Source organism: Bufo bufo, chromosome 6, assembly GCF_905171765.1.
Source record: "Bufo bufo chromosome 6, aBufBuf1.1, whole genome shotgun sequence".
NCBI lineage: Eukaryota > Metazoa > Chordata > Amphibia > Anura > Bufonidae > Bufo > Bufo bufo.
Genome location: NC_053394.1, coordinates 12009556 through 12081644, shown reverse-complemented (window position 1 = coordinate 12081644; position 72089 = coordinate 12009556).

Below are 72089 nucleotides of genomic sequence, written 5' to 3'. Positions count from 1 at the left end.
ATAAGGCTCCACAGCCAGTGACCAGAAAGAAGGACCAGACCTCCAATCTCTTTCTGCCTCACCTAAAAGCCCTAATGTGTTCAGTCGGGTCTCCTGCAAGAAGATGACATCTGCAACCAGATACCTGAGATGGTCACAGACAGCGTGTCTCGTAATTCTTACTTTTATGCTGTTCACGTTACTTGAAGCTATTTTTAAAGAAAACCCAGCCATCAGAGCACAAAAAAATAAAAGCAGTGAAGTCCCTATCATCATAGGTCAGAGTCTGAGTTGTTCTGTCTGCCACATGTTTCCATGTCTGACTCTAAAGCATTTGACGCTGTACCACATAAAAGGTTAGTATATAAAATGAGAATGCTCGGACTGGGAGAAAATGTCTGTATGTGGGTAAGTAACTGGCTGAGTGATAGAAAACAGAGGGTGGGTATTAACGGTACACACTCAGATTGGGTCACTGTCACTAGTGGGGTACCTCAGGGGTCAGTATTATGGGGTCACTGTCACTAGTGGGGTACCTCAGGGATCAATATTATGGGGTCACTGTCACTAGTGGGGTACCTCAGGGGTCAGTATTATGGGGTCACTGTCACTAGTGGGGTACCTCAGGGGTCAGTATTGGGCCCTATTCTCTTCAATATATTTATTAATGATCTTGTAGAAGGCTTGCATAGTAAAGTATAAATTTTCGCAGATGACACTAAACTGTGTAAAGTAATTAACACTGAAGAGGACAGTATACTGTATATATATACTAGAGAGGGCAGTATACTGTTTATATTCTACAGAGGACAGTATACTGTATATATACTACAGAGGACAGTATACTGTATATATACTACAGAGGACAGTATACTATATATATATACTACAGAGGACAGTATACTGTATATATACTACAGAGGACAGTATACTGTATATACACTACAGAGGACAGTATACTGTATATATACTACAGAGGACAGTATACTGTATATACACTACAGAGGACAGTATACTATATATATACTACAGAGGACAGTATACTGTATATATACTACAGAGGACAGTATACTGTATATACACTACAGAGGACAGTATACTGTATATATACTACAGAGGACAGTATACTGTATATACACTACAGAGGACAGTATACTGTATATATACTACAGAGGACAGTATACTGTATATATACTACAGAGGACAGTATACTGTATATACACTACAGAGGACAGTATACTACTACAGAGGACAGTATACTGTATATATACTACAGAGGACAGTATACTACTACAGAGGGATCTGGATATATTAGAGGATTGGGCAGAGAAGTGGCAGATGAGGTTTAACACTGACAAATGTAAAGTTATGCACATGGGAAGGAATAATGCAAGTCACCCGTACATACTAAATGGTAAAACACTCGGTAACACTGACATGGAAAAGGATCTAGGAATTTTAATAAACAGCAAACTAAGCAGCAAAAACCAGTGTCAGGCAGCTGCTGCCAAGGCCAATAAGATAATGGGTTGCATCAGAAGGGGCATAGATGCCGGTGATGAGAACATGGTCCTACCACTTTACAAATCACTGGTCAGACCACACATGGAGTACTGTGTACAGTTCTGGGCTCCTGTAAACAAGGCAGACATAGCAGAGCTGGAGAGGGTCCAGAGGAGGGCAACTAAAGTAATAACTGGAATGGGGCAACTACAGTACCCTGAAAGATTATCAACATTAGGGTTATTCACTTTAGAAAAAAGACGACTGAGGGGAGATCTAATTACTATGTATAAATATATCAGGGGTCAGTACAGAGATCTCTCCCATCATCTATTTATCCCCAGGACTGTGACGAGGGGACATCCTCTGCGTCTGGAGGAAAGAAGGTTTGTACACAAACATAGAAGAGGATTCTTTACGGTAAGAGCAGTGAGACTATGGAGCTCTCTGCCTGAGGAGGTGGTGATGGTGAGTACAATACAGGAATTCAAGAGGGGCCTGGATGTATTTCTGGAGTGTAATAATGCAGCGTACTCAAGTTGTGTTTAGAAATGTTCCTGGGTGTTGTAGTGCAATAGACACTAACCTGAGACGGCTGACTCTCTGCAAGGGCAGGGGATGATAGGAAATGTTCGTGACGCCAGTGCCAATTAAACGGTGGCACGCCGTTTGCTGATAGCAGGAATAACTGAGGAACCACGTGATGTTAAAGCAGAACTCAAACTTTAGTAGTTATCAAACATGGCCATAGCTGGAAACGCAGTTCCTTTGCAGACAGTTTGTTGCAGTACATTTGATCAGGGCCGCTGATAGGCCAGTACAGCTGGCCCAGTTGTACCGGGCCCGGCTGGCAGGGGGGCCCGGGCTGCCGACTCCCGAGTAGGGTTGCCACCCGTCCAGGATTCACCCGGACAGTCCGGGTTTGTAATCCTGTGCCCGGGTACAAGCCTTTCTTAGACCCGGGCACAGGATTATTCATTCAAACTGCAGTGTGGTCCGACCGAGACTCCGATCGCATATTTAAGCTGTCACTCCGGGTGATCAGCTGAGCGCAGCGCTCCCGAGCCTCCCCTCCTCCCTCCTCCCTCCTCCAGTCTACACACTACAGTACAGTGATGCCAGGCAGCGCTGTGTTCACTCACTGTTCAGGCTCCTCCCCTCGCTCCTCCCCTGCCTCCCAGTCCCTCCCTCCCTCTCTCTGATAAGGAAGTGATGACATCAGAGAGAGAGGCAGAGGGAGCTCCGTGGGAGAAATCATTCTTCTTCTCCTCTCCAGTCCAGCTCCAGCAGCCTGCCCATGTAGTGCCCACTGTGCCCTGCCTGCAGACAACCTGACCAAGACAGTCCTGACTCTGAGTCCTGACACCTGTCCTAGTCTGTCACTCACTTCTAAAAAGGTAGAAATATAAAACATTTGAATTGTGTAATTGTATGTAACAGTGTGGGCTTCTGTCACCCCACTAAACTCTTTTTTTTTGCCTTCTTATAATCCCTATACTGCGATATATGAATACATAATGTTATTAGTCATTTTGGTTCAGTAGATAATGAATAAAACAGATTTTTATAATATGTAAATTACCTGTCTACCAGCAGGCAGGGCGGTTACTTGCTGGTAGCAGCCGCATCCTCCTATCCTAAAGACGCCCCCTCCGCATGTTGATTGACAGGGCCAGCGAACGCGATCGTCCTCTGGCTGGCCCTGTCTGCTATCAAGTTATTGCGCCTGCGCCGTAGCGGTCTTCAGTCGGCACAGGCGCACTGAGAGGAGGACGCTCGCTCGGCCGCTCCTTCCTCAGTGCGCCTGCGCCGGGTGTAGATGTGACGTCATTGGTGTAGGCGCACTGAGGAAGGAGCGGCCGAGCGAGCGTCCTCCTCTCAGTGCGCCTGTGCCGACTGAAGACCGCTACGGCGCAGGCGCAATAACTTGATAGCAGACAGGGCCAGCCAGAGGACGATCGCGTTCGCTGGCCCTGTCAATCAACATGTGGAGGGGGCGTCATTATGATAGGAGGATGCGGCTGCTACCAGCAAGTAACCGCCCTGCCTGCTGGTAGAGAGGTAATTTACATATTATAAAAATCTGTTTTATTCATTATCTACTGAACCAAAATGACTAATAACATTATGTATTCATATATCGCAGTATAGGGATTATAAGAAGCCAAAAAAAAAAAAAAAAAAGAGTTTAGTGGGGTGACAGAAGCCCTTTAAACAGGTTTCTGAATCTGTCAATCATCAGAAAAAACGTTATGTTATGTAGCTGACTGACATTAGCGATGTGCTGATGTCAGCAGTACATAACTCCCTGCCTGCCGCTGCCGCCGTTCTCTTAAAATAAAGACTTATCATATGCTAATGAGCCTCTAGGTGCTATGAGGGCGTTCCTGCAGCACCTAGAGGCTCCGTCTATTCACCCTTTGGCAGTGGCACGCCCATGTCCAGTTGATTGACGTCCGAGTTCTCCTCTTCGTCCCGTAAATCCCGCGCCTGCGCCGAATACTAAACGGGACGGCGCAGGCGTGGGATCAGGGGCGTAACGATCGCGGTGCGACAGCGACCAAGGGTGGAGACGGGACATGGTTGGAGGCGGGACATGGGCGTGGCTGGAGGCGGGGCCTGGAAGGGGGCCCTCCCTTCCTTCTGTTCGGGTTTGGCTTGAAGAAAAGGTGGCAACCCTACTCCCGAGCCATTTTAATTTTTTTGCTGTCAGTGGGCTGGCTCCAGTAACAGCAGGCAGTGTGGGGGCGGCGCTCACTCACTGACGTCACACGCCTGCTCCTCCCACTAGGCGGCGCAGGCGCGTGACGTCAGTGAGTGAGCGCTGCCGCCCGCACTTGTTACTGGAGGGTGGAGGGAGGAGGGAGGAGCTGAATGTAAGGTAGTATTTTAGTAAAGAGATGAGCGCTGTGCCTGTGCTAAAATTAAAGTTACTGTCTGCAGCCTGCACGGCTGCACCGATTTATTAATGTATACTACTGTGAGTGGCGGGGGGGGATCTATATGGATGACGTCATGACGGCACTGTTATAGGGAGGGCGGGGGATCCGTGGATGGCACTGTTATGGGGGGGGGGTCTGTCATGTGGATGACACTTATGGGGGGGGGGCCGGGGGGTCTGTGGATGACACTTATGGGGGGGATCTGTGGATGGCACCATTATGGAGGGGGATCTGTGGATGACACTGTTATGGGGGGGATCTGTGGATGACACTGTTATGGGGGGATCTGTGGATGACACTGTTATGGGGGGATCTGTGGATGACTGTTATGGGGGGGATCTGTGGATGGCACTGTTATGGAGGGTATCTGTGAATGGCACTGTTATGGAGGGGTATCTGTGGATGACACATAGCATAAGATGCTATATACGGTATGTGTCATCCACAGATCCCCCTCTATAACAGTGCCATCCACAGATCCCCCCATAACAGTGCCATCCACAGATCCCCTCCATAACAGTGCCATCCACAGATCCCCCCATAACAGTGCCATCCACAGATCCCCTCCATAACAGTGCCATCCACAGATCCCCTCCATAACAGTGCCATCCACAGATCCCCTCCATAACAGTGCCATCCACAGATCCCCTCCATAACAGTGCCATCCACAGATCCCCTCCATAACAGTGCCATCCACAGATCCCCTCCATAACAGTGCCATCCACAGATCCCCTCCATAAAAGTGCCATTCACAGATCCCCTCCATAACAGTGCCATTCACAGATCCCCTCCATAACAGCGCCATTCACAGACGACCCCCCAGCGCCATAAATATCACTTGTAGACAAATCTGCATGTTGTTTCAAGGCGGCGTCTGGGGAGGGGCCAAGGGCGGGGCCAGGGGTGTGGCTGAAGGAGGGATCAGGGGGTGGAGCTGAAGGGGGCCCCGTCATGTATGCTGTACGGGGCCCCATGATTTCTATCAGCGGCCCTGCATTTGATGCAGGCAATACAGATACAGCAAGGTGACTTCAGAGTGTTAAACACAGGACTTGCAGTACAGGCAGCTTGCACTCTATTCCTGACTGATCCTGGAACATAGAAACTCTTCTCCAAGGTCCAATGCCCTAGCTCTGGCGTATATCCTTGGTTTTATCTCTATCAAGTACCTCCTCTGTTGTCTTGAGTACCTCTTGCTTTTCTTTGCTTGCCTCTGTCTCTCTCAGCTTCCTCAGGCTCTAGAAACTTCTGAACTCCCAGGCTGTTTAACAGTGGTCTTCCTGCTTCTGCATATATAAATTCAGGAGGGGAACCTTCTCCTTGGATCTGGAACCCGGTTACAGGGACTGCAATACCCTCTCCTGGTCCGCAGGCTTCAGGCCTGGACTTGTCTCTGACATAGTCTAAGCTCCAACTTCAGACTACAGGCTGCAGCTTTAGACTCCCACTTAAGACTGACTTTCCCTTCCCTGACTGGGCCTTATATAAACTAGGGCTCTCTAGCTCCCTCTAGTGACTAAGAGCTGAAATGACACCCCTAGCAGGCCTGTACATGCAAGTTTCACAGCAACAGGGAAATACATAGCATTACATTACATGACATTTTATAAAGATGACATATACCAACTTCCCCATAAATAAGGGGGGACGACAGCACACCAAGTGACCCTTTTGTAGTGACGGGCATTACAGTCCCCGTACACTACATACCCCACTGCTTTAAGCTGAGTACGACCTCGTACTCCATCAGGGCTCGCCCAACTGGAATCTCTACCTGAAACAGAAAAGACACATGCAGGCATACATTTATGTAATTCATCTGCATTTACATTCATATCAGGTCCAATTGGCAAAAGTGAAGGGTGGTGACAAGGGGCGTCGTTCTCTTCTTCTCAGGATAGTGAATGGAACTGGGGCGCTGACCTGGCACAGCGTAACATTATAACCAGGATAGTCCATGACAATGAATAAGTCCATAATAGAACAGTAAAATAGATAAAACAGTATAAAAGTTCTTGGAGGCTCAAAGAACAAACATGAGTCTGTACCCAGGTTATTTTCCTATAAATCACAGAGGCTCTCGTACGGTGGAGTCCATCTCTGGGCACATTTCTTTTTTTTAAAAGAGCAAAAATCTCAGAGGCTCAGGTTCTTTTGAGTCTGTCTCCGGGCACGGTTCCTTAGTATCAAGTTGCACAATATAAAACAAGTGCTGTAATACCCCTGATCAACCTGAAAAGGGGGTAAAGGGTAAAAGGTGCAACAAAGGAACAGGCACAACTTGGCGTGGGATAGCAAAAGCAGGCAGGAGATCCTGGAAACAAACTTAGTTTTGTTGACTTTATTACTTCAGTGGTCAACACCTACCACTGAGCCGTGGATAAACTGGCAGCAGCAACAAACGACCAGGAAACATAGGACTCCTGTCCTGGAAGGGTTAATAACCTCATTCTTTGGTGAAATAAATCAAAGGCCTAGCAGGCTGATTCACAGGGGTATGTCATCATTACCCGGCTCTGCTGGCAAGTACGGCCTGTAGTAGTCCTCTACAGGAGGATGGGCCCACATAACGGTGTTAGGGGGCAGCTGCAAGGTAAAGGGGCCCCTAATAGGTATTGGCCCCATGGGCCTAGGGGTAAACCCTTGGGTGGACCGTACTGGTCCCGGCATGATAATTGTGGGATGTAAGACAGTTGGTACCGCCGCCGCAAGCGGTCCGGTGGGCTCGGTGCAGCAACTCACAGGAATAACAGGTCTTCTTTGGGGCACCGACGGAGCGGTGGCAGCAGAAGGTGGTCTACGGGTGGTGACAGGCACCCTTACCTCGTCCTTCTTCGGCGGCGTCTGGATCCTGGCGGTCGCGATCTTGCGCAGCTCCCGCAACTTCTCCTCCAGCCGGACAATCTGTTCACCAATGCTCTCCGTGTCAGAGTCGCTGTCATCTGCTGGCGCCGCCGGCGCAGGTACAGTCAACGATGGCGCGGACTCGGCCTCTGCAGGTTCTGGTGATGCATCGGGTCTCCGGCCCCTCCGGATGTTCTCCAAGGTATTGTGAAGTCCTTTTATGTTTTCCATATCTTGTATGGTCTTCTCCCGACGAGGCAGCTCGGGGGAAGGATAAGGGCTCACCCATTTTTCCAACACGGTTGGCTGCCAGAAGACGTTAGGCCCAATGAAGGAGCTCCGCTCCTGGAAGGCGTGATGGGCCGGCACTGGAGAGCGTTCCGGTTCCCGCTCGCAGCCAGAGTAGTCTTCTTCTTCTGCCTCCCAGTCCTCAGGTTCTCGCTTGGGACGGGTCACGGCAGTTGCATAAGGGCCTCTCAGGCTCTCGGCAGGGGTGAACTCCACTTCCTCTCCCTCGCGGAGGCTGTGCTGATAGGAAGGGAGGTAGTCTCTCTTGACAGACCTTCTGTTAACATATAGGTCTCTGCCAGTCAGGTAATCTTGTATGAACCCGTAGCCACGGGTTTTGTCAAAGGACACCACCACTCCCTTTCTCCTTTCCAGGCGGGGTTGGGTGTTGGTGTGTCGTTCATGGATAGTCTTGGTCAACTCTTCATAATAGATTTTAGTTTTTGTATTCCGCTTTATAGCGGCCTCCCGGATCTCTGCCATTAGTGAGGACCACTTAAAAGAGGGCTGAAAGAAGTCTCTCCACGAGCTGTAATGATGCTCTGGTTCTTTCACCCGTGGGCGGCAGGCGGGTTTCTCCGGTCCCGGAGAGTAGGCCGGTGGAGCCTCTTCTGGCTCTACACCAACATCATTCATTTTTGGGATCTCAGGCGCGGACGTTGCAGCAACGCTCTGTTCACTTTCCAACATGCTCGATCCTTCTCTGGAGAGCGATAGGGTGGCGCCAATAAGATCAGCCAGCACCTCCCATTGCACTGGGAGGCCGCCCCCCAGGTATTCCAGTATATGGAAGGCGGAGTCCATGCTGGCCGACATGCAAATGTCCAGATAAGCAGTGGCGCCTGACCTTGAACTCCTTCCCGCTATTTCCTCAGAAAGGCGCCAATTTTTCCCGCCTTTTCGGGATGAAGATGACGCAGCAGCTATTTCAGTAGCCTCAGCGGCCATCTTTGGGTAGAAACGCTGTCTATTCACTGACAGCAAGCAGGATGATGAAAAGTCCACAAAACCACACTCCAATGTGGCGATTTCCTTCCTCTTGATAGCGCAACACTGCACAGCGCTTTTTGGAGGTTTTAGGTACACTTTGGGTATGTTTTTCAGTCCACAAAGTCCACTTTAATAAAACAGGCAATTTGTCACTTTGGTCACAGGGCAACTGTATAAGGCACAAAGTTCACGCTTCTTGCACTAGAAAGCGTGCGTATCCTGTTCGTGACACCAAAAGAGAGGTGCAGCGTACTCAAGTTGTGTTTAGAAATGTTCCTGGGTGTTGTAGTGCAATGGACACTAACCTGAGACGGCTGACTCTCTGCAAGGGCAGGGGATGATAGGAAATGTTCGTGACGCCAGTGCCAATTAAACGGTGGCACGCCGTTTGCTGATAGCAGGAATAACTGAGGAACCACGTGATGTTAAAGCAGAACTCAAACTTTAGTAGTTATCAAACATGGCCATAGCTGGAAACGCAGTTCCTTTGCAGACAGTTTGTTGCAGTACATTTGATGCAGGCAATACAGATACAGCAAGGTGACTTCAGAGTGTTAAACACAGGACTTGCAGTACAGGCAGCTTGCACTCTATTCCTGACTGATCCTGGAACATAGAAACTCTTCTCCAAGGTCCAATGCCCTAGCTCTGGCGTATATCCTTGGTTTTATCTCTATCAAGTACCTCCTCTGTTGTCTTGAGTACCTCTTGCTTTTCTTTGCTTGCCTCTGTCTCTCTCAGCTTCCTCAGGCTCTAGAAACCTCTGAACTCCCAGGCTGTTTAACAGTGGTCTTCCTGCTTCTGCATATATAAATTCAGGAGGGGAACCTTCTCCTTGGATCTGGAACCCGGTTACAGGGACTGCAATACCCTCTCCTGGTCCGCAGGCTTCAGGCCTGGACTTGTCTCTGACATAGTCTAAGCTCCAACTTCAGACTACAGGCTGCAGCTTTAGACTCCCACTTAAGACTGACTTTCCCTTCCCTGACTGGGCCTTATATAAACTAGGGCTCTCTAGCTCCCTCTAGTGACTAAGAGCTGAAATGACACCCCTAGCAGGCCTGTACATGCAAGTTTCACAGCAACAGGGAAATACATAGCATTACATTACATGACATTTTATAAAGATGACATATACCAACTTCCCCATAAATAAGGGGGGACGACAGCACACCAAGTGACCCTTTTGTAGTGACGGGCATTACAGTCCCCGTACACTACATACCCCACTGCTTTAAGCTGAGTACGACCTCGTACTCCATCAGGGCTCGCCCAACTGGAATCTCTACCTGAAACAGAAAAGACACATGCAGGCATACATTTATGTAATTCATCTGCATTTACATTCATATCAGGTCCAATTGGCAAAAGTGAAGGGTGGTGACAAGGGGCGTCGTTCTCTTCTTCTCAGGATAGTGAATGGAACTGGGGCGCTGACCTGGCACAGCGTAACATTATAACCAGGATAGTCCATGACAATGAATAAGTCCATAATAGAACAGTAAAATAGATAAAACAGTATAAAAGTTCTTGGAGGCTCAAAGAACAAACATGAGTCCGTACCCAGGTTATTTTCCTATTAAATCACAGAGGCTCTCGTACGGTGGAGTCCATCTCTGGGCACATTTCTTTTTTTTAAAAGAGCAAAAATCTCAGAGGCTCAGGTTCTTTTGAGTCTGTCTCCGGGCACGGTTCCTTAGTATCAAGTTGCACAATATAAAACAAGTGCTGTAATACCCCTGATCAACCTGAAAAGGGGGTAAAGGGTAAAAGGTGCAACAAAGGAACAGGCACAACTTGGCGTGGGATAGCAAAAGCAGGCAGGAGATCCTGGAAACAAACTTAGTTTTGTTGACTTTATTACTTCAGTGGTCAACACCTACCACTGAGCCGTGGATAAACTGGCAGCAGCAACAAACGACCAGGAAACATAGGACTCCTGTCCTGGAAGGGTTAATAACCTCATTCTTTGGTGAAATAAATCAAAGGCCTAGCAGGCTGATTCACAGGGGTATGTCATCATTACCCGGCTCTGCTGGCAAGTACGGCCTGTAGTAGTCCTCTACAGGAGGATGGGCCCACATAACGGTGTTAGGGGGCAGCTGCAAGGTAAAGGGGCCCCTAATAGGTATTGGCCCCATGGGCCTAGGGGTAAACCCTTGGGTGGACCGTACTGGTCCCGGCATGATAATTGTGGGATGTAAGACAGTTGGTACCGCCGCCGCAAGCGGTCCGGTGGGCTCGGTGCAGCAACTCACAGGAATAACAGGTCTTCTTTGGGGCACCGACGGAGCGGTGGCAGCAGAAGGTGGTCTACGGGTGGTGACAGGCACCCTTACCTCGTCCTTCTTCGGCGGCGTCTGGATCCTGGCGGTCGCGATCTTGCGCAGCTCCCGCAACTTCTCCTCCAGCCGGACAATCTGTTCACCGATGCTCTCCGTGTCAGAGTCGCTGTCATCTGCTGGCGCCGCCGGCGCAGGTACAGTCAACGATGGCGCGGACTCGGCCTCTGCAGGTTCTGGTGATGCATCGGGTCTCCGGCCCCTCCGGATGTTCTCCAAGGTATTGTGAAGTCCTTTTAAGTTTTCCATATCTTGTATGGTCTTCTCCCGACGAGGCAGCTCGGGGGAAGGATAAGGGCTCACCCATTTTTCCAACACGGTTGGCTGCCAGAAGACGTTAGGCCCAATGAAGGAGCTCCGCTCCTGGAAGGCGTGATGGGCCGGCACTGGAGAGCGTTCCGGTTCCCGCTCGCAGCCAGAGTAGTCTTCTTCTTCTGCCTCCCAGTCCTCAGGTTCTCGCTTGGGACGGGTCACGGCAGTTGCATAAGGGCCTCTCAGGCTCTCGGCAGGGGTGAACTCCACTTCCTCTCCCTCGCGGAGGCTGTGCTGATAGGAAGGGAGGTAGTCTCTCTTGACAGACCTTCTGTTAACATATAGGTCTCTGCCAGTCAGGTAATCTTGTATGAACCCGTAGCCACGGGTTTTGTCAAAGGACACCACCACTCCCTTTCTCCTTTCCAGGCGGGGTTGGGTGTTGGTGTGTCGTTCATGGATAGTCTTGGTCAACTCTTCATAATAGATTTTAGTTTTTGTATTCCGCTTTATAGCGGCCTCCCGGATCTCTGCCATTAGTGAGGACCACTTAAAAGAGGGCTGAAAGAAGTCTCTCCACGAGCTGTAATGATGCTCTGGTTCTTTCACCCGTGGGCGGCAGGCGGGTTTCTCCGGTCCCGGAGAGTAGGCCGGTGGAGCCTCTTCTGGCTCTACACCAACATCATTCATTTTTGGGATCTCAGGCGCGGACGTTGCAGCAACGCTCTGTTCACTTTCCAACATGCTCGATCCTTCTCTGGAGAGCGATAGGGTGGCGCCAATAAGATCAGCCAGCACCTCCCATTGCACTGGGAGGCCGCCCCCCAGGTATTCCAGTATATGGAAGGCGGAGTCCATGCTGGCCGACATGCAAATGTCCAGATAAGCAGTGGCGCCTGACCTTGAACTCCTTCCCGCTATTTCCTCAGAAAGGCGCCAATTTTTCCCGCCTTTTCGGGATGAAGATGACGCAGCAGCTATTTCAGTAGCCTCAGCGGCCATCTTTGGGTAGAAACGCTGTCTATTCACTGACAGCAAGCAGGATGATGAAAAGTCCACAAAACCACACTCCAATGTGGCGATTTCCTTCCTCTTGATAGCGCAACACTGCACAGCGCTTTTTGGAGGTTTTAGGTACACTTTGGGTATGTTTTTCAGTCCACAAAGTCCACTTTAATAAAACAGGCAATTTGTCACTTTGGTCACAGGGCAACTGTATAAGGCACAAAGTTCACGCTTCTTGCACTAGAAAGCGTGCGTATCCTGTTCGTGACGCCAAAAGAGAGGTGCAGCGTACTCAAGTTGTGTTTAGAAATGTTCCTGGGTGTTGTAGTGCAATGGACACTAACCTGAGACGGCTGACTCTCTGCAAGGGCAGGGGATGATAGGAAATGTTCGTGACGCCAGTGCCAATTAAACGGTGGCACGCCGTTTGCTGATAGCAGGAATAACTGAGGAACCACGTGATGTTAAAGCAGAACTCAAACTTTAGTAGTTATCAAACATGGCCATAGCTGGAAACGCAGTTCCTTTGCAGACAGTTTGTTGCAGTACATTTGATGCAGGCAATACAGATACAGCAAGGTGACTTCAGAGTGTTAAACACAGGACTTGCAGTACAGGCAGCTTGCACTCTATTCCTGACTGATCCTGGAACATAGAAACTCTTCTCCAAGGTCCAATGCCCTAGCTCTGGCGTATATCCTTGGTTTTATCTCTATCAAGTACCTCCTCTGTTGTCTTGAGTACCTCTTGCTTTTCTTTGCTTGCCTCTGTCTCTCTCAGCTTCCTCAGGCTCTAGAAACCTCTGAACTCCCAGGCTGTTTAACAGTGGTCTTCCTGCTTCTGCATATATAAATTCAGGAGGGGAACCTTCTCCTTGGATCTGGAACCCGGTTACAGGGACTGCAATACCCTCTCCTGGTCCGCAGGCTTCAGGCCTGGACTTGTCTCTGACATAGTCTAAGCTCCAACTTCAGACTACAGGCTGCAGCTTTAGACTCCCACTTAAGACTCCTTAGACTAGACTGACTTTCCCTTCCCTGACTGGGCCTTATATAAACTAGGGCTCTCTAGCTCCCTCTAGTGACTAAGAGCTGAAATGACACCCCTAGCAGGCCTGTACATGCAAGTTTCACAGCAACAGGGAAATACATAGCATTACATTACATGACATTTTATAAAGATGACATATACCAACTTCCCCATAAATAAGGGGGGACGACAGCACACCAAGTGACCCTTTTGTAGTGACGGGCATTACAGTCCCCGTACACTACAATAATATTACAGACTATGGCTACTAGAGAGGGGTCGTTGATCCAGGGAGTTATTCTTATTCCCCTAAAGTGGGGCAAATTAGCTAGTACCTCACAGTTTTGTTTTTTTGCCTTCCTCTGGATCAACTTGCAGGATAACAGGCCGAACTGGATGGACAAATGTCTTTTTTCGGCCTTATGTACTATGTTACTATGTTACCTGATCTTCTATGACAATGGGTCTCCTTTTTGTTGGGGGGTTTCCTGTGTCGCCTTCACATTCATTGTCTATCCTTTGAAGCTCTTGCTCATAGTCACCATCTGACTCTGTCAGAACCTCGTACCTATAAGATACAGTCCTGATCAAAAGTTTAAGACCACTTGAAAAATGGCAAAGAATCCTATTTAGCATGGCTGGATCTTAACAAGGTTCCAAGTAGAGCTTCAACATGCAACAAGAAGAAATGAGAGGGAGACAAAACATTGTTTGAGCATTCAATTTAATGAAAACAACGAATAAACTGAAACAGGCTGTTTTTCAGCTGATCAAAAGTTTAGGACCACATGCCTTTAAAGGGCAAAATCTGTGCAAAGATGTGGATTCATTGTCATCTTCTGTCAGGTAGTCACACGTTGTGATGGCAAAGGCAAAAAAACTACCTTTTTGAACGTGGTCGGGTTGTTGAACTGCATAAGCAGGGTCTCTCACAGCGCGCCATCGCTGCTGAGGTTGCATGCATTGCACACGGAATGGTGCCCGTGTATTGTGGATCCGCAAATGCGGTCCGCAATACAGCAACGGACAGCACACGTTCGTGTGAACGATCAGACAGTCTATCTGCATCTAGAGCATTTCCTTATGGTGGTCCAGCTCCCCCATTCTCCTTACCAGCCCTGGGATCTCCTCCGCCAGCTGCAGCTCAGGTGCACGCACCGTCTCCTTCACCTGGGGTCTTGCTTTGGGCAAAGTCTGAGGCTTCAACTTTTCCCATTCCAGGCTTGATGGTCTCACCACTGGCTCCAGAGTTTGCACCTGTGATAGTCCTGGAGGCTCCTGGAGACTTTGCTGCAGGTTTCCCCGGGCCATCTCCACAGGCTTCTCAGCATGTTTCATGCTCCCATCACCAGCCTGAGATCTTGTGCGGCCTGAGCACGCCATGTTGGACACCACATCATGCTGCTGCAGGTTCTCCTGCAATGTCAGTCTTTCCAGGGAGGTTCTGCGCTGTCTGTGAGCTGGAGGGTGAGCTGCACACCTGCTGCATGGGACGAGCTCTGTTATGCATGCTGGGCTCCTTGCTGGCAGTGTTGAGCGAACTTGTGTTTTAAGTTCGGCATCTAAAGTTCGGGTTCGGGTTATCGAAGAATCGCGTTATGGATTCCGCTACCACGGACCCTAACGAAATTTAGAATCCATAATGCAATTTTTCGATAACCCGAACTTTAGACGCCGAACTTAAAACACAAGTTCGCTCAACACTACATGCTGGGTGTTCTTTGTACTTTTTGTGTTTCGAAGAAAACATTCCTTTTCAGATCCACTTGGTTTTCCTGGGGTCTGTAGATATTGCATGGCAGACTGTCTCCCCTCACTTTCCTTAGAAGCAGTTACTGTTTTCCCTTTTTCATTGCTTTTCTCATTTCCATTTCATCATTTGTCTGTCTGGAGCTGGAAACACTTCCATCCTGAGCTTTTCTTCCCACACTTTAGGATTTGCATCCACAATTGGAAGGGTCTGGGAGTTTCCTCCCAGTGAAGGCCTGGAAGCCTGGACCTTGCTTGGGGAACTTCCACACTGGGCATTCTCCAGGCATCAGGAGAGCTACAGCACACAACCTCTCAGCTAGGAAGCAGTATTATAGTAGTTATATTCTTGTACATAGTAGCAGTATTATAGTAGTTATATTCTTGTACATAGGAGCAGTATTATAGTAGTTATATTCTTGTACATAGGAGCAGTATTATAGTAGTTATATTCTTGTACATAGGAGGCAGTATTATAGTAGTTATATTCTTGTACATAGGAGGCAGTATTATAGTAGTTATATTCTTGTACATAGGAGGCAGTATTATAGTAGTTATATTCTTGTACATAGGAAGCAGTATTATAGTAGTTATATTCCTGTACATAGGAGCAGTATTATAGTAGTTATATTCTTGTACATAGGAGCAGTATTATAGTAGTTATATTCTTGTACATAGGAGCAGTATTATAGTAGTTATATTCTTGTACATAGGAGGCAGTATTATAGTATGTATATTCTTGTACATAGCAGCAGTATTATAGTAGTTATAGTCTTGTACATAGGAGCAGTATTATAGTAGTTATATTCTTGTACATAAGAGCAGTATTATAGTAGTTATATTCTTGTACATAGGAGCAGTATTATAGTAGTTATATTCTTGTACATAGGAGCAGTATTATAGTAGTTATATTCTTGTACATAGGAGCAGTATTATAGTAGGTATATTCTTGTACATAGGAGCAGTATTATAGTATTTATATTCTTGTACATAGGAGCAGCATTATAGTAGTTATATTCTTGTACATAAGAGCAGTATTATAGTAGTTATATTCTTGTACATAGGAGCAGTATTATAGTAGTTATATTCTTGTACAGAGGAGCAGTATTATAGTAGGTATATTCTTGTACATAGGAGCAGTATTATAGTATTTATATTCTTGTACATAGGAGGCAGTATTATAGTAGTTTTATTCTTGTACATAGGAGCACTATTATAGTAGTTATATTCTTGTATATAGGAGCAGTATTATAGTAGTTATATTCTTGTACATAGGAGGCAGTATTATAGTAGTTATATTCTTGTACATAGGAGCAGTATTATAGTAGTTATATTCTTGTACATAGGAGGCAGTATTATAGTATTTATATTCTTGTACATAGGAGCAGTATTATAGTAGTTATATTCTTGTACATAGGAGCAGTATTATAGTAGTTATATTCTTGTACATAGGAGCAGTATTATAGTAGTTATATTCTTAAACATAGGAGCAGTATTATAGTAGTTATATTCTTGTATATAGGAGCAGTATTATAGTAGTTATATCCTTGTACATAGGAGGCAGTATTATAGTAGTTATATTCTTGTACATAGGAGCAGTATTATAGTAGTTATATTCTTGTACATAGGAGCAGTATTATAATAGTTATATTCTTGTACATAGGAGCAGTATTATAGTAGTTATATTCTTGTACATAGGAGCAGTATTATAGTAGTTATATTCTTGTACATAGGAGCAGTATTATAGTAGCTATATTCTTTTATATAGGAGCAGTATTATAGTAGTTATATTCTTGCACATAGGAGGCAGTATTATAGTAGTTATAGTCTTATATGTAGACTTCTCTGAGGAGGTGGTGATGGTGAAATCACTAAACGAGTTCAGGAGGGGCCTGGATGTATTTCTGGAGTGTAATAATATTACAAATTATCGTTATTAGATTTCTAAAGAAGTGTAATTGATCCAGGGAGTTATTCTGTCTTCTTGATTGGAGTCAAGAAGGAATTTTTCCCCTAAAATGAGGAAAATTGGCTTCCACATCGCAGGATTTTTTTTTTGCCTTCCTCTTGATCAACTTTCAGGACAACAGGCTGAACTAGATGGACAAATGTCTTTTTTCAGCCTTAAAAACGATGGGACATATTTATTAAGACCAGCGTTTTAGACGCTGGTCTTAATAAACCCCAAAGCTGGTGGTGGTTCCAGTGAAGTTATGAAGAGGCGCCAGCTTCTTTATAACTTTGGCGAATCCTCTGCCAGTTTTAAATGTAGGACATCTTCCTAGCTGTCTTACATTTAGACCTTTTTCTATGCCTGAAACAGGCGTAGAAAATAGTAAATGAGACGGGCCTGCTGGCCCATCCCCTTTCGTGCCCACGCCACGCCCACTTTTTTAGACCTGGCATGAGCGGGGAGAAGTCACAGACTGCAGCGCAACTAGTGGTTGTGCCGCAATCTGCACCTGAAATACGCAGAATATAGACGTATTTCAGTTTAATAAATGACCCCCTATGTTACTATGTTATGTATTTTTTCTACTGTAGCAGAGGCAGGTGGTGGGCTTGTGTGAAAAGTTACGTATTTCCAGACAACACCTTAAATGGTGTCTTTCTGTTCTGTCTAGCAGTTCTGAGATGACTGCAGGCATGTCCAGAAGTGAAGGTTCTCCTCTGACCTTCACTACTGAGCATGTGCAGCACAGTTTCAGGCATTATAACTAATGGCCCCTAGAGCAGCATGAAAATACTTAGTATAAGGGACAGAAGAGAACATAGGAGAGGTGAGAACTGACTATCTCACCACTTACCACTAGAACACCCTGCTTCTCACTGTTTATTGTATAAGGACTGGAGAGATGAGGACTGATTATCTATCACCACTAGAACACCCTTTTTTTTTATCAATGTTTATAGTATAAGGGACAGGAAAGGACACAGGAGAGGTAAGGACTGATTACAATCACCACTAGAACACCTTGCTTATCACTGTATATAGTATAGGGGACAGGAGAGAACACAGGAGGGGTGAGAACTGATTATCTATCACTAGTGATGAGCAGCAGGGGCTATAATCGAATTCGTGATATTTCACGAATATTTGGGCAAATATTCATCATATATTCGCAAATTTGCGATTATTTTCTTGATTGCAAAAAAATCGGCAATGTAATATTCACGTAATGCGTGCGAAATACAGGCGTGGGTCACTTTTGCTACATTTTCCAAGCTGATAAGGACAGGAGAGATGAGAACTGATTATCTATCACTAGCAGACCATCCTGCTCATTACTGTTTATAGTATAATGGACAGAGAGGTGAGAACTGATTACATGTCACCTCTTGAATACACTGCTTATCACTGCTTGTAGTATAAGGGCAGGAGAGAACACAGGAGAGGTGAGAACTGATTATCTATCATCACTAGAACACACTGCTTATCACGGTGTATATTATATGGACAGGAGAGAACACAGTAGAGGTGAGAACTGATTATCTATCATTACTAGAGCACCCTGCTTATAACTATAAATAGTATAAGGGACAGGAGAGAACAAAGGAGACGGGAGAACTGATTATCTATCACCACTAGAACACCTTGCTTATCACTGTGTATAGTATAAGGGACAGGAGAGGACACAGTAGGAGTGAGAACTGATTATCTATCATATCTAGAACACCCTACTTATCCCTGTTTATAGTATAAGGATAGGAGAGAACACAGGAAAGGGGAGAACTGATTATCTATCACTACTGGAACACCCGGCTTATCACTGATTTTGATAAATATTAGTTTGACAGTTTAATTAGTTTGACAGATCATTAAATATATTTATGATTAATATTTCTAAACTTGTCTAAAGTCATAAGAAAGTTAATAAAGCATTTAAACAATCTTGATAATAGATTTTTTTTTTCTAAGCAAGAGTCGGAGTTGGTACATTTCTAGTAACTCTGGCATCCAAAATTAGCTTGGACTCCCACTGCAAATACACAGCGCTGCTTATATTCTTGTACATAGGGACAGTGTTACAGTAATTGTGTTCTTGCACATAAGTAGCAGTATTATAGTTCTAAATCTTGTTCTGTTCACTTCTTGCAGACTTTTAGCGTATCTATTCAGTATTTCTATTGAGTAGATTCATCTGTTTTGTGTTACAGTCATGTCTGCGGTTATCATAGCAGAAGGACTGATTATCTACTTCGTTCTCCTCCACCGGATTTATAGAGTGAGACTTGAAATGTATAATTAGTTGCCCTGTGATCACAGATGAAACAGACAAGTGCATCATTACTGGAGTGAGAACGGCCGAGCATTCTTCTCCAATTATACAGAAAGATTCAATTTCCAATTCTTTAGACATTTCAGGAATATCGTGTTCTCAGAGAAAGCTGTGCGTGTTTTGTAAGTGAGGAGCACAACGTGACAGCTCTGCTGATAGTATATAGACAGTTGGATCAGAAAAGCAAATATCTCAGGGATTCTCGTCACACATATCAGCTTCCAATCTGTCTCAGCTTTCAGCCATATAACCACTTCATGACTAGACACTATTTACCATTCTGTGACAGCTAAGTGATTTTTTGCATCCTATTATTTAAAGTGAGACTGTCTTGAATGATTTCTTACATCTCTTGAAATTTGCAGTCATCAAAGAGGTAAATCCAGTTTCGTTGGCAAAAATATTGCTTTATAGCTTTGTAGGAGTAGGTTTTAATGATGTCAGACCTCCCTGAGTTACACTGCGTAGATATTGATAACATCACTTTAAATACAAATATGCAAGTAAACATTATTTTTCAGGTCCTCACAGAGTAAGAGGAATACGGAATCGCTACGGCCGTATTCAGGAACAGTTGAATTGTGGTAGATATGTTACTGTGAATTTCATTCATTGCAGTGTAAAGCCTATGGGGGTCATTTATTAAGACCGGCATTTAATACGCTGGTCTTAATAACCCCTATATCTGGCGGGGATCCGCCGAAGTTATGAAGAGGCGTCGGCCCGTCCCCTTCCTCGCCCCCCAGCGCCACACACACTTTTTTTTAGACCTGGCCTGAGCGGGGAAAAGTCTCAGATTGCGGTGTTGTTCTTGCTCCTAGAGGCTCCGTTCTCCCACCTTTGTCGCCTCCCTCCAAGTCCTGATTGACGGGGCCAGGCAGCGCTCGCATCCGTCTGCCAGCCCCGTGCTCTGGTGCAATCTCGTGCTGTTCAGAATTCGGCGCTGTGAGGAAGCTGGCAGCTGGCGATCGTCTTTCCCTCACCGCGCCTGCGCCGAATGCTGAACATTACACATATTACACACATTGCATACATTATACCAGGGACGTTGCTAGGGTCTCAAAGGATCCGGGGCCCAAGCCCCAATGAATATGGTCCAATTCTCTAAGGCTACTTTCACACTTGTGGCTTTCTCCTGCAGGCTGTTCCGGCGGGGTAACAGCCTGCCGGATGCGTGCTACCGCTTGTGCACCGTGCCGCCGGAAGTCCGCTCCGGCCCCATTCACTATAGGTGAACATGCTGAGAGGCGGCAGCATGCTGTAGTTTTTCTCAGCCCACCTCTCGGCATGTTTGCCGTACTCCCCGGGAAGTCGACCCTCCACCCACACACCGCATTTTGCACCTACCTCTCACATCCAGGGCCTCCAGGTGACGTCTCCTCTGATGTAGATCTTCTCTCTCTTCTCTCTCTTCTCTCAGCCGCTCCTCGTCTCTGCAGAGTGTGACACACGGATATCTTAGCTTCCTCACTTTTCTATCATCATCCCCCAACCTGGAGCCCCCACAGTGTTATCCTGCTGCTCACTGTGCCCCCCAATACCCCCAAATACTATCCTGAAGAAATATCAGTGCTGTACAGATAGCCCCCCCATTGTAATAGTGCTCCTCGTAGTCCCACCAATAGTAATTCCCTTCTAGAGTGTCCTCATTAGTAATACTGCCCCCTACAGTGCCCCCAACCGTGATAACACTCCCCAAGAGTGCCCCCATTAGTAGAAGAGTAGAAGAGCCCTCCAGTATTAATAATACCCTCACAGACCCCTCAGTACTAAAAAGGCCCCCATAGTGCTCTTTGTAGAAATAATGCGGATCTATAAGTCTCTCCTTTAGAGCCCCCAGTAGTAATAAGAACGCCTAATGTCCCCTGGATATTTATATTGCCCCCTGTAGTTATATTCCTCCTCTTAGTGTCCTCACAAATTATAATTCCTCAGCCCCTCCACCATACAGTCCCATGTAAATAACATCACACCATCTCTCCAGCCCCCTCCAATATACAGTCTCATGTAAATACCATCCCTCTCTGTCTACAGCCCCCTCCAAAATACAGTCCCATGTAAATAACATCACCCCTCCCCAGTCTCCTCCAACATACAGTCCCATGTAAATAACATCACTCCCTTCCACAGCCGCCATCAGCATACAGTCCCATGTAAATAACATCACTCCCTCGCACAACCACCATCAACAGACAGTCCCATGTAAACATCACTCCCTCCCACAGCTGCTATCAGCATACAGTCCTATGTAAATAACATCACCCCCTACCACAACCACCATTAACATACAGTCCCATGTAAACATCACTCCCTCCCCAGCCACCATCAATATACATTCCCATGTAAATAACATCACTCCCTCCCACAGCCACCTCCAATATACAATCCCATGTGAATAACATCACTCCCTCCCCCAGCCACCTCCAATATACAGTCCCATGTAAATAACATCACTCCCTCCCACAGCCACCATCAATATACAGTCCCATGTAAATAACATCACCCCCTCCCACAGCCGCCTTCAACATACAGTCCCATGTAAACATCACTCCCTCCCACAGCCGACATCAACATACAGTTGTAACATCCCAGAGTTATGTTACGAAACTCTTTTACCCCGCCACAACCTGTTAAGTGTATTAATACTGTCATCTGATGTGATGTAATCTAATATTCTTACAAATGTGCATTATAAGCCTTGTACATGTATATTGCTGTAATTTCTATGTTCACCAGCAGGTGGCAGCAATGTGTTAGCAGAGACTTAGTTCAGTTTAGTATTTCTAGATTGGAATAGTACATTCCAGTTTAGCTCCCGCCCCCTCTGTGAGGAGGTGTGGAATGTTCCCACATCCTGCCTCATGGGTGGGGAAGGAAATTCAGTTAGAGTGGCGCCCACTCCGGCTAGGGGAAGGCTGTGCTGGTAGGAGCTCCCAGTTCTAGGAATCAAAGCCAGTATCTTGTCTCGGCTGAGACAAAAGATCATCATTCCCAGTCTGAGCCCTTCAGCCTCAGCCGGTGAAAGCAAGCACCCACCTCCAGTATTCCAGGAAGAAGCATACCCTGTGAGCCCAACTGTGAGTACCGTCCAGAGACCAGGAGAAGCCAAATTCCTCCTCAGCTAGTCAGTCCCCAATACAGCAGAAGACAGATTGCGCAGAAGATATAAATTCCTGCCACATTACAGAGCCACAAGCAGACGACTTATCTTGCAAAGAGCTCCAGGCACATGATAGAAGCAGAAGATAGATTCCTGCCACACATTGCCAATACCTGCTGGGACTTCAGACTATCACTGTATCTCGCATGTATAAAAGCCGCATCAAGTAAAGACCAGTTTGAACTATATTCCAAGTCTGGATCTTATTTACTGCTACTAAATACCTCAATTACTCCTACTAGCAACACTCATTTTAATGCAAGTGAGCCAGGATCCAGGAGTCCAGACGTACCCAGGTAGGAGACACCGTTGACACTATTGCCATTACCACACAGAGACATTACACCACTCTGGCATTCCTAACCTGGTACATGAGTTACAACACCTTAAAGGGCCCTGAGACTGTACCCTGCGCACGCTGCAATTGGCGTCACAAACAAAACTCTTAACTATCATTTACACCTGACCCAGTCATTGCATATTATAGCATCAGAGTGCATTATTCCAATCCGGCTTACTGCATATTCCCATATAAATAACATCACTCCCTCCCACAACCACCATCAACATATAGTCCCATGTAAACATCACTCCCTCCCACAGCCGCCATCAACAGACAGCCCCATGTAAATAACATCATTCCTGAACATTTAGTCCCATGATAACTTCCCTCCCTTCAACCCTAACATACAGTCCCAGTTAAAATAACCACAACTCCCAGCATTGCTCTGCCTCTCCCTTCACTTAACTCTCCTCATGTACAGACATCACCACAGCTTCTTCTCCTCTTCACTACCATCCTCTCCTGCACTGGTCACATGATGGTGACATCATCCCAGGTCCTTCCCAACCCCTGGCTTCTGCACTGATCACATGACCTGTGATGTCTTCACAGGTCCTTCAGCTCTTGCAGTGCATTAGATTCAATTGTATTGCCGTCCTGAGGACTTATAGTTGTATCTATCAGGCAGGCAGTATATTCGGGGCCTGGGACAAAACATCAGTGGCGTAGGGATTGCCATAGCAACCATAGCAGTGGCTATAGGGCCCTACGCCATGGGGCCCGTCCGGGCCGCCTTCTGTTGATTTTTATTTATTCATTTTTTATTTACACACACACAGGCAGCCAGGCCCGAGCCGCGGACCGACCCGCCCACTACACTAGACTAGTGTAGTGGGCGGGGCTCGGGCAGTCCACGGCTCGGGCCTGGCTGGGGAGAAGGAGTCAGGACTGGAGCAGGGCGCATGCGCAGCAGATGAGGTAGGCGGTGGAGGGGGCCGGGACGGGGGCGTACCTGAGGGACGGAGCCAGCCACCAGCGGCGCAGCGCAGGAATCCTAAGTTCCAGTCCGGATCTACAGTTGAAGCCGCGGCGGGCGTGGGTGGGGCCTGCGGCTGCCGCTGGCGGGGACTTGCGGCGCCATTGTGAGCTGCAGGGCAGGCTAGGGGAGGACCGAGGGCGGGCACAATTAGTGGACGGTCCGTCCGTGGCCCAGGCCGGCTCGGGCCTGGCTGGGGAGGAGTCAGGAGCAGTCAGAGCAGGCGAGCAGCACAGATAGAGGTAGGCAGTGGAGGGGGCCGGACTGGGGGCGTACCTGAGTGGAGGGAGGGAGGAGGGACTGGAGCCAGCCAGCCACCAGGTTGGAGAAGCAGCAGAGGGAGGCGGACTCAGGCGGTGGAGAGGGCCGGGCCGGGGGTGTACCTGGAGTGGAGGGACTAGGGAGGGACCTGGCCTGTAGTGTCCACCATCAGACAGGGGAGGGAAGAAACCCCAGAACTAGAGTGTGCCCCCTGTCTGATGGTGGACACTACAGAGGTGTGTGCTGTAATTAGTAAGTGAGAGTCTGATGATCTGAAGTTAAAAAGAGATGCCAGCAGTGATAAGGAGGGCGCCCCTTCCTTCTTTTGGGGGGCACACTCTAGTTCTGGGGTTTCTTCCCCCCCCTTATATGACAGACTAAGGGTACTTTTACACTTGTGGCAGGATGGATCCGGCAGGCTGTTCAGTCAGTCGGATCCGTCCTGCCGCTATTTCGCTGGACCACTGCACTGCGCGGTGAGAGGCCACCGGACGAAAAAGTCGGACTTGCAGTACTTTTCGTCCGCCAGCCTTTCACCGCACACTGCCGTGCTGCACCGGAGCTCTGTCCCCATTGCCATTATAGTCAATGGGGACGGAGTGGCGGCCAGGGCGAAATAGCGGCAGGACGGATCCAACAGGCTGAACAGCCTGTCGGATCCGTCCTGCCGCAAGTGTGAAAGTAGCCTAAGTTCTGCTCCTTATTGAAGGTTGCTGTACTCGCAGTAGATGGTCCCACTGTGGGTGGGCTCAGGGCTGGCGGGCTATGGGGCCCATGCATTTCTAGCTACGCCCCTGAGGAGCATATACTGTACACATTATATATATATTATATACATAACAGACATTACACAGATTACAAGCATTAAATACATCACATACTAATTGCATGCGTAACACAATTACACACATGACACACATTTCAGAAATAACACATTACATGCATTTTGGTCTATTCCACCGTATATCTAATGGGTGGCGCTGCCGTCAAGTGACACAGTGAGGGGCACCTATCAATGTGCTTACACCTTAAAGTGTCAAGGTGAGAAAAGGAGCGGTGCTTAGCGTGAAGAGTGGAGCTTATCATGGCCTGCTGGAATTATTATAGGTCACACCAGACACTGGCGTCAGTTATAGCGCCAGTCTGTGCCAGAACCTGACTGGCATAGAGTTCTAGAGAAGCCCTGATTTTATTAAGAGGACTCTGCTAAATTCAGCCCATCTTACTTACGTCAACAAAGGATCAAGACTGGCGTATGGGACCACCAGTCCCGATAAATCTCCCCCACTGAATGTTTCCTCCATGGTTAGTATTAGCTCTAGAAATGAAAGTTAACTTGCTTGACCACCGATCCATAAACTGCTCCCCAGTCTTGGTGTATTGGGGAGGTGGATGGCTGGGAACCCCACCGATCTAACATGTATTATCTATTCCATGGTTAACTGATTTTTGATTTACTCCTTTCGGGCTAAAAATAATTTTTTCATTTTGGTCTTTATAAAAAAAATTGAGTCATTTTTGAAATACAAGGGTTAAAAATCAGTCTATTTGCAGAGTATTGCTTCTCAGTTCCATCAGCTGAGAGCTCATGTGAAGCCTTATCTCTGATCTTCTGACCTCCTAAACACTTCTGTGAAACATATGACGTATATGAGTTTTTAGGAGGTCAGAGATAAGGCTTCACATGAGCAGTCAGCTGCAAGCAGACTGATTCTTAACCCTTGTATATCAAAAACAGCTGAACATTTTTAATAACCACAAACTGACAAAATGATTTTTAGCCCAAAATGAGTAAAATTAAATCAGAAAAGGTGTCCATAGCCTTTACAGGAATTTTCTCACAGGCAGCAGTTTTTCTGACAGGAAAGGGGATACATTTCTATTGGCGGTGGTCGTGATCGGCGGAGGTATTGTTCTCTATCCTGTGGGAAACTCCATTAATTGTTTCCAATACCTCTTTACACTTTTTGAGCGCCTATAATAAAACTTCTGCCAGAGCCCCTATTCACATTCCCCCATTGCTGCTGCCTTGACAGCCTTTATGGTATTATCCTGTGGATTAAGCACATGTTCCTCCATGCTCAAGGGCTCATTTCTGAAGCCATGTACCTGTCTGCATCTTCCTGGAGCCAGGAAAGACATAAAAATCTACAAATTTGCCTCGTCCTGGAATCCAACCAAAGAGCCGGGTGTAAATTCTCGCTTTGTACGATGTGAATGGATGCCTCTTTGAGCGGCATGTAAATGGCACTGTGCCTGCTTCAGGAGTGGCACCTCGTGGCAGTAATGGCATTAAAGCCGAGGACTGAAATGCTTTATTAATTGCGCCCTATTTCCCGTCGGACGTTCCAGCGGCAATTACAGGGCACGCAGGCCGCTGCTTCCGCGCCGACTTCCAATCATCTCTTAACCCTTGCCGCCGGGAATGGTAACTTCCATGACAGGGGTGGAAATTGCATCGGTCTCAGGACTGAGACTCGCGTCAATCAAGGGTTTTTTGGCTTTGAACTTCTCGCAGCCAAAGGGCTTTTCTGCAGATATAACATGTTTGCATTGATATCTGTTCGCATATAATAACCTGTGCGGCCGGTGAGCGGCAGAGCTGGCCGCTGTTCACGCCTGTTTGCAATGGGAGAGGAATAGAAAACATCCCTTCAGGAGTTTCTAAATCGGATTTGTGGTTTTAGGAGACCACTCTAATTGTGTCAATGCGGGGTAAATGAGCTGCAAGCATTTAAAGGCGCTTTTCCAAGACGTAAAAATTGATGACCTGTCCTCAGGATAGGTCGTCCATATCTGATCGGCAGGGTTGTGCTGATTCTCCTCGGCCTGTGAGGTCACGTCCATCGATTACATGGCCTTTTTTTGCAGCTCAGTCCCATTCAAGTGAATTGGTTTGAGCTGCAATACCCAGCACAGCCACTATAAAAGGAACGGCGCTGTGATGGGTATGCTAAGAAGAGGCCGATCAGTTGCAGCCCCTTCAAACAACTGATCGGACCCCCACTGATCAGGTATTGATGGCCTGTGCAATGGACAGGCCATCCGTTTTTAGGTTCTGGAGCAGAGGAGTGTGCTGATCTTATGGAAGTACATAGAGGAAGGAGCAGGGTCCTCCCAGCAGCACAGAGGATTTCAGGAGAGGAGTGTGCTGATCCTGTGGAGGTCACAGGATGAGAGTTACATAGTGAAAGGATCAGGGTTCCCAGCAGCACAGAGGATTTCAGGAGAGGAGTGTGCTGATCTTGTGGAGGTCACAGGATGAGACTTACGTAGTAGAAGGAGCAGGGTCCTCCCAGCAGCACAGAGAATTTCAGGAGAGGGGTGTGCTAATATTGTGGAGGTCATAGAATGAGAGTTACATCGTGGAAGGAGCAGGGTCCCAGCAGCACAGAGGATTTCAGGAGAGGAGTGTGCTGATCTTGTGGAGGTCACAGGATGAGACTTACATAGTAGAAGGAGCAGGGTCCTCCCAGCAGCACAGAGAATTTCAGGAGAGGAGTGTGCTAATATTGTGGAGGTCACAGAATGAGAGTTACATCGTGTAAGGAGCAGGGTCCCAGCAGCACAGAGGATTTCAGGAGAGGGGTGTGCTGATCTTGTGGAGGTCACAGGATGAGACTTATATAGTGGAAGGAGCAGGGTCTCAGCAGCACAGAGGATTTCAGGAGAGGAGTGTGATGATATTGTGGAGGTCACAGGATGAGAGTTACATAGTGGAAGGAGCAGGGTCCCAGCAGCACAGAGGATTTCCGGAGAGGAGTGTGCTGATCTTGTGGAGGTCACAGGCTGAGAGTTACATAGTGGAAGAATCAGGGTTCCCATCAGCACAGAGGATTTCAGGAGAGGAGTGTGCTGATCTTGTGGAGGTCACAGGAGGAGAGTTACTTCGTGGAAGGATCAGGGTCCTCCCAGCAGCACAGAGGATTTCAGGAGAGGGGTGTGCTGATATTGTGGAGGTCACAGGATGAGAGTTACATTGTGAAAGGAGCAGGGTCCCAGCAGCACAGAGGATTTCAGGAGAGGAGTGTGCTTATTTTGTGGAGGTCACAGGATGAGAGTTACATAGTGGAAGGATCAGGGTTCCCAGCAGCACAGAGGAGTTCAGGAGATGAGTGTGCTGATATTGTGGAGGTCACAGGATGAGAGTTACATAGTGGAAGGATCAGGGTTCCCAGCAGCACAGAGGATTTCAGGAGAGGAGTGTGCTTATCTTGTGGAGGTCACAGGATGAGAGTTACATCGTGGAAGGCAGGGCCGGTACAAGGCAGGGGCCGAAGGAGCGGGTGCCCTGGGCGCTACCATTTGCGGACAGGAGGGGGGCGCAGCAGGGCCGGACTGGCCTGCCGGGATACCGGGAAATTTCCCGGTGGGCCGGCAAGCCTGAGTGCCGCAAGGCCGCGGCCCTGGTGACAAGTGGGGGCGGCCGCGGCCGGCGGCAGGGCAGAGCAGGAGATGAGCGCTTCCATTGCGGAAGCGCTCATCTCCATAGTCATCTGTATTGCCGTCCTCAGGACGGCAATACAGATGCCTGCGCTGCGGCAGAGGAGGGAGAGGTGTGTCCCCTCCTGTTCCTCTGATAGGCTGCCGGCCTAGTGCTGGCAGCCTATCAGAGGCCGGTGCAGGCGGCGCGATGACGTCATCGCGTCGCCTGACTGCCGTATAGCGAGGGACACAGACGGAAGAGGCGGCCTGCATCGCATCACATTGCTGGAGGTAAGTATAAGTTTTTTTTATTATTTTTTTTATTTATATAGGTACAATACTGGGCTGGGCTGGCACATAAGGGGGGACTACTGGGCTGGCACATGATAAGGGGGGCTACTGGGCTGGCACATGATAAGGGGGGCTACTGGGCTGGCACATGATAAGGGGGGACTACTGGGCTGGGCTGGCACATAAGGGGGGCTACTGGGCTGGCACATGATAAGGGGGGACTACTGGGCTGGCACATGATAAGGGGGGCTACTGGCACATGATAAGGGGGGCTACTGGCACATGATAAGGGGGGCTACTGGCACATGATAAGGGGGGCTACTGGCACATGATAAGGGGGGCTACTGGCCCATAAGGGGGCTACTGGCACATAAGGGGGGCTATTGGCACATAAGGGGGGCTACTGGCCCATAAGGGGGCTATTGGCAATAAGGGGGGCTACTGGCACATGATATGGGGGGCTACTGGCACATGATATGGGGGCACTCTGGCTACTGGCACATGATATGGGGGCACTCTGGCTACTGGCACATGATATGGGGGGGGGCTCTGGCTACTGGCACATGATATGGGGGGGGGCTCTGGCTACTGGCACATGATATGGGGGCATCTATGGGGGCACATCTTACTGCAGATTATTTAGGGGCATCTACTGAGGCTAAAAAGAAGATATTTTATATGGGGGGCTCTGTATAGGGGCATTTTATACTGGGACACATTATGGTGGGTACTATGGGGAAGGGGGGAGCACTATGGGGGTCATCTACGGGGGCACTGAGAAGGGGTATTTTATGTTGGCACATTATGGGAACATTAGCTCAACTGGGGGCATTACAAAGGGGTATGTTTTGCATATTATAAGGAGAATTATTACTACTGGGGGGGGCATTATGGTGGGCTTTATTACTCCCCCATGGTATGACCCCCTAGTAGCAGCACCAGCCTCTCCCTGCTCTGCTATTCCTCTGCCCCTTCTCCAAATCCTTATTATGAAATCTTTCTCATTAGGATAAAGCACAACATCAGCTCCGCCGAGCCCCCGGCCAAAGTGTTAGTGGTGTCCGAGATCCCCAAGGGCCAAGTCAAGTAACTGTAAGTTTTTATGGGGGTTCTACAAAAGAGCTATCGTGGGGCAAAGTTCATATTCGTGTTTACACACGTGTTTTAAAATGTCCCACAGTCCTTTGTTCTATTGCTTTAAGTATATTCTTGTTTTGAAACAACATTGATTCTTTCTTAAAAACGGGGGGGGGGGGGGGGGGGGGGGGGCGCAGTTTGCCATCTTCGCCCTGGGCACCAAATGGCCTTGTCCCAGCCCTGGTGGAAGGATCAGGGTCCTCCCAGCAGCACAGAGGATTTCAGGAGAGGGGTGTGCTGATATTGTGGAGGTCACAGGATAAGGGTTACATAGTGGAAGAAGCAGGGTCCTCCCAGCAGCACAGACGATTTCAGGAGAGGAGTGTGCTGATCCTGTGGAGGTCACAGGATGAGAGTTACATCGTGAAAGGATCAGGGTCCTCCCAGCAGCACAGAGGATTTCAGGAGAGGAGTGTGCTGATCCTGTGGAGGTCACAGGATGAGAGTTACATAGTGGAAGGATCAGGGTTCCCAGCAGCACAGAGGATTTCAGGAGAGGGGTGTGCTGATCTTGTGGAGGTCACAGGATGAGAGTTACATAGTGGAAGGAGCAGGGTCCTCCCAGCAGCACAGAGGATTTCAGGAGAGGAGTGTGCTGATCCTGTGGAGGTCACAGGATGAGAGTTACATAGTGGAAGGAGCAGGGTTCCCAGCAGCACAGAGGATTTCAGGAGAGGAGTGTGCTTATCTTGTGGAGGTCACAGGATGAGAGTTACATAGTGGAAGGAGCAGGGTCCTCCCAGCAGCACAGAGGATATCAGGAGAGGAGTGTGCAGGATGCTATATCTGCGTGACACATGTTGCCCTCCTCTTGCACGCTGAACCGTTGAGCAACATCTCAATAAATCACAAATTGCCGGTCGCGGCCTCATCAGTCATGCACTAATTCGTGGTGCAGTCAGAATATCATCGCTGACATTATGATAATTCTGTGAAACCCGGAACATACGACCCGCATTACAGGCTCGTTATGCATCATATAAATGAGGCGATCACTGGAGCCTCATCTCTTCTCGTCTGATTACGTGTCGCTGCCGCAGTCTTATACCGCGAGGCTGGCTCTGCGCCTTGTCACGCTGATTGTTCCGCACAGTTCTAGAGAAGGTCGTGTTATTAGGGCTGTAATTATATCATTGTAGATGTGACCTCAATTCAGAAAAACTGCAGCGTGACACAAGGCAGGAGATCCATACTACATGGGGGGGGGGGTTCTGAGGTGAAGAATTCTCAATCTCCTCCCTTTGTTTAGTTCCACCTGTGGCCCATAGAGGTCACGGTCAAGTCCCGTCATCACTTGATCATTATCAGCTAATCCAGGCATGGCCAACCTGTGGCTCTCCAGCTGTTGTAAAACTACAACTCCCACCATGCCCTGCTGTAGGCTGTCCGAGCATGCTGGGAGTTGTAGTTTTGCAACAGCTGGAGGGCCGCAGGTTGATCATCCCTGAGCTAATCCAACATGCCCAACCCTGCTCCCCCGGACATCTGCTGTCGGGGAGCATCAGGAAGCCGCCATACATGAGATGGTTGGTGAGATTGGCCAACGTTCACATCATGTGCATGGACACCTTAAGTGCTACGCAGAATGTTCTTCAAAGTGAACTTCCCTGAGATTCCAGATAAAACTCTATCAACTATGAAAGCATAGAAACCTGGAGCTTCACTACAATGCCCCTCGGACTCCTTCAGTCTGTACGCACATGATAGGTTCCTTCAGTGATTGGCACTGCCGCGGCTCCTCGGTGGCTGGAAAGCTTCCAGATGTTTAAAGACTTGAAGACACTTCAGGCAGAAGACTGGAAAAAGAAGAATATTGACGAGAGCTTTTCACAAAACTCAGCTGTGAGTGAAAGTCGAGTTTTCTGAGGTTGTCCATGGCCAATGGGCAAGAACATTGGCTCCGAGAGCGCTGAAAAGTGGAGACACGCTCGAAAGAGATTTCCCTGGCTAATACTTCAGATGTTATCGAAATGTTATTGTGTGTGAGGGCAAATATGCACGGAAACTTCAAGGATTTCTGGAAACTTCACAAGAACATAACCTTAAAATTACTTCTCTACATTGTGAACGTGTGAGGGAAGATCAGAGTCAGTTCTAGAATCTACATCCACGTCCAGGAAGATCAGAGTCTGCACACAGTGTAGATCTACTTCATAAATGGATAAGATGGAGCAGCCTAGGAGCCTGCATACCTTCCTGTATATAGTGATATGGAGCATGCTGGTATAACCTGGGCATCTCCTGTATATAATTATATATGTACAGCTGGTATAAGTTATACATCTTCTTGTATATAGTGATATGGAGCATGCTGGTATAACCTGGGTATCTCCTGTATATAATTATATATGTACAGCTGGTATAAGTTATACATCTTCTTGTATACAGTGATATGGACCATGCTGGTATAACCTGGGTATCTCCTGTATATAATTATATATGTACAGCTGGTATAAGTTATACACCTTCTTATATACAGTGATATGGACCATGCTGGTATAACCTGGGCATCTCCTGTATATAATTATATATGTACAGCTGGTATAAGTTATACATCTTCTGTATATAGTGATTTGGACCATGCTGGTATAACCTGGGCATCTCCTGTATATAATTATATATGTACAGCTGGTATAAGTTATACATCTTCTGTATATAGTGATTTGGACCATGCTGGTATAACCTGGGTATCTCCTGTATATAATTATATATGTACAGCTGGTATAAGTTATACATCTTCTTGTATATAGTGATATGGAGCATGCTGGTATAACCTGGGCATCTCCTGTATATAATTATATATGTACAGCTGGTATAAGTTATACATCTTCTTGTATATAGTGATATGGACCATGCTGGTATAACCTGGGTATCTCCTGTATATAATTATATATGTACAGCTGGTATAAGTTATACATCTTCTTATATACAGTGATATGGACCATGCTGGTATAACCTGGGTATCCCCTGTATATAATTATATATGTACAGCTGGTATAAGTTATACATCTTCTTATATATAGTGATATGGAGCATGCTGGTATAACCTGGGCATCTCCTGTATATAATTATATATGTACAGCTGGTATAAGTTATACATCTTCTTATATATAGTGATATAGACCATGCTGGTATAACCTGGGTATCTCCTGTATATAATTATATATGTACAGCTGGTATAAGTTATACATCTTCTTATATATAGTGATATGCAGCATGCTGGTATAACCTGGGCATCTCCTGTATATAATTGTAGTACCCCAGACCAGGGAGTACTACAATTCTGTATATAGTTATTGTTTTATGTTGTTATGACTTGTGTTGTATTTTGTATGCTAAGGACGTGACTGCCAGTAAGGTTATGGGTGGAAGGGGTTAATTAGGGACAGGGCTAATCACCTTGTTCCTCCTCTCTTGGTAGGAGTGGGCTGTTCCTGCTGTAATGCCGAAGGATTACCCCCAAGCCAGCAGAGGGAGCTGTGTGAGATGTATACAGCCAGGGCCGGCCTTAGGTGTCCAGGCGCCCTGTGCGAGCTAACCTTGTGGCGCCCCCCCCCCCCAAAAAAAAAACAAAAAACACTGCTTGTTGCTGGCATCATGGCATAGGCTGGCTGACTATCCAACCAAGTAGTTACCAGCCCGCACACCCCAAAGACCGGTGTAATGTTATACTTCCCTACTTCGTGAGATTTCCCTACCCTTGTCACTTCCAGTCGCACCGGACATGACATGAGGAGGTGTGCAGCGCCGCGCAGGCGCACAACGACAGGTTAGGGAAGTTTCACAGCAGAGTGCGCATGCGCCAGGAGCCTCACCAGCGGTTAGGGAAGGGAAAAATTACATACAGGCCAGTGCTTTTTCCCTACCCTAACCGCTGGTGAGGCTCCCAGCGCATGCGCAGTGTCGGCCGGTGTCCAGCTGAGAACATCCATCCGATCACCGCACCTGTGCACTGGCCCATAATTTTTCCCTACCCTAACCGCCGGCGAGGCTCCCAGCGCATGCGCACTCTGCTGTGAAATTTCCCTAACCCATCGTTGTGCGCAGTGCGCCCCCCCAATATAATAAACATTGGTGGCGCAGTGGGCAGTGCCAATGAGGGTTAAAAAATAATTAACTCACCTCCTCCAATTGATCGTCTTCTGTTCTTTCTTCATGACCTGTCAAAGGACCTGTGGTGACATCACTGTGCTTATCACATGATACATCACCATGGTAATGGGTCATGTGATGAGCTCAGTGACGTCACCACAGGTCCTGAAGAAAACAGGAGACCGGCAGCTATGCGATCAACTGGAGGAGGTGAGTTAATTTTTTTAAATTATTTTTTAACCCTCACTGGCACTTCCCACTGTGCCACCGTTTCTTATACTGGGGTGTTGGGGGGGGCGCACTGTGCCACCGTTTCTTATACTGGGGTGTTGGGGGGGGGGCACTGTGCCACCAACGTTTCTTATACAAATACAGGAGGCGGGTGCTGGAATCAAATAGCCGACACCCGACCTCTGTGACAGGGGGCTGCGATCAGCGGCAGTTAACCCCTCAGGTACCGCACCTGAAGGGTTAACTCAACTGCAGCTGATCGCAGCTCCCTGTCACAGAGGTCGGGTGTCGGCTATGTGATTCCGGCACCCGCCTCCTGTATTTGTATTCAGGTCAGTTTTCTTCATTGGTGGCGCAGTGGCCACAGCCCCTCCCCTCCTCCTCCTGTCTCTTCTTATTGGCAGCGGCGGGGGCAGCAGGCAGGTCAGACAGGGGAGGAGGAGATGGAGGGGGCGCCCCGAGGGAGAACACAAGTACAGCCTCGCCTGCCGCAGATTACATTGAGAGCTATCGGCCGCCCAGCGCCCCTGTTACTATGGCGCCCTGTGCGGCCGCACAGCCCGCACACCCCAAAGGCCGGCCCTGTATACAGCAACCTGGAGGAAGCCAGGACCCACGGGAGAGGTAGATCTGTGCTGTAGGAGGCAATGGAAGCTGAGCTGCTGACTGAGCAAGTTCCAGGGGCTCTGGCTCTGTTAGCCACAAAGCAGGCCACAGACTTTGCTGAAAGCGGTGGCTAGTTTAGCCACAGGGACAGGCAGGTGAACTGTGTAGTGCACTCCGCAGATTACAAGGGAATCCTAAGAGGACCTAGTGAGGACTGTAGGCCATTCCCCAGGACAGGGAATATGCAGTGTCCCACTCGTGTACGTGGGTACTGCAAAGTTGTTATATTATATGTTATATCATGCTGTATTGCACCCTTATGTAAAATCCCTGTTAACAGGCTGATAGGTGTAATTCACACATTCCACCACTAGATGGGGATAGCACCATAGTATATATAGTTCAGGTCAGGCCTAGTTAGAGGGAGAAAGTTGGGGGAGTAGTCGAGTGAGGAGCAGGGGAAGAGAGGGTTCCCTCTCCTCTCACCCCTCTCTTGGGATCTCTACCATTCTACGAACGACCTCGGATCAGGGGGGCATCACCCTGGGTGTCTTGAGTTTATCCTGGAGGTGACCCCCCTTGTGAAGTGAGTGGAAAAGCTCTAAAGCTTTTATCATTTATTATCTGTTTTTATCCATTGATTACCTCTATATATATATATCTATTCGCATTCAATATCACAGATTGGAAATTTGGCGCTCATCCTTCTCCTTCCCGGTGTCGTTTCCTTCACCTCACGGGTTACGGATTATTTTTTTTCTGTATTATGACTTAGTGTTTAAACTCTGTTTACACTGATTTGAGCTGCCTACTTCCTTTTAAGTGACCTACTTCTTTATATCATCACAGTCCTGTTGGCGCCCGTCTTTCCTTCTCTTCAGGGGTATTCAGTTGATCCCCTTATAGAGTTGGGATAACCTTGTTTTCTTTTTTCTTTTTTACGCTCTTGACTCTCTTGGGTGCCACAGCCCAAAGGAGCCAAGACCCATCTCAGTGATCAAGCCAAGAATAAGCAGATATTAATATTTTGGATGCAAAATCACAAAGGAGGACATTAGCCATTTTCCTAGGCTTTCAGGCACCTTTGTATACAGGTGAAGGACGTATAGCTTCCGGCAGCCTCACCGTTATTTACTACAAGTACAGAGAGTTCATCTGTTTGTTACACTGAAGTAGAACAGTAGGTTCAGAAGCCGCCGTTTAATGAGGTCGGGATCAGGCAAGGAGCTGCATATCGGAAAAGCACATATTTCTCTACACAGCCTGAAGATCTAGCCACCATCCAGCCTGTTACCTGGATTTACAGCATACCACCCTCAACCTGCATATAAGACTGTTTATTCTCGGATGTCAATTGCTGTTAAAAACCCTGCGTACAGTAAAGTTCCTGGTTGGAGTTCACTACTATCTTCTTCCTCATTCCCACACCAACTACCCTCATCATTTTGCCCCACCAAGGTGCTGGTGTACGATTTTATTCACTTCAGGGGCCCAGCCGCACAAGCACGCTGAAAACCAGTCACCATGAAGGGCACCTCAATTACCACCTGGTCGGTGTCCCCTGTAGAAGAGTGTGCTCTGGAGAATTTGGTGCTGTTCTCCCCTTCACCATTGCCCGGCCCAGGGAGCGTCAAAACTGTGAGTAAAGAACTAGTTGCCACTATTCCTCGGTCCACCATCACCTCACAAGTTGTACCCCTGTGGCGGTGTGTTGCAAATATTTGTTGTTTAAGTTTGTCATTTCAGAATCAGCTCTGAGCGTCTTAGTTGTTGTTAAAGAGGCATTGTTCATTGCTATACCTTGAGAGACAACGTGTGAGAGGGAGACTCCCCTCATGTCAGTGTGCTACTGAAGAGTAAGACAGGGTAAATGTCTGATTATTGTAAACCCTGAGAGACGACATGTGAGGGAGAGGGAGACTCCCATCATATCAGTGTGCTATTGAAGACAAGGTAAATGTCTTATTATTGTAAACAATGAGAGACGACGTGTAAGGGAGAGGGAGACTACCCTCATATCAGTGTGCTACTGAAGACAAGGTAAATGTCTTATTATTGTAAACCCTGAGAGACGACATGTGAGGGAGAGGGAGACTCCCCTTACACAGGAGTGCTGCTGGAGACAGGGTAAATGTCTGATTATTGTAAACCCTGAGAGACGACATGTGAGGGAGAGGGAGACTCCCCTCATATTAGTGTGCTACTGAAGACAAGGTAAATGTGTTATTATTGTAAACCCTGAGAGACGACATTTGAGGGAGAGGGAGACTCCCCTTACACAGGAGTGCTGCTGGAGACAGGGTAAATGTCTGATTATTGTAAACCCTGAGAGACGACATGTGATGGAGAGGGAGTCTCCCCTTACACAGGAGTGCGGCTAAAGACAAGGTAAATGTCTTATTATTGTAAACCCTGAGAGACGACATGTGAGGGAGAGGGAGACTCCCCTTACACAAGAGTGCGGCTGAAGACAAGGTAAATGTCTTATTATTGTAAACCCTGAGAGACTACATGTGAGGGAGAGGGAGACTCCCCTTACACAAGAGTGCGGCTGAAGACAAGGTAAATGTCTTATTATTGTAAACCCTGAGAGACTACATGTGAGGGAGAGGGAGACTCCCCTTACACAGGAGTGCGGCTGAAGACAAGGTAAATGTCTTATTATTGTAAACCCTGAGAGACTACATGTGAGGGAGAGGGAGACTCCCCTTACACAGGAGTGCGGCTGAAGACAAGGTAAATGTCTTATTATTGTAAACCCTGAGAGACTAGGGAGAGGGAGACTCCCCTTACACAAGAGTGCGGCTGAAGACAAGGTAAATGTCTTATTATTGTAAACCCTGAGAGACGATGTGTGAGGGAGAGGGAGACTCCCCTTACACAGGAGTGCGGCTGAAGACAAGGTAAATGTCTTATTATTGTAAACCCTGAGAGACTACATGTGAGGGAGAGGGACACTCCCCTTAGAAAGGAGTGCGGCTGAAGACAAGGTAAATGTCTTATTATTGTAAACCCTGAGAGACTACATGTGAGGGAGAGGGAGACTACCCTTACACAGGAGTGCGGCTGAAGACAAGGTAAATGTCTTATTATTGTAAACCCTGAGAGACGACGTGTGAGGGAGAGGGAGACTCCCCTCATATCAGTGTGCTACTGAAGACAAGGTAAATGTCTTATTATTGTAAACCCTGAGAGACGATGTGTGAGGGAGAGGGAGACTCCCCTTACACAGGAGTGCGGCTGAAGACAGGGTTAACCCAGAGTTATTTGTCGAACATTACTTCCCTTTGTTCTAAGTGTTATCTGTTATTTGCTGCCAGTTTTACAGTAAAGTCCTAACTTAAGGAGAAAACGCTTCCAGTTTCCTGCACGTGTCCTGCACCTTACACTGCTTCCTGCCAGGTGAGAAGTTCCTGTCAAGCATCAGTATAGAGAAGATGGCACAAGCCTGAGCTCCTTCTCCTTAGGGTCCATTCACACGTCCGCAAAATGGGTCCGCATCCGTTCCGCAATTTTGCGGAACTGGTGCGGACCCATTCATTTTCAACGGGGCTGCAAAAGATGCGGACAGCACATCCGCAGCCACGGACAAGAAAAGGCATTTCTATCATAGTGCTGGCCATGTGCGGTCCGCAAAATGTGGAACGCACATGGCCGGTGTCCGTATTTTGCGGATCCGCTACCTGCGGATCGCAAAACTGTTGCGGACGTGTGAATGGAGGTTCTTCAGTGAAATTAACTCAAGCAAGTACTCAAGTGAATACTTGAAAAGAGATACAGCAGAGTGAGATGCTAAATCCAGCATTTGGAGACTCTGCAGTGAGGTGAGAGATTACAGCCTAGACTCCCATCACCTGGAACATTAAGTGCTAAATTGTAGCCACCCAACCTGCCTCCATAATCCTTACTGGTTACAGAGAACATTGCACTCATTATCTACTACTATTGAATGTATTTAAAGTTCTACATTGTGCTTAAGTCTGGCCTCCTTCTTAAGTATAATAATTCCACTGCACTGATCCCCAGGGAACAATGGCCTGAGGGAGTAGACCATGACACAACACTTCATCAGGGCCGCTACCATTCCCATCCTCTACACCAGCTCTTCAGGGGCTCACTGCATAAACTTAGCCTCATAAACAGGTTTGCGTCTCATTATAGTTGGCCTAATTGCTGTGTGGACCCTAGGAGAGATTTTATGCCTTACTGGAGTGAATTAAGTGAAAGCTGCAGCCACATCGTGATAACAAGGCTCCATGTGGGTGTTTCACGTTCACCATCACTTTCTACAAAGGCCTAGAAACAATTCATTCATTGTTTCTTCAGCATAAAATTGGCTAATTAGCCATCTTGGATCCATGCCACATGCCTTGAAACATAGAAGGACTGCCCCTCCAGAGTGGGAAATCAGAGACAACGCCCAGTCGTGGAGCAGGAAAGACGATTCTACCTGATGCTCTGCAGGGTGTGGGAGTCTGGTACCTTCATTCGGGCCATTGTTTATTATTTTGCTAAGGCAAAAAGGCCTTCAGGCAGAGAAGAACAACCTGTGCCTGGGACGGACTGCGAGAAGCTGCTTCCTCACTGGAGACTGAAGGGAGAATAGCCCGCCACATGCTCAAGATGGCAGAGGAGAAACAGAAGCCCAACTGGTCAACCATGATGTGGGGTGACTACCCCAAACCACTGAAGTCCGTTTAAGAAGAATCGGTGACCACCAAGCTGGTGGTCAACCATTCTGTCACCTGGCCAGGGAGGATTGAGGCCTCGATTTTCCACAGTGATAGGCCATAGCTTCAGTCCTGAAGGAGGGGGTCATTCGAGTACAGAGACCCCTGTATTGGATCGGCACTTGGACATTGTGAAGTGGTTCTCCATGGAGAGGGGTTTTGGCTTCCTGCTTGACGCTGAGACCAATGAAGATATCCTTGTCAGTTGCTGATTAGCAAAGAGGCAGTACCTGCCATCTCCTCTCCAAGGACTTTACCAAGGTACTCAAGTGGAGTTCAGTCCGATGCCAAAACCTCTGAGCATTTTTGCTGCTGACATGATGCATCTGACTAAGCCAATGGTTACCATCTGTTTGCCTGAAGTCTGGCAAGAAGATCTGCAGGGTCTGTCTTTACCGCAAGGCCTGCGGATGTCGATGAATGCCAAAACCAAAGTCGAAGCCCTTAATCCCGGGATAGCCAGAGCCCACGTCAGCTACCACCGTAATCAACGTCAACCAAGTGGCTAAGATTAACCCCGGGCCATTGTGAACCCCTGTGTTGCCATTGAAGCTTCTACAGGAGAGGTAACAATGCTACCGATGGGAATGTCTGGCCTAGGAGCCTGTGGCCTGTTTGCCACCACCACCACTGGAGCCACAGATGCTCCATGTGCAGGCCCCAAATGTTGCTTCTGGATCCAGGGGGCGCTCCTGCTTAACAGCCACGGAGCCTGTATCATCACCAATAGCCACTGGAGGTACCCAGTGCTTTAGTTATGTTTCCAGCTGTTAGAGTGAGCATCGGGAGCCAAGCAAGGATCCTCTCATTGACCTGGGGGAAGAAGAGGAGGAACTGCACTCCCTGATCTAGTTTCTTCTCAAAAATCTAGAAGATCAAAGAGCCCATTCAGCTTCAGGAGGGTGAGATACCTGGCACTGGCCCCTGTTTTGTCTTTGTTTTATGGGCCCTATTTTGCCAGCCTCACATTTAAGTCCTTTCATTCAAGTTTCACCTACAGTATTCTGCTTATTTCACCCTTTCTCAGGTCTTTGCACCATCTTGCCTGAGAAGGGGGGAGGGGGTGTAACATTCCCCCAAAGAAAGAATCTAAAGTACCTGAACTCCTTTTGCCCCTCACCTGTGTTTCCAGGACTGTTTTTTGTAAGAGATAAATAGGGGATCCACTGTTTTCAGCAAAGTTTCAAGTATTTCTACCTGACACCAGGACTCAGACGCACTTGAGCGGTGCTGTGCTTAGGTTCTGTGTTACTGGGACTCTTACCAAGAGCTGTAGACCCAAGAAACTCCCAGCTGTGGAAACCCAGGACTCACACGCAATTGAGCCCCACAGTCTGGAACTTTATTTAGCATAGGATTAGATAGTTACCACCCTCCTTGGCACCATCATGAACTGAGCCCTTTTGGGCACTAGCTAATACATCCCCCTGGCAGACCACATGTTTAGCTTGGCAATATATGTACATGTATGGACTTATGCCCTTAACCTGGTCTCCCCACAGCAATGGGAGGGAGGGTGTCAGAGTGAACAGGGGATTTGGGTATTTGATGCCAGGATACCGGGAGGGACCACAAACACAGCCTAAGGATGGTCTGGTTTTTACCAATTGGGTGTGTAGTACCCCAGACCTGGGGGGACTACCTTTCGGTATATAGTTATTGTTTTATATTGTTATTGAGTTGTGTTGTATTTGTATGTTATGGCTGTAGCTTCCAGTAATATTATGGATGTCAAGGGTTAACTAGGAACATGGCCAATCAGACTGTTACTGCCTTCTTGGTAGGAGTAGACTGCTACTGCTTCCTGCCGGGAGTGGGGTTTCCTGTTAAGCTATAGTGCAGAGAGGAAGCACAATTCAGAGCTCCTGCCTGGTGAAACAGCAGAGTGAACAGCTGGTATATGTAGAGCTGGAATAAGTTATATATCTTTTGTATACAGTGATATGGACCATGCTGGTATAACCTGGGTATCTCCTGTATATAATTATATATGTACAGCTGGTATAAGTTATACATCTTCTTGTATATAGTGATATGGACCATGCTGGTATAACCTGGGTATCTCCTGTATATAATTATAGATGTACAGCTGGTATAAGTTATACATCTTCTTGTATACAGTGATATGGACCATGCTGGTATAACCTGGGTATCCCCTGTATATAATTATATATGTACAGCTGGTATAACCTGGGCATCTCCTGTATATAATTATATATCTACAGATGGTATAAGTTATACATCTTCTTGTATATAGTGATATGGAGCACGCTGGTATAACCTGGGTATCTCCTGTGTATAATTATATATTGTAGGAGAGTCCCCGGGTTAATAATGGATGGACGATACGTGCCACCAGAGGTCCTGGCCTCGGTGGAGTAAGAACCGGATCATGACTAAGAACAACATCGTTCGAAACGCGTAGATCGTGGGGATAAGTGGGTTCCAATGTCACTGTTGCTGTATGCACCTGTATTTTGGTGACAAAAATAAAGACCGGGATTTTTTCACTATGTCCTTCTGGTGCCGGAGCTTCTATCTATTTTGTGTAAGAACCGGATCATTGCGGTTACAGCGGCGAATGCTGCTGGAGCAGCGTGTCTGGGCCGGTTCTTACTGGGAACAGGTAAAGAGCAGGGTGGGTGCCTGTTCCCCATGGCCAGCCCAGGTTTTTGGTGGAGCTAGGCCTTTGAAGAACCCAGCCTGCTGAAGATGGGGGGTGGGGTGTGTCTTGCTGTGCTGGAGATTTCCACAGACAGAGTCAGTGCTGGTGAAGGAGAGTCTGGGTGCAGCACACATTGAAGGATAGTCCTGGGACCTGTGGTGCTACTAGCCAAAGGGGAGACAAAGGCAGGTACAGGGCCATCTTTAATATTGATTGGACCCTGGGCAAGAATTTACTTGGGCCCCCTGGATCACGCCTTCCCACACCTTAAAAAAAAGCGAAAATCTTATACTCACCTGTTTCCTTTCACTGGCGCTCACTAGCTGCTGGTACGGCGAGGGATGGTGCAACGCAGACGCGCACACCTCACCGCGTCCTGGCACAGACGGGCGTGATGACATCATCACGCCTGCCTGCGCTGGGATTTCACTACCAAATAGACCTCAGGCCTGTAGTCTATGACAAGTCTTGTCGCCATCTGCAAATTTTAAGGCACATTGGCGACCATTTTGCTCGCCATCTGGAGCGCTGTATTGCATCAGTGACATGAACACTCTCCACATATAATGATATATTACATCAGTGACATCACCGCTGTCCACATATAAGTGATATTTTACATCAGTGACATCACCGCTCTCCACATATAAGTGATATATTACATCAGTGACATCACCGCTCTCCACATATAAGTGATATTTTACATCAGTGACATCACCGCTCTCCACATATAAGTGATATATTACATCAGTGACATTACCGCTCTCCACATATAAGTGATATTTTACATCAGTGACATCACCGCTCTCCACATATAAGTGATATTTTACATCAGTGACATCACCGCTCTCCACATATAAGTGATATTTTACATCAGTGACATCACCGCTCTCCACATATAAGTGATATATTACATCAGTGACATTACCGCTCTCCACATATAAGTGATATTTTACATCAGTGACATTACCGCTCTCCACATATAAGTGATATTTTACATCAGTGACATTACCGCTCTCCACATATAAGTGATATATTACATCAGTGACATTACCGCTGTCCACATATATGTGATGAGCGGTGATGTCACTGATGTAATATATTACTTACCGGTATATGTGGACAGCAGTGATGTCACTGATGTAATATATTACTTATGTGTGGAGAGTGGTGATGTCACTGATGTAATATATTACTTATAAGTGATATACTGTATTACATCAGTGACATCACCGCTGTCCACATATAAGAGGCATATTACATCAGTGACGTCATCCCTTGGCGCTGGGGTGCGCAGCCAGGGCCGGCCTTAGGTGTTCAGGCGCCCTGTGCGAGCTAACCTTGTGGTAGTGTTACCTGCAGTCCTATGTAAAACCACAGATAACACTAGTGCTAAATAATGTAGTAGTGTTACCTGCAGTCCTATGTAAAACCACAGATAACACTAGTGTAGATCATGTGGAAGTGTTACCTTCGTCCTTAGTGTGCCTCCCTGTGTCTATCGCACAGACTCCATGCTGGCGCTGCCTCCTCTTCGATCTTCTTCCTCTTGTCCCGCACAGAACGTTCTGAAGCAGCTGCGTCAAGACATAGAAACACTGTGGGCATGGTGATACACACAGGGAGAGACACACACACACAGGGACGGACACACACACACACAGGGACACACACACAGGGACGGACACACACACAGGGACGGACACACAGGGACGGACACACACACACACACACATGGACGGACACACAGACAGGGACGGACACACAGACACACACACAAAGGGACAGACACACACAAAGGGACGGACACACACACACAGGGACGGACTCACACACACAGGGACGGACACACACACACACAGGGACGGACACACACACACACACACACAGGGACGGACACACACACACACAGAGGGACGGACACACACACACACACACATGGCCGGACACACACACACAGGGACGGACACACACACTGGCACACTCAACATCAGCAGCAAGGAGTTAAAGTCCAACCCTTAATGCCCCCAAGATCCCTGGGGGGGGGGGGGTTGATGTAGTAGCAGGAAAGCACACACTGTCCCCCTGTCCTATATGAGCCCCCCCCCTGTCCTATATGAGCCCCCCTCCCCTGTCCTATATGAGCCCCCCTGTCCTATATGAGCCCCCCCCTGTCCTATATGAGCCCCCCCTGTCCTATATGAGCCCCCCTGTCCTATATGAGCCCCCCTGTCCTATATGAGCCCCCCCTGTCCTATATGAGCCCCCCCCTGTCCTATATGAGCCCCCCCTGTCCTATATGAGCCCCCCCTGTCCTATATGAGCCCCCCCCGTCCTATATGAGCCCCCCCTGTCCTATATGAGCCCCCCCCTGTCCTTTATGAGCCCCCCCCGTCCTATATGAGCCCCCCCTGTCCTATATGAGCCCCCCCTGTCCTATATGAGCCCCCCCTGTCCTATATGAGCCCCCCCTGTCCTATATGAGCCCCCCCTGTCCTATATGAGCCCCCCCTGTCCTATATGAGCCCCCCCCCTGTCCTATATGAGCCCCCCCCATGGCTACCACATACCTGTAAGTTCTGTTAGTTGCTTGGCTGGCTCAGGCTGTGTCTGTTGTGGCTGCCGGCTGGGGCTCTGCCTCCTTCTTCTCTCTGCCTGTGCGGCAGCTGCGTCATGCTCCAGCAGCCACCGGTCTGCTCTGTTAAAGAGACAGGCAGGCCAGGCAGCAGAGCGGAGCGCAGAGCGGCCGCGGGCCCCGCCCCCTCCTCACTCAGTCTCTTTCTATAGTCCGGACCGTGACTTTGTTATGTTACAGGGCCGGCGGGCGGCGGCGGCAACATAATATAGGGGGCCCAAGTAAAATCCAAGTAAAATGCTGCTTGGGCCCCCCAGGAGCAACTGGGCCCGGGGCAGCTGCCCCTTTTGCCCTGCGGTAAAGACGGCCCTGGGCAGGTAGTCTAGAAGCCTGCAGGACCGGTGTGGTGTGTCCAGAAACAAGGTGACTCAAACCTGCTGTTTATTTTCTATGGAAGGACTTTTGTTCTATGCACTATGTGGATATGCACCTATGTGGTCTGCACATTGCCTGTTATGCCTTTGGTGTGAATAAAGTCACGGTGTATCACAAAGACTGTCTGTGATTGCCTTAATACTGCCGCCGCTACCGTAGCCTACCACGAGCACATCCCCACAATATGTACAGCTGGTATAAGTTATACATCTTCTTGTATATAGTGATATAGAGCATGCTGGTATATAACCTGGGCATATAATAGGGGACAGTGTTTATATATATTGCATCTGATATACAATGTCATATTTTCAAAACCACCATTACCACTATACTTGATGTTGGTGTTATATGGATGGACACTTCGGTCCATAGACATACTGTATATGGGGGCACTCTTCTGGTACCGAGGCTTCTGCAGAGTTGTATTTTTCTCTTTTGTCTGTTTTTCACACATTCTCAACACTTTCCACATGAATCATACATCTTATTTCCTTTCTTCTTTAAGTTGAAAATGAAATAAAAGAAGAATCAATGTTAGATAGAAAAACCCTACTGTCAGAGAACATTGTGTTCAGAGAAGGACGCCCCAGGAGTCCATCTGTAACCAAACCTAAACCTGAGCCAAGCTGACGTCTTGGGTTTGCTTCTGCCTTCAGGTAACGTTTCGTTATTCCATTGTCTTTTTTCCTTGTCATACGGCAGCACGAAGAACATCTTTATTCGATTTTGTGCTGGGCAAGTGGACAAGACAGAAAACAAGAAGAACCTGGAAGATGAAGACCTTCTGAAGACTGAAGTCAAACACAATCTACTCCACGTTCCCAACATGGGGAATTACATTGTTTCTCATATTGCTTCCTGTCAAACTCAATAGACCATTAATCTGATCCGCACAGGTGTCTGAATGACAATTCAGTCGGAATCACATTAGGGGGGCGTGCGATGAAAGCAGAAACGGTCAGTCTTCCTCTTCCTTAGACTTCCATAAGGATCTCTGATTGTATCTGATTTACTGGTGAAATTTTATAGTGAAGTCATTTCTTCTGCTCTGAATTCAATGCACTTAATGTATTCCACCTGGAAAATGTGAACTGAACTCCATGGCTGCACTGAAACTTAATATGGAAGAGCCCAGCTTAATGGGGTTTTCCAGGATTTTGATACTTATGACCACCCCTGTACGTTGCATAGTGGCCGTGCTTGGTATCGCATTCTCAGCCTCATTCACTTCTATGGGGCTGAGCTGCTCCTAGGCCAAATGACAGATGAATGTGTCGTCACTGGCCTAGGAAAAGCTGTGAGAAGGTCACAGTGCCCCCAGGAGTACCTTCTCAAACAGCTGATCGGCGGGGGTCTCAGGTATCGGACCCCCACCGGTCAGATGCTGATGACCTATACTAAGGATAGGTCATCAATATAAAACTCCCAGAAAACGCCTTTAATAGTCTTGGAGATGGGGTGGCTTTTGAGCTGGTGGATTCACCTCTCCTGACATGTCTACCCATATTTTATTTATTACCTCAATTTCCCATCTCATATCAGTTCTTTAGCATCTATTTTTATGACTCTATGTTGTGCCTTCCCTTTATTATTCCTGCTAGAAGTTTCTTGATTGAATTGCCAGCCGTCTGCAATTAAGAGGGGGACAGAGCGGGGGAGTTCCAGACATGACTTCATTTGTAGGTCGGATAAGGCAACAAAGGGTTAATTTAGAAGGATGTCGATGAGCAGGAATAGGATAGGTGGGGTTAAGGTAGGAGAGGTGGGGGGTATGGGTTCCTTTATTAAGGAGTCTGTGAGGGTGGGGTCTTCACTATCTGCTGAATCTGGACCTGAAGAACCGCCTGCCCACCTGCCCTTTGTTTTTCTGCTGGTGTCTGGTGTAAGGGTTCTGCACTTTCCTTGGTTGTTGCAGCAGCCGGTGGTGAGGAGGTCTTTGATGGCACCTCCTGAAGGGGTTGGACCACTTAAAAGGTATCAGTCCACTGTCATGGAAGAAGGTTTGATGGAGGTTCCCGCTGGAAAGAGGTACCGGGAAAAACAGGTTCTGTAGAACTAATGGGTTGTGGTACCTGACATATTCTCATCCCCGAGTCGGCGTGGTGCCAATGAGGGTCATATTTTTGGGTATCACATTTAGGGCCATCTGAGACCTCCATGTTTTTAACTGCAGTTCTCAGGTGTTACGGATTGTTAATGTTATTAAATTGGAGTTTATTCCTGTTTATTAAGATAGAGGCTTCTGTGGCCTCTATATTCCATTGTCATGCAGCGTGTCCGAGTGTTTTATTTAGTTAGCTAAGAGTCTGAGGTAGGTTGGAGTACAAGTGGAAGAAATCCTGACAACTATACAATATGCTAGTCATGATCCATCTGATTGCTACCAGTCAAGGGTGTGTCCCTTCACATTCTGGCATTGCAGCACTGATTGGATGGTGTCAGACTGTACAGGGACACACCCCTCAACTGGTAGCACCCCTCTGGACCTTTATTATAGACTGCTAGCAATTAATTCGCAACATCTTGCAGGAATAATACAAAAATGGCATAATGCAGAGTCATAAGAATAGATGCTCCAGAATTGTTATTCCATAGGGCAGGGATGCCCAACCTGCAGTCCTCCAGCTGTTGCAAAGCTACAATTCACAGCATGCCTGCACAGCCTACAGCAGGGATCAGCAACCTTCAGCACTCCAGCTGCTGTGAAACTACAACTTCCAGCATGGAAACATGCTTGGCTATTCTTCTAACTCCCACAGAAGTGAATGGAGTACTCGGGGAGTTGTGGTTTCTGAAGAGCTGGGGTGTTGGGGGGTTGCTGATCCCTGCTGTAGGCTGTGCAGGCATGCTGGGAATTGTAGTTTTGCAACAGCTGAAGGGCCACAGGTTGCTCATCCCTGCCATAGAGAATGCAGGTAGTTACTAAAACAGACATGTCTGGAGAGGTGAGAACTCCTCTTTGAAGTATAGGCAATTTCCCCAAATTTTTTTATTTTCAATTGAGCCAGACAGGTTAGATTTTCAATTCATTTTTCAGTCGACTTACAGTGGTGCTTGAAAGTTTGTGAACCCTTCAGAACTTTCTATATTTCTGCATCAATCTGTCTAAAACTACATCCAATTTTGTCACGAGTCCTAAAAGGAGATACAGAACCAAATCACACTTGTTCATGTATTAATTGAGGAAAATGATCCAATATCACATGTCCGTGAATGGTAAAACTATGTGAACCTATAGGATAAGCAGATAATATGGAGGTGAAATTATAGTTCAGTTTTTTCATTCTGATCTTCAGAACATGTTTGTGGAAGTGCATCATGGCACAAACAAAGGAGATTTCTGAGGACCTCAGAAGAAGAGTTGTTGATGCTCATCAGGCTGAAAAAGGTTACAAACCCATCTCTAAAGAGTACGGACTCCACCAATCCACAGTCATCCAGATGCAGTGTGCAAATGGAGGAAATTATTACCCTCCCCAGGAGTGGTCGACTAACAAAGATAATGTAGTGTCCCACTAGATAGGCGTGGGCACTACACAAGGGTCAATTGGTGTGCGCGTTACTCCTACTCAGAAGGGACAGAAATGTTATATTTTATTATGCATTTAATGTATTTTCTAATGTGTTGTTGTATGCAATATTCCCCTGTGTAATGTGTAAGCAGGCCTAGTTAGGGTGTAGTTAGACATCCCAGACACTAGAGGGAGATAGGGAGCCCCTAGTATAAATGTCCAGGCCCAGACAGGGAGAGGCAGTTCAGAGTTCAGAGTCAGGAGTCTGCAGAGACAGAAGTTAGAAGGCACCAGCCAGAGACAAGCTGAGGGCCTCCTCCTGACATGCAGCTAGACAGCCCAGGCTACTAGTTGTTACCAGGAGGCTAGTAGAGGGATCCTAGCCTACCTGCGGATCAAGAGAGCCTTAGTTAGCTCTGAAGACACCCCAGTTGCAGGACAGAACCTCCTGGGAGAAACCCACAGTCAGGATCTTACCAGCAAAGATAAGTAACACTGATGGGCAGATGCTTTAGGAAGCAAAGCAAGGATTTTATACGAGAGGAAGATATATATATATACCAAGGATTTAAGCCACCATTTAGGCATCCGGGCCTTGGGATTGAAACCAGACAGGAGTTCTAGAAGAGGACAGTGTACGCTATTTCTGAGGAAAGGTACAACCTGATTCTGAGTGCATTTTGGATTTACCCTCTGAGTATCTTGCATAATTAATACCTGCCATCTTGTGGAGTAAGCCTGCTTGTAAAGCTGTGATCTAAAGGACTGTGTTACCATCTGTATGTACAAAGTTGGACTGTTAAGTAAAGCAACGTTTGGTTCACTATACCACCTGTGTACCTCACTTATTCCAACTATAAATCGGTGTGCCACCGTTACAGGCACTGGCATCACGAAACCAACAGGGACCTTGCCCCAGGCACTCAAAATACCTGTAACATCCAGGGCACCTCACACACCATCAGGCCTGGTCCCTACATACCGAGTGTGCCCCAGAGGAACTGTGTCTACCTCTCCTTCACTGCCGCATGCCTGCCCAGGGTTCTCCCATACATTGAGCAACCCTCGATTGCCCATAACCGTGACCTCGCTTCGCTATACCCTGCAGGTCTGGCGTGCTGCATAAATTGGCGTCACGAACAGGATTCACTGAACATTCCTGCGCCATTGCGGATATAAAACTGTGTGCTAAAAATTGCCTTAAAGTGACCAAGCCCTATTGTTTTATTAAAAAATTGCTGGGCCAAAGAACTGAAAAGAATTAGCGGTGTGAAGATAACGTTTTCTGGACTGTTTGCTGCTTGTTTGAGCCACCGCTTGCTGTCAGTGAATAGACAGCATTTTGCTAAAGATGGCCGCTGAGCTTGCTTGAATTTACTGCTGCGTCATTTTCATCCTAAATTGGCGGTAAAAGTTGGCGCCTTTTTGCAGAAAAGAGCGGGAAAGGCTATCTGTCGGCGCCACCGCCCTGTCTGGACATTTGCATGTCTGCAGAAATGGACTCCGCCTCCCCCATACTGGAGTACCTGGGGGGCGGCCTCCCAGTGCAATGGCAGGATCTGTCTGAACTTATTGGCGCCACCCTGTCGCTCTCCAGAGAAGGATCGAGCATATTGAAGAGTGAAGACTGCTCTGCTGGGATGTCCGCGCCTGATTTGATAAAGATGGATGGTATTGGTGTAGAGCCAGAGGACGCTCCACCGGCCTACTCTCTGGGACCGGAGAGACCCGCCTGCCCGCCACCGAGGACGCAACCGGAGACCTACTATGGCTCCTGGAGAGACTTCTTCCAGCCCTCGTTCAAGTGGTCAGCGTTGATGGCAGAGATCCGGGAGGCCGCCATAAAGAAAAATACAAAGTCAAAGATATTCTACGAAGAACTGGCAAAGACCGTTCATGAGCGCCACACTGACACCCAACCCCGCCTGGAAAGGAGAAAGGGGTTGGTTGTGGCCTTCGACAAGAACCGTGGCTACGGTTTCATACAGGACTATACTACCGGCAGAGACCTATATGTGAATCGGAGGTCCGTCAAGCGGAGTTACCTCTCCGAATATATGCATAACCTCCGCGAGGGAGAAGAAGTGGAATTCACCCCTGCCGAGGCCTGCGAGGCCCATATGCCACTGCTGTGACCCGTCCCAAGAAAGAACCGGAGGACTGGGAAGCAGATGAGGACTACTCTGGCTGCGAGCGCGAACCTGCGCGCTCTCCAGAACCGGCCCATCATGCGTTTCAAGAGCGGGGCTCTTTCATTGGCCCGAATGTTTTCTGGCAGCCCACAGTATTGGAGAAATGGGTGCGCCCCTATCCATCCCCCGAGCTGCCTCGCCGGGAGAAAACGATGCAAGAGATGGAGAATTTGAAAAGACTCCACATTACCCTGGACAATATCCGGAAGGGTAAAAGACCTGATGCCCCACCTGAGCCTGCAGCGGCTGCGCAGGATGCGACTCTCCTACCTGTTCCAACGGAAGCTCCGGAAGACAGCGATCCCGAGTCCGAGAGCCTAGATGACCAGATTGTCCGCCTGGAGGAACAGCTGTGAGGACTGCGCCGGCTTGCCACCGCCAGAATCCAGACGCCACCTAAGAAGGAAGAGGTCTGCCTTCAGTACTCGGACATCGCTGGTTCAGAGGTAAGGGTACCTGTCCCTGCCGTTCAGCCACCCTCTGTACCTGCAGCTGCGTTGAGGCCCCCAAGGAGGCCCTCTTATACTGTGCACCGACGTGTAGAGCCAGTTGTCCAGGAATCCGCTGAACCGCTTGCAGCAGCGGTACCTAGGCCAGCACAGCCTACAATTGCTATGCCTGGACCGATGCGGTCCCCAACTGTAATCACCCCTAGGCCCATGGGGCCTATACCTATTAGGGGTCCATTTATGTTGCAGTTGCCCCCCAATACCGTGTTGTGGGCACATCCGCCTGTGGAAGCTTATTACAGGCCCCATCTACAAGCAGAGCCAGGGAGCACCACTGTGATGCAAAGTGATTATGATATGCCCCTGTGAATTGGCCTGCTAGGCCGTTGATTTATTTGCTTTCATCAAAGGGACCTCATTGCTGAGAATTTGACCCTTCCAGGACAGGAGTCCTTTGTTTTGCTCCTTTGTTGCTGCTGCCAGTTACCCACGGCTCAGTGGTGGTGGTCACCCACTGAAAACACCAATGTCAGCAAAGCCATTTTGTTTACAGGACCTCCTGCCTGCTTCTACCTTATTACACCAAGTTGTGCCTATTTTTGTGTTGCACCTTTAACCCTTTAACCCCCTTTTCAGGTTGATCAAGGGTATTACAGCACTTGTTTTTATATATATATGCCAATGGAATAATGTGGGCTATTTTTATGTGCTGTCTTTTTATTGTGCAACATCAAATTTCAAGGAAACGTGCCCGGAGATAGACTCAAAAGTACCTGAGCCTCTGAGATTTTGCTCTTTTAAAGAAATGTGCCCGGAGATAGACTCAAAAGTACCTGAGCCTCTGTGATCATCTACCTTGCTTGTATCCTGACTTGTCTGATAATGACGCTTGTTCTAAATAAGAAAGAAACCTGGGTACGGACTCATATTTGTTCCTTGAGCCTCCAAGAACTTCTAATTGTTTTATATTTGTTTTTCTACTGTTCTATTATGGACAATTTGCACTTATGGACTATCCTGGTATCACTGATACGCTGCACCAGGTCAGCGCCCCTGTTCCCTCACACTATCCTGAGAGAAGAGAACGACGCCCCTTTTCACCGTCACTTGTTCCTAAGCCAGTGGAACTGCCTGATTTATGCATATAATGTATTCTTGCAAATGTAGATGAAATTTTCCTGCTTTGCATTATTTTCTCTTTTTCAGGTGCAGTATCCAGCTGGGCAGGGCCCCTCCATGTTGCGCCGAGGACGGGCAACGTTATAGCGTGGTGGTATGTAGTGTCCCACTAGATAGGCGTGGGCACTACACAAGGGTCAATTGGTGTGCGCGTTACTCCTACTCACAAGGGACAGAAATGTTATATTTTATTATGCATTATTATGTATTTTCTAATGTGTTGTTGTATGCAATATTCCCCTGTGTAATGTGTAAGCAGGCCTAGTTAGGGTGTAGTTGGACATCCCAGACACTAGAGGGAGATAGGGAGCCCCTAGTATAAATGTTCAGGCCCAGACAGGGAGAGTTAGTTCAGAGTCAGGAGTCTGCAGAGACAGAAGTTAGAAGGCACCAGCCAGGGACAAGCTGAGGGCCTCCTCCTGACATGCAGCTAGACAGCCCAGGCTACTAGTTGTTACCAGGAGGCTAGTAGAGAGATCCTAGCCTACCTGCGGATCAAGAGAGCCTTAGTTAGCTCTGAAGACACCCCAGTTGCAGGACAGAACCTCCTGGGAGAAACCCACAGTCAGGATCTTACCAGCAAAGATAAGTAACACTGATGGGCAGATGCTTTAGGAAGCAAAGCAAGGATTTAATACGAGAGGAAGATATATATATATACCAAGGATTTAAGCCACCATTTAGGCATCCGGGCCTTGGGATTGAAACCAGACAGGAGTTCTAGAAAAGTACAGTGTACGCTATTTCTGAGGAAAGGTACAACCTGATTCTGAGTGCATTGTGGATTTACCCTCTGAGTATCTTGCATGATTAATACCTGCCATCTTGTGGAGTAAGCCTGCTTGTAAAGCTGTGATCTAAAGGACTGTGTTACCATCTGTATGTACAAAGTTGGACTGTTAAGTAAAGCAACGTTTGGTTCACTATACCACCTGTGTACCTCACTTATTCCAACTATAAATCGGTGTGCCACCGTTACAGGCACTGGCGTCACGAATCCAACAGGGACCTTGCCCCAGGCACTCGAAATACCTGTAACATCCAGGGCACCTCACACACCATCAGGCCTGGTCCCTACATACCGAGTGTGCCCCAGAGGAACTGTGTCTACCTCTCCTTCACTGCCGCATGCCTGCCCAAGGTTCTCCCATACAGTGAGCAACCCTCGATTGCCCATAACCGTGACCTCGCTTCGCTATACCCTGCAGGTCTGGCTTGCTGCAATAACGCCAAGAGTGGAATAGTCCATGAGGTCACATATTTACCTAAGGTAATCTCTAAGCAACTAAAGGCCTTTCTCACATTAGATAATGTTAATGTTCATAATCAGGAGGAACAACAATGGTGTGCATGGCAGGACTGCAAGAAGAAAGACACTGCTCTTCAAAAAGAACAGAAGGCTATTGGAGCAATGTTCTGTGGACGGATGAGGTCAAAGTGGAATTTTTGGTTTAAATGAGAAATGAGAAGACCCTGCATCCAGCATAAAAACCTCATCCCATCTGTGACACCTGGTGGTAGAAGGATCATGATTTGGGTCTGTTCTGCTGCATTTGGGTCAGGATGGCTTGTCATTATTGATGGAACAATGAATTCTGAATTATAAGAGCAAATTATAAAGGAAAATGTCAGGACATCTGTCCGTGAGCTGAATCTCAAGAGAAAGTGGGACAACAACCTTAAGCACACAAGTCCTTCTACCAAAGAATGGTTGTAGTGTCCCACTAGGTAAAGGTGGGCGCTACACAAGGGGTTAACATGTCTTTTACATTAATGTGATGTTTAATATGCATTTCCCTGTGTTATCTGGGTGTCAGGCCTGTTAGGGTGTAGTTTAGCCTCCTAGACGTTAGAGGGAGCTAGAGAGCCCTAAGTATATATAGGTAGGCCCAGACAGGGGAGAGGTAGTGTATGCCAGGGAACTAGAAGCGACACCTAGTTAACCTGAAGCTCCTGAAGCTAAGCTTAGCTCAGTAGAGACACCCCAGTAGAAGGAGTGCACCTCCTGGGAGAAACCTGCAATCATCTATTTAATTCAGCAGAGAATCCAGCTAATCAGCAAAGGTACTGTAATAATTAAAGCAAGTGCCAATACTGGAGGAAGGAATTGATATACCAAGGATTCAAGCCAGCAATTAGGCATCCGGGCCTTGGGATCCAGCCAGCTAGAATAGCTGTGGGGATAGAGCAGCATTGTACTGCAAAGCATTAACTGTATACCCTCCAAGTATCTTGCAAGATTATACCTGCCATATTGTGTAGTAAACCTGCTGTGCATTTGTACTATAAAGAACTGCATCATCATCACCTACTGCAACTGTCTGTATAAAGTTGGACTGTTTCCTAAAGTAAAGCAACGTTTAGTTCACCACCTGTGTACTCCATTACTACTCCTACAAATCGGTGTGCCACCGTTACAGGCACTGGCGTCACGATTCTTAAAGGGACCTTGCCTCAGGCACTCAAAACACCTGCAACATCCAGGGCACCTCACCCAACATCAGGCCTGGTCTCTACATACAGAGTGTGCCCCAGAGGAACTTGTGTCTACCTCTCATTCACTGCCGCATGCCTGTCCAGGGTTCTCCAATACAGTGAGTAACCCTCGATTGCCCATAACCGTGACCTCACTGTCGCTATACCCTGCAGGTCTGGCGTGCTGCATAAATTCACGAACAGGATACGATCATATCCGCGCCATTGTTAGATTACAAAAACTGTGTGCCATTATCTGCCTATAAAGTGACTAAGCCCTATTGTTTATTTGAAATTGCTGGGCCAAAGAACTCTCATAATTGCGGTGTGAAGATTATATTGTCTGGACTGTTTGCCGTTTGCTTGAGCCACCGCTTGCTGTCAGTGAATAGACAGCGATTCGTCCAAAGATGGCAGCTTAACCTGACTGGATTACCAGTGCGCCTCGTGGGACCCGTTTGGCGTGAAAAAGAACAAGGTGTCACCGCCCAGCCAACAAGGAGGAAAAACGCCGCCCTGTCTGGAAAAAGGTGCCGCCTACCTGAATCCCAGAGCTGCGAGAGGCCGCGCCTACCTGCTGACGCTGTGCGCAGGACGCCCAACGAACGTAGCCACGTATCTCGCGAGACCTGGAGCGAGCATCACCGGAGTAAGTACCGATTTTAACCTTTTGCTGGCTCCTTCCAATTACTTTACCGGAACATTCCCGACCTCTGCCAGGGTACCGGAGAGGGTCCCCTATTAGTGACCAAAGACTTTACCTGAAAAAAAATATATTAATTACATTGTCACTCCGGTCCGCTCCGCTGACATTTAAAGGGCCATACCCGCCTAGTAACGCCATGTCCGCACCTGAAGAAATCGGGCAGGTGGCCCCAGTCGTGCCTTCTGAAGTACCCGCAACCGACCCTAGGGCCTCTGCCGCCACAGCACCGTCAAGCCTGATGCCGCTAACTATGCTGTAGTATTTTGGGGCCCCCTGGTTTCCACAATATTCAGGGGAAGCCCATAAATTGAAGGACTTTAGGGACCAGATACTGGCCTTGTTCCGGCTCTATCCTATATCTGCTGAACAACAAATGGAGATCCTCCTAGCTCAGTTGGAGGGGGCCGCCCGCAGGGAAGTCATGTCCTGGCCCCGTTCTGAAAAGAGTACCCTGGAGCAGATTTTCGATCGCCTCGGCACCACGGTTGAGGCCAGAACGGTGTCCGAAGTTAAAATGCGATTCTTCAGCAATAAGCAGCAACCTGGGGAGTCGCTCCGCGATTTTGCTCTGTCCTTGCAAGAGACCCTGAGGGCTGTGGTCCAAGTGGACCCCAAGGAAGCTGAGGATCAGGATAGGACTCTTAGAGAACAGTTCATTGCAGGAATAAGTACAGAGCATTTAAAGGGCCAGCTGAGAATGCTGTCAGCCCAACATCCCAATTGTGCATTCTTGGACTTTAAAGAGCTGGCCATCAGCATTCTAGGCCAAAACTCGGCCGCAGGGCCAGCAGTCCTGCCTGAATCTCAGGTTTGTCAATCAAAGACTGTCAATGTGGGGCCGGCTGGAGTCAGTCAAGCCACTCAGGCTCCAGTGACAGATATAGTGGCAGCACTAATGGAGCAAGTGAACCATCTCACTCTGAGCTTAGAGAAAGTATGTAAGAAAATAGAAGAGTGGGAAAGACCAATACTGCTGGAGGATGAAGGCCCTTTTCCTCCAAGGCTCCCACCTGCATATAGGGATGTCTACCCAAAAGATCCTGATGGACGGCCAAATTATCGGTCTAGAAATCGAAAACAGCCTGTTTGCTACTATTGCAAAAAATATGGACATACTGAATCAATGTGCTGGCAGTTAAACGGGCAACCCCTGAGGCAGAGGACCGCCCCTCGGGAGGTAGAACAGTAGGTCCAAAGGATCCAAGCTGGATGCCTAAATACGTGGGATCCCATCCAAAAATTAAAATATGTATCAACGGGGTACCCTTTGAAGCCCTTCTGGATACGGGGTCACAGGTCACCACCATCCAAAGGCCTGCCTTTGACAAGTTCTGGGATCCAAGTCTCCTCACCCTGCCACCAGAGTCCTGGCTAGATATCATTGCCAGCAATGGGAAGCCAGTGAAAGTTCACGGATACTGGTAACCTACTCTTCAGGTGGGAGAGGCCACCTTACCACAGCAAGGTGTAATTGTGGTACAAGCAGGAGATAAAGGAGGACACCCTGTGATCCTAGGGACCAATGTCCTTAAAAACTGTTACTCTGAAGTGCTTGAGGCATTGAACCAAACTATATCCTCAGCCTCGCCTGTTTCCAGAAGGGTTATCCAAAAGACTATCAGCGTGCTGTGCGCTCAACAAAGGTTTGCCAACAAAAAAGGGGAAATTTGTACTGTTCGGATCTGGGATAACCAGCCAGTAATCCTGCCTCCTCTCAGATCATCCTTTGCTGCTGTGCGGTGTTAGGGATCCAGGGTCAGGACTACCAAGCCCTAGTGGAACCCATCCAGATTGAGAATCACCCCTTCGTACGGACAGCCAAGAGTCTGGTGACTATGTCCCAAGGTAAAGTGCATGTCCGTTTAATTAACTTTGGTGATCACCCCGTTACTCTTTTTAAGCACTGCCCCGTTGCTCAGCTTTTCCAGGTGTCTTTCCAGGATGTGATTCGTCTGCCTGCCACGGAGGCGTTCCAAACCACACAGAGCAGCAGCATCATCACCAACACCTCAACAGCATCCTGGTGGGAAGAGCTTCATGTGGGGAACGAATCCACCCCGAAAGAGCAAATAGAGGGAGTTCTGAAGCTGGTGAGAGAACATCACAAAGCTTTCAGCAAGCATTCCACAGACTACGGAGAGGTCAGTGTAATCAAACACACCATACCCACTGGCTCTCATCCTCCTATCAAGGAGAGACACAGACCCATACCACCTACTACCTATCAGTCTGTGAAAGAGATGATACAAGAGATGAAAGACTCTAACATAATCTGGGACAGTCACAGTCCCTGGGCTGCGCCCCTAGTCCTGGTGCGGAAAAAAGATGGCAGCATAAGGTTCTGTGTGGATTACAGAAAAATCAATTAAATTACCCACAAAGATGCTTATCCACTACCACGCATTGAGGAGTCCTTGACTGCCCTGGGGTCATCAGCCTATTTCTCCACCTTGGACTTGACTAGTGGGTACTGGCAGGTGCCTATGGCCCCAGAAGATCGAGAAAAGACTGCTTTCACTACACCTATGGGCCTGTTTGAATTTAACTACATGCCGTTTGGACTGTGTAACGCTCCAGGGACATTTCAACGGCTGATAGAACGTTGTTTAGGCCATAGGAACTTTGAAACCGTATTGTTATATCTAGATGACGTCATCATATACTCCAAGACGTATGAGGACCACCTAGAACACCTGGCGGAAGTGTTCCAAGTTCTTACCAAATATGGCCTCAAAATTAAGCCATCAAAGTGCCACCTGCTGAAACCAGCGGTAAAATACCTAGTGCACGTTGTCAGTGCCGAAGGAGTACAGCCTGATCCTGATAAACTTGCTGCTGTCCGCAATTGGCCTACTCCTACCACCATAAAAGAGGTGAGAAGCTTTCTCAGTTTCGCAGGGTATTACAGGCGTTTCATTCCCCATTTCGCACAAATTGCGGATCCAATCCAGGAACTCCTGAGGGGGCATCCAAAGAAGAGCCCAAAAACTCCAATTCCTGTTGAATGGAACGAAGAACGGGAAATTGCCTTTCAGCTCCTAAAGAGGAAGTTGACTGAACCCCCTGTTCTGGGTTACCCAGATTATCAGAAGCCATTCCACCTCTACACAGATGCCAGTAAAAGAGGCCTGGGGGCCGTGTTGGCTCAAGTGCAAGATAACAAAGAAAGGGTAATTGCCTACGCCAGCAGATCCCTGAATGGAGCTGAGAAGAACGACCAGAACTACAGTTCCTTCAAGCTGGAGTTTCTTGCCTTAGTGTGGGCTGTGACCGAAAAGTTTAAAGACTATCTCGCTGCCACACCGTTTGTTGCCTTCACGGACAATAACCCCCTGGCACATCTGAATACAGCCAAATTAGGGGCACTGGAGCAAAGATGGGCCTCCCGCCTTGCCAACTATGATTTCACTGTAAAATACCGGGCAGGCCACTCCAACGATAACGCTGATGCCTTGTCGTGGCTTCCCACTACAGAAGCCCCAGATGAACCAAAGGATGCCTGGGAAGAAGTGGAAATGCCAGCGTCTACAAAATTAAACTAAATTTGCCCAGCAGGATAATATCCGTACTGAAAACAACCCTGCTGCTGATCCTCCCTCATCAGATGTTCCTGAGTCCAGAGGCGACCAAGAAAGGTGGATTAAGCTCCAGTCCGAAAGTAGAGTCCTCGGTGAACTGCTCAACTTCCTCACCAGTGGGAAAACCCCTGAGAGAATCCGCAGGAAGAGTGCAGACCCAGAACTAGCGAGACTGTGGAGACATCGCCACCGACTATTCCTTCAAAGAGGCCTGTTGCTCAGAAGGAGTCTGGATCCAGTGTCCTGTGATAGGATATATCAGATCCTCATCCCACGTCGAGATGCCAGTCTGGTGCTAGAAATGTACCACAACCAGTCTGGACACTTCGGCGTGCAGAAGACTGAGGCCACCATTCGCAGAAGATTCTATTGGATTGGGATGAGAGAAGATATTGAGAAATGGTGCCGAGAATGCACTGCCTGTGCTGTGGGGCGGACTGAACGCCATGACCAGAGGGCGCCTCTCCATCCTATCGTAAGTAAAACTCCTTTAGAACTTGTTGCTATTGATCATGTGAAGTTGGAGCCGAGTCGCTCAGGGTATACTTATGCCATGACCATTATTGATCACTTCACTAAGTTTGTCATAGCAGTGCCTGTGAAAGACCTGACAGCTAAGACTACAGCAGAGGCGTTCTGGAAGCATTTCCTTTTGCCCTACTGCTGCCCAGAGAGAATCTTCACCGACCAGGGGCTTGCGTTTGAGTCACAGCTGTTCCAAGAGATGTGCCTGCTGCATAACTGCCAGAAAGTCCGGACCACCGCTTATCACCCGCAAGGTAACGGACTCTGTGAAAAGATGAATCAAACTCTCATTGAAATGCTGAGAGCAGTACCCCCTGAGACGAGGGGTGATTCGCCTACTCTGTTGCCACAGCTTATGTATACCTATAACAACACTATTCATTGTTCCACCGGTTACACCCCGTTCTATTTGATGTTTGGCCGACAAGGGAGGTTGCCTGCGGATCACTCCCTGGGTGTGCAAGTGTCGGATGTGATTAACCCACTGCCAAGGACTGATTGGGTAGTGGAGCACCAAAGACGTCTCCTCAACGCTAAGGAGATCGTTCAGGAATGCATGGAGAATGCTCGGGAACGACAACAAAAGGACTATGACCAGGCTGCCCATGCGAAACCCCTAGCTCTAGGGGACAAGGTATGGTTGAAAAACAACCACCGAACCAGCAAGTTGGACAGTAAATGGGAAAGGATTCCCTACATTATTTTTGCCATCCCTAATGCTGAAGCTCATATTTACCAAGTCTCCAGAGAAGGTAAAGGTTCTCAAATTGTCCATAGAAATCGTTTAAGGCCTTGTATAGAAGGAGAACCGGCGGCAGAGGACATTGAGCCGGAGTCTCCTGAACCTGAATTGCCAGCTCCACCTGTGGACCCTATGCAGGCTGTGGAGAACTTACTCTATGACAAAGAACCGCTCCATTGGTTTCTCACACCCTGGTTGAACTTGATGGTCCCAGCTCCAGTTCCTGTTAACCCTCAGCCTCAGGACACTTTGCCCCAGAGAGCTCCTGAAGTAGCTCCAGAGGCGGTGGGCTCCTCTGACCTTCTTGAGTCCAGGCAGCAAGAACCTCTGCCAGTAAGGAGGTCCACGCGGTCTACCAGGGGGCACCCACCTGTGAGGTTTGGAGACTACATTATGGGCCTAGGTAGCCCCTCACAGGAAACCCCTGTTTAACCCTTTGCAAGCCTGGGTACGGACTCATGTTATCCTTTGAGCCTCCAAGAACTTTTAATTGTTTTAGATTTTCTACGGACTATTATTATGGACTATCCTGGTATTATTGATACGCTGCACGAGGTCAGCACCCCTGTTCCCTTACATTATCCTGAGAGAAGAGAACGACGCCCCTTTTCACCGCACTTTCAGTGAAACTGTTTATTATATTTCAATTGCTAAAGTGGTGATTGCTGTGTATGCCTGTTCTCTATTTTGTCTTTCAGGCTGCAGTATCCAGCTGGGAAGGGCCCCTCCATGTTGTGCCGAGGACGGGCAACGTTGTAGCATGGGGGTATGTAGTGTCCCACTAGGTAAAGGTGGGCGCTACACAAAGGTTCACATGTCTTTTACATTAATGTGATGTTTAATATGCATTTCCCTGTGTATCTGGGTGTCAGGCCTGTTAGGGTGTAGTTTAGCCTCCTAGACGTTAGAGGGAGCTAGAGAGCCCTAAGTATATATAGGTAGGCCCAGACAGGGGAGAGGTAGTGTATGCCAGGGAACTAGAAGCGACACCTAGTTAACCTGAAGCTCCTGAAGCTAAGCTTAGCTCAGTAGAGACACCCCAGTAGTAGGAGTGCACCTCCTGGGAGAAACCTGCAATCATCTATTTAATTCAGCAGAGAATCCAGCTAATCAGCAAAGGTACTGTAATAATTAAAGCAAGTGCCAATACTGGAGGAAGGAATTGATATACCAAGGATTCAAGCCAGCAATTAGGCATCCGGGCCTTGGGATCCAGCCAGCTAGAATAGCTGTGGGGATAGAGCAGCATTGTACTGCAAAGCATTAACTGTATACCCTCCAAGTATCTTGCAAGATTGAAACCTGCTGTGCTGTGAAGTAAACCTGCTGTGCATTTGTACTATAAAGAACTGCATTATTATCACCTACTGCAACTGTCTGTATAAAGTTGGACTGTTTCCTAAAGTAAAGCAACGTTTGGTTTACCACCTGTGTACTCCATTAATCCTTCTGCAAATAGGTGTGCCACCGTTACAGGCACTGGCGTCACGATACTTAAAGGGACCTTGCCTCAGGCACTCAAAACACCTGCAACATCCAGGGCACCTCACCCAACATCAGGCCAGGTCTCTCCATACAGAGTGTGCCCCAGAGGAACTTGTGTCTACCTCTCATTCACTGCCGCATGCCTGCCCAGGGTTCTCCTCCAAAAAGTGAGTAACCCTCGATTGCCCATAACCGTGACCTCACTGTCGCTATATCCTGCAGGTCTGGCGTGCTGCATGGTTAAACATAGTAACAGTAACATAGTAACATAGTTTGTAAGGCTGAAAAAAGACATCTGTCCATCCAGTTCAACCTATTATCCTTCAGGTTGATCCAGAGGAAGGCAGCAGCCTCACCATAAAACCGGCCGATATGGGCGGTGCGGTTGTTGTCATGGACACATCCTGGTATATGGGTGAAATTAGGAGACAGCTGAGCGATCAAAATGTGTATAAGGAGTTGTCAGGTGATCCAAAATTTGAGTATATTAAAAAAATCAAAAATGTTTTGGATTTGGCACGTTATCATGGGATCATTGACGAGGGTGTATATAATTTCTTACTGATTGAAAATCCACGAACGCCAATGATTTACGTATTGCCAAAAATACACAAGTCCCTGACGAATCCCCCTGGGAGACCCATCGTGTCGGGTATTGACTCGATCTGTTCACATGTTTCAATCTTCCTGGACCGCATACTCCGCACTTATGCGATCAACACAAAGTCCTATATTAGGGACACTGAGGATTTTTTGGAGAAAATCTCCTCAGTAAGATTACCCTATGGATGTTTGGTGGCATCTTTTGATGTCACCAGTCTTTATACCTCCATAGATCACGAACGGGGAGTTAATGCGGTCAGGAGATGTTTGGAACATAGTGAATATTCTGGAGTGTGTTGTGACTTTATTATTCAACTTCTTAATCTGGTCCTGAGACATAATTATTTTATGTTTGGGGAGCAGTTTTTTCTGCAATTACGTGGGACCGCAATGGGGTCCAATGTGGCCCCCACGTATGCAAATGTGTTTATGGCGTCACTTGAGGAGGATCTTGTCTATGTATCCCACCACTTCGGTCGAGTACTGGGGTGGTGGCGGTACATAGACGACATCTTCCTCATTTGGCGAGGGGACATTGAGTCCTTGGAGCGGTTTCACTGCTGTCTGAATGATATGGACAGTGAGATTGTTTTCACATTAACACACTCCAATAAACAGGTCCAGTTCCTTGACACGATGGTGTCCATCATTGGTGATAGATTGTCTACGGACATCTTCACCAAATCTACTGACTGCAATACATTATTGCGATACGAGAGCTGCCATCCTAGACCCTGTATTGACTCTCTACCGCGCAGTCAATTACTGCGTGTAAAGAGAATTGTACAGGATCCAAAAAACCTACCTGTCAGATATGAACAAATGGTCAATAAGTTCAGGCAGAGGGGGTACCCGCAAAAAAATCTAGTAAGACACCTGAAGAGAATTCAGTATCCACAGGGGGAGGAGGAAAAGAAACCTAAATCCAAACAGATCCCTTTTGTAACAACTTACTCTGAACAAAGTAGGGATATAGCCGGTATATTGAAAAAACACTGGCCTATTTTACAGAGTAATTTCCCTAAGATTGAAGTACTCACTAGACCTCCTCTCCTGTCATATAGACGGCCCACCAACCTGAGAGATAGGCTGGTGAGGGCCGATGTCCCTATCAAAAAGAAGGTACAAACATTTCTTGGTGCAAGGAGGACGGGATGTTTCCCGTGCCTTACATGTGTAAACTGCACTTACATGATTAGAGGGAATGTGTTTACACATCCGGAAACTGGAGAACAATATGACATCCGTCATTATTTGACGTGTGATAGTACGTTCGTTGTTTACGTGTTGAAATGTCCATGTGGTCTCCTCTATGTGGGGGAGACCACATGTGACATGAAAACGCGTTTAAATAACCACCGTTTTTCGATAAGACGTAAAAGATTGGACCTACCGGTCCCTAAACATTTTGTGGAGCTTGGCCATACTGAGAAAGACCTCAAATGTATGATTATAGATCAGGTTCAAAGGGGTAGACGAGGTGGCGACCGTACAGTGACCCTTAAACAGCGGGAACTGCGGTGGATACATCGCCTACAGTCACTCAAACCTAAGGGTCTGAATGTGGATTTCAAGTGGAACATTATATAGAGTGCTGGGCTCTCTGATGCCTTTGTGGGGTGCTGTCTTTGCCAAATTGGTTATGTGACCACCTTTTGGTGTCTAATTGTATTTCATCCATTTTTTCTCCTTTTAGGATCATTGGGATCCAAAAGGGATTAATCTATTCCTCAAGTTATTTTCATGGTGGAGGAGGATGGCGTCGGTAACCTTGGCTGTATAGGTCCAGAACAGGAGAATGGGATCCACACTCATAATCCTGGCTTCACATTGAAAGAAAAATGGATAAATCGTGAATGGAGGAAATCATGGCTATAGGAGATGTATAGGGGGTAGGAGAGGAGTGTGGGGATGCGGGGTGTGGACAACACTCTATACCCCATGATCCTCTGGGTGTATGGGGATGATCACCTGATAGGTGCGTCCCTATAGACCATACCACCTTTTCTCCATAATAATGTATACGTTATGTCCCCTTTAAGGACCACAACCCTCCGAGATGCACGATTTGACATCCTTATGTATCTATAATTTTATATTCTAATCATCTGTAATAACCATGTAAATGGGTTCTTGATCCGATCATTCTCCTGTTGTGCTGGTCTGTTCCCAATAAAGGTCTCATTGCCGTGCTCTGACTGAACCTGGGGATGACGTAGTGTTGAGGGTAAGCGCTTCCTGGTTGTCAGGCAACGATCCTTGTGACAGTGTCACATGATCGGGAGGCCGAACGGGGAGGCGCCGCCCTCCATTTCGTCATACCTTGGGGGAGACGCCGGGTTGCTGGTGTGCACATCGGGATAGACGTCACTTCCGGTTGCGTCTTTTCTTTGTGTACGCCGGTATCCTGGATACCGGGCATGCGCTGTGGGACCCCAGGGACGCCGAGACGCTTGCCATCCTGATACTCCACGATGTAAGTTTTTAACCATGCGGCTATTGACCGCGCAATTAGCACGTACAGGTGTTCACTATAAGTATACACAAAGCACGATGCACTTTATATACTGGGCAGTATTGATCTATTTGTGAATTTTGAAAACTGCCTATGAGATGTCACCATGTATGAAAAGTCTGTGATGTTATATGAAATGAATGCACATATGATCATGAAACTTTTTAATGTAAACCCACTATTTGTATATTGTTAATTATGTTATCACCAATCAGTCTGATAATTGACCCACTAAGCATCATGGGTATAAATGTAGATGCTGAGACACCAATTGTTATGCTTGAGAAAGACTGCAATGAGCAGTTGAAACGTTGCACAGGGGAATAAAGCGGGTCGTTTTTCATCATATCTTGGAGTGCTGGCTCTTCTTTGAAAAATCTACAAACTTATTTGACCTTACAGCCAGAGGTTAGAGGATTTTGCACCCGGCTTCATCTGCAAGTAGTGCTGCTGCTCTTTCTTTGTATTTTATATATATATATATATATATATATATATATATATATATATACACACACAGTATACTGTCCTCTGTAGTATATATAAATATATATATATAGTATACTATCCTCTGCAGTGTAGATATATGTACAGTATACTGTCATCTGTAGTGTATATACACAGTATACTGTTCTCTGTAGTACATACTGTATACTGTCCTCTGTAGTATATATATATATATATATATATACAGTATACTGTCCTTTGTAGTATATATACTGTATATTGTCCTCTGTAGTGTATATATATATATATATATACAGCATACTGTCCTCTGTAGTATATATACACATTATACTGTCCTCTGTAGTAGATATATATATATATACAGTATACTGTTCTCTAGTATATATACTGTATACTGTCCTCTGTAGTATATATACTGTCTTCTGTAGTATATATACACAGTATACTGTCCTCTGTAGTATATATACAGTATACTGTCCTCTAGTATGTATACTGTCCTCTGTAGTATATATACTGTATACTGTCCTCTGTAGTATATATACAGTATAGTGTCCTCTGTAGTATATATATATATATATATATATACAGCATACTGTCCTCTGTAGTATATATACACATTATACTGTCCTCTGTAGTAGATATATATATATATACAGTATACTGTTCTCTAGTATATATACTGTATACTGTCCTCTGTAGTATATATACTGTCTTCTGTAGTATATATACACAGTATACTGTCCTCTGTAGTATATATACAGTATACTGTCCTCTAGTATGTATACTGTCCTCTGTAGTATATATACTGTATACTGTCCTCTGTAGTATATATACAGTATACTGTCCTCTGTAGTGTATATACAGTATACTGTCCTCTAGTATATATACTGTATACTGTCTTCTGTAGTATATATACTGTATACTGTCCTCTGTAGTATATATACACAGTACACTGTCCTCTGTAGTATATATACAGTATACTGTCCTCTAGTATATATACTGTATACTGTCCTCTGTAGTATATATACTGTATACTGTCCTCTGTAGTATATATACACAGTATACTGTCCTCTGTAGTATATATACAGTATACTGTCCTCTAGTATATATACTGTATACTGTCCTCTGTAGTATATATACACAGTATACTGTCCTCTGTAGTATATATACAGTATACTGTCCTCTAGTATATATACTGTATACTGTCCTCTGTAGTATATATACTGTATACTGTCCTCTGTAGTATATATACACAGTATACTGTCCTCTGTAGTATATATACACAGTATACTGTCCTCTGTAGTATATATACAGTATACTGTCCTCTTCCATGTTAATTACTTTACGCGGCTTAGTGTCATCTGCAAAAATTGATATTTCACCATGCAAGCCTTCTACAAGATCATTAATAAATATAATGATAATAGTAACCCCTGAGGTACCCCACTAGTGACAGTGACCCCATAATACTGACCCCTGAGGTACCCCACTAGTGACAGTGACCCCATAATACTGACCCCTGAGGTACCCCACTAGTGACAGTGACCCAATCTGAGTGTGTACCGTTAACAACCACCCTCTGTTTTCTATCACTGAGCCAGTTACTTACCCACATACAGACATTTTCCCGCAGTCCAAGCATTCTCATTTGATATACTAACTTTTTAGGCTACTTTCACACTTGCGTTCGGGGTTCCGCTTGTGAGCTCCGTTTGAAGGCTCTCACAAGCGGCCCCGAACGGATCCATACAGCCCCAATGCATTCTGAGTGGATGTGGATCCGCTCAGAATGCATCAGTTTGGCACCGTTTGGCCTCCGTTCCGCTCAGCAGGAGGACACCCGAACGCAGCTTGCAGCGTTTTGGTGTCCGCCTGGCCGTGCGGAGCCAAACGGATCCGTCCAGGCTTACAATGCAAGTCAATGGGGACGGATCCGTTTGACATTGACACAATATTGGTGCAATTGCAAACGGATCCGTCCCCCATTGACTTTCTATGTAAAGTCAGGAGTCCCTATTAATATACCATCAGATCGGAGTTTTCTCCAATCCGATGGTATATTTTAACTTGAAGCGTCCCCATCACCATGGGAACGCCTCTATGTTAGAATATACCATCGGATTTGAGTTAGATCATGAAACTCAGATCCGACAGTATATTCTAACACAGAGGCGTTCCCATGGTGATGGGGACGCTTCTAGTTAGAATATACTAAAAGAACTGTGTAGATGACTGTCCCCTCCTGCCTGGCAGGTGCTGCCAGGCAGCAGGGGGCAGACCCCCCTTCCACCCCTCCCCTGTATTTAACTCATTGGTGGCCAGTGCGGCCCCCCACCCTCCCCTGTATTTAACTCATTGGTGGCCAGTGTGGCCCCCCTCCCTCCCCTGTATTTAACTCATTGGTGGCCAGTGCGGCCCCCCCCCTCCCTCCCTCCCTCCCCTGTATTTAACTCATTGGTGGCCAGTGCGGCCGGCCCCCCCTGTATTTAACTCATTGGTGGCCAGTGCGGCCGCCCCCCCCCCCAATTAAAATGACCGACCCCCCATCATTGGTGGCAGCGGAGAGTTCCGATCGGAGTCCCAGTTTAATCGCTGGGGCTCCGATCGGTTACCATGGCAGCCAAGACGCTATTGTAGTCCTGGCTGCCATGGTTACTTAGCAATAGAAGCATTATACTTACCTGCGATGTCTGTGACCGGCCGGGCGCTCCTCCTACTGGTAAGTGAAAGGTCTGTGCTATAAGCAATGCGCCGCACAGACCTTTCATTTACCAGTAGGAGGAGCGCCCGTCCGGTCACAGACATCGCAGGTAAGTATAATGCTTCTATTGCTAAGTAACCATGGTAACCGATCGGAGCCCCAGCGATTAAACTGGGACTCCGATCGTAACTCTCTGCTGCCACCAATGATGGGGGGTCGGTCATTTTAATTAAGGGGGGAGGGAGGGGGGCCGGCCGCACTGGCCACCAATGAGTTAAATACAGGGGGGGGAGGGAGGGGGGGCCGGCTGCACTGGCCACCAATGAGTTAAATACAGGGGAGGGGGAGGTGGGGGTCTGCCCCCTGCTGCCTGGCAGCACCTGCCAGGCAGCAGGGGGCAGTCATGTACACGGTTCTTTTAGTATATCCTAACTTGAAGCGTCCCCATCACCATGGGAACGCCTCTCTGTTAGAATATACTGTCGGATCTGAGTTTTCACGAAGTGAAAAATCAGATCTGAAAAAACAGTTATGCAGACGGATCCGTTCTGAACGGATGCAAGCGTTTGCATTATAGGAGCGGATCCGTCTGTACAGACACCAGACGGATCCGCTCCAAACGCAAGTGTGAAAGTAGCCTTATGCGGTACAGTATCAAATGCTTTGGAGAAGTCCAGATATACGACATCCATTGATTCGCCATGGTCAAGTCTAGAACTTACCTCCTCATAAAAACTGATTAAATTAGTTTGACATGACCGATCCCTCATGAAGCCATGCTGTTAAACTTACCGGCCTATAGTTTCCGGGCTCTGTTTTTGGACCCTTTTTGAATATTGGCACCACATTTGCTATGCGCCAATCCTGTGGAACACTCCTTGTCAGTATAGAGTCCTTAAATATCAGAAATAAGGGTCTGGCTATGACATTACTTAATTCTCTTATGATATGGGGGTGTATGCCATCTGGTCCTGGCGATTTGTCTATTTTAATCTTTTTAAGATGCTGCTGTACTTTTTCCTGGGTCAGACAGGGCACTTTTAATGGGGAATTTACTTTTACATTCTGCTTGTTCTTCAGTGAATACAATGGAGAAAAAATATTTAATAGCTTTGCTTTCTCCTCATTGCTCTCTGCAAAGAAGAGGAAATGTGAGGTTCTGGAATGGCCGAGTCACAGTCCTGACCATAATCCAATAGAAATGTTTAGGAAGGACCTGAAACAACCTGTTCATAGGAGGAAACATAGCAGAGCTGAAGCTGTTTTTAAGGAGGACAGGATGAATAATACTGTCAAAAATTTACTGAATAATACTGCCATATAGTAACTGAATAAAACCATCATACACTTACTGAGAAATACTGCTATATAGTCACTATGTAATGCACTGAATGAAACAAAAGTGAATAAGAATGCTATTATTTTCCGTTCTAACCATGTTATAATGGAAAATAATAAAATCACCCGAACACCGAACCCGAACTTCAGTGAAAAAGTCCGGATCTGGGTACCCGAATTCGCAAAGTTCGGTACGAACCCGAACTTTGCAGTTGGGGTTCGCTTAGTCTACTCAGCAATATTAAAAAGCCTGGACAACCCCTTTAATAATAACAGCATCCAGTGTACGAATAGTAGCACCATACAGTGAATAAATAACATCATACAGTAGATAATGCTCCTGACAGTCATTGAATAAAATAGTGACTGATTCATTATTTCATAGGATAGTTAAAGAATACTGCCTTACTGTGCACTGTGGCCCAGGACCGTCTTGTTCCCCATTAAAGTGGTCATTGATGTAATGATCCCGGGCAAATCTACAATACGACAATGTTGAATTTTCAGCATTAAATTCAGGTTGAAGGTTTGATCTGATGGAGATGGAAATCCACCCGACCATGGGAAATGACGGGAATACAAATGCCAATGTTCAGTCCCCAGTCTTCAACCCTGTTTGTATTCACATGGTGTGGCAGCAGATATGACCGCCGCGGCTCTATCGGGTGATGTTCCTTACGGTTGTTTAGCTTGCAGCACTTAATGGTATTTACCTAGGATTAACAAATGTGAGAATTCAATATGGCTCATGTACTAAGTGATCCTGTCCACCTTCAGGCCGAGCATCACTTATCTAAAAGCTCCATTAGGAGCAGGAATGTTACCTCATTTGTATATGACCGGGATATCTGTGTGAGCTGCATGGAAATCCACCTCCTTACATTGTGAAACATTCTTACATTCTTTACATGACTGCCTGCAGTATTCTGAGCAAGAAATAATGTGGTATTAAAGGGGCGAAACCAGGTTCATGCCCCCTGTTAGAGTTCTGATTTAATGCCCAGTCCTGCATTAGTTGAGAAATGTGTAATGCTTAACTTCCCCTGCGGGGGCACTGTAGGGAAACTGAACATTTACTGCCAGATTCCCCCACGGATCTCAGCTGATCACTGGAGGCCGTGTCGAACTGACCCACCAGAGTACTAGAAGATCCTCCAGTGGACCAAGGCTCTGATACTATAGTGGGTCCCATAGGCCCAGGAGGAAAAAAAACTTTGGATCCAATAACTTGCCACTAGGGTCTGTTTCTTTCCATTGAAACCTATTAGACATTATTAATTATATAAAGATAACAACCAAGAAGCAGATTGACACTACTGGGACCGCTCTGCATATGCTGCTGTCAGTTCTTGGATCTCTAATCCCACATACTCCTTAGTGTGCTCTGTGTCTTTAAAGAATCCATATACAATGTGTAGTAGAGCATAACACGGCACTGACGAAGTGCAGGTATGCACGAAACGCCTGTCGCCTAGATGTTCATGTCCTTGTTTATGTAACCCACAGAAATCAATAAAGCAAGAAGATTTTTACTCCCGGGTGAGTGTCGTGTTATGCTCTACTACACATTATTAATGATATAAAGGTTTGGCCCTAGAATAATTTTCTCTGGTGTGCCCAAGGAACCCGTGTCTGACCCTGGCTGGAGGTCAAAGCAGAGACACACTTTGTGGACCTTACCAACAAGTAAGGTGGAGGTCCGGTCTTTAAAGATGATGCACACTTGCGAGCGCTGCAGGCACCATAACCGCTGGGTTTCTGTGGTGAGGAGTCCTCAAGCTTATGCCTGCGACTGGTGATAGTGCTGATCGCAGTCATTTAACCCCTCAGATGCCGTGGTCAAATGTGACCGAATCAAGGAGTGCTTAAATTGGGACCCCCACGCTTCCTGGCCCAGGTTGTCTTCCTCTGGCTGAGATCGGGGAAGGCAACCTGAACTAAAAATAGGCCTAAGCCTGTCCAAGGCTTACAGACTGATTACTAGCATATCTTAATGCATGCCTGCAGGTGGCAGCACTGCATTGGATTATACTGAATTCAGTATTCTGTAATGCATAGATATTCATTACAAAATACAGGATGCAATCTAATGAATGCATGTTGTTCTGTCCTCCTTATGTGTGAAGGTACATAGCTTGACAGACAGCTAAACCTTATCCCGGCAATGAATTGACAATGGAGTAACGTCCAACTTTATCTTTATTGCAAGGATGTAAATCAGTGCGGTAAAACTGAGGAACATAAAAAATTATATGCTTACTAATGGGGTCTGACATATAGTAATGCACATACAAACACAGATGCATATCTAAGCAGAGCATGTTACCTATCTGCATAACAAGCATGGTCCCTAGCTGCTAACTATAAGCTCCTATAAAGGAAAGAAAAAGGATATGCAAAATACATATGAAACAGATGCAAACAGGCTGTAATGTGGCTATGTGACATGCCAGCGATGCTACTGTGAGCTTAGATGTAGAGGATGTCT